Below are 72,089 nucleotides of genomic sequence, written 5' to 3' on the forward strand. Positions count from 1 at the left end.
TGAGTCCCTCCATGCGAGATTATAAAATTTGGATGCCGCAAATATCTGCGATGAAGTATCCAATGACTATTATAGATACATTGACAATTTTTGAAAAATATATATCTGGTTTACTGATGTCATTTCAGGATGGAATCTACTATCCTTACTTGTTCTGGCCTGCATGTGACTTCAGACTCGTAGCAATATGGTTGAGTCTCAACAGCCCTCTGGGCAATTCGGAATGGGTAATAAATTCTGCTTCGCCAGAATCGCCCTCATGCTAATCCAGCAATTTTAAAACAAATGCTCATTAGGCTCAAGCAAGAGTGTTGTATGAAGTTTTGCAAGTCACATTATCGCAGGGATGTGATCATACTGAGAACATTGCAGGAGATATTTACCAGCATGTTGTTTGGGATGAAGAGTTTCAGTTGTGAAGAAAGACAGGACAGAGTGGATTGTTTGTCGCATTGCAAAGGAGATGTAGAGAAGTCATGAATCAGTTAGGGTATGGACCGATTTGACTGAACGAGTTTCCCATTGATGGAGGGATCGAGCAGCAGGGGCCAGAGACTTAAGGAGAAAGGCAAAAAGGTTTGAGAAAATGTGCAAAAAGCTTTATCAGCCAATGTGTGGTTGGAATTTCCTGCATTGTTCAGAGCGGCAAAAACCCTTATAACCTGAATAAATATTCAGATGTGAATTTGTGATGCCAAGACAGATAAGGCTGTGGGATAAACATTGAGAAATGCGATTCAGTTCATTAGGCAATTGTTTTTGACAAGTATGGTCACAATTGGCTGAAGGGCCTCCTTTGACACTCCTGTCCTCGGTTGCATAATGTTTAGTGTCCCCGCCTGTCACCGTGCTCAATTCTCCGCTGGGGACAGTGCATTTAAAAAAAAACTGTCACTCCATTCCCAAGTTCGGGCATCGATACCTTTCCTTCCATTCTCGATAATGCATGTCACAGGAAGGACAGTGCTGCCTGAATCAGTGTGGGGAGGGGCTACAGCTCTCAGGGAGGCAGAGTGTCAGTGAGGGTGCAAACACGTGACTTCAGCAAACTGTACATTGTATATGTGTTGGAATTAAAAGCATTTGACAGACTTGTACTGGATTGAAGTGTTTACTGGAAGCAGGACGGTGAGGAAGAAACAGCGTAAAAACATTCAAATATGATTGCAGAAACATTTCCCTCAGCACGAATGAAATTGTAATGGACAGAGAAGCGTTTCGATACATTGAATTTGGGTTAATTTGCTTTGATGAGGCTGAGTTACCAGGGTATAAAGCCATTAAAAAATGATACAGCAATTGCTCACTATGATGGAACATTGTGTCAGTAATTCGTATTGCTGTTCGGTCGGAGGGTTAGGTTGTTTGGCAAAGTTGAATTGCCCTCTCGTGTTCAGGGAGTGAATTAAGTAAGTTAGGTGAATTATCCATGGGTAACGCGGGGACAATGTCAGAAGTCACAGGACGACAGGTTATAGTCCAACAGGTTTATTTGAAATCATAAGTGGGAGGGCTCACTCTACCTCAGGTGAAGTATACGGGAATAGGGAGGGGAGCTTGGTCTGAGTGAGATGACCTTCAGAGAGTCGACACCGGCTCGATTGACTGAAATGCTCTTTCTACACTATAGGATTCTGTGATTCTATCGGAGAGGATAATGACGGTATTTACTGGGGTGTAAAGCGATTAGAGACGATGCTGGCGAGGTGTACTGAGGATGAGATTTTATTCACTTGTCTTCTTGGAAAATTGAGAGCAGTTATCCCTGAACCAAGGAAGACTTAGTGGGTTTTTTTTTTCCCGTTATGACATGTTTGGACAGAGTAAATGGGTGGAAAATTCCCTCTTTCAAGTAAGTAAACTTCTAGATGTCAGGCATTCAAAACCTTTGAATAAAACCTTTGAAGGACAAAGAAATGATGAGAACAGAATCGCTGTCACTCCGAGAATCTGTTTTTCAAAATATTTGGAAAGGCACAATTGGTGACATACAAGGAATAAATTTCCCAAGGAGAGCGACAGAGTGTGGCGAGGTAAAGGATAGGGGTGGGGTGTAGTCAGTCAGAAGTTGCGGGGAAACAATGTCTACGTTGGTTGACTTTAAATGTAAAGACATTTCGTGAAGATGTGCAGCTGAATAAGATTCGATTCCAAAACTCTAAATTTTGAAAGCTTTGGCACAATATTCCACTTAAAGCATTGTAAATGGACCTGAGCGGATTGTTTTTTATTGCGATGGGAAGATATTACATAATGAATAGGAAGTGACCAGTTGCTTGGAAATCGACTTCGTGCTTTAATCACATGCGTTAAAGATGTGAGGACAATCACCGTGATGTTTGGTCCATTTAATACTTGGTGAAATCTGCCAAAGTAACGAGCAACAAAACTGCACTTTAAACCTCTGCTTTTCTAAGAAGTATTCTCCTTAAGCTGAAATAAAGTCGGAGCAAATTTGAATACAACATTAATCGTTCCAATGAGATAAATCTAATTCACTTGCAATATTACAATGAACATTGTCAGGTTGCAGCAAAATTAAAATGAAACGAACAAACAGCGTTTCTTGCGGTTTAATCCAATTCAGGTTCAGCCATATGAGAAAGGCCATTGAGCCACAACATCGCCTTTATTTCCCTCTCCATGGCTGCTTCTTCACGTGAGAGAGAAAGTGACTGAAGAAATTATGAGTCAAATGAAGATGAGAATATGACGTAAAAGTCTTGTTCTCTGTTTGATTCTGACACAGTTCTGACTCAGAATGTATTAATGACAGCTATTCATTCTGACCAGCCTGGCGATATATTGGAATTTGCTGTCTTTATAATTCTGGTGAAAGCAGAAACACATTCGGTTCCGCTCTGGAAATTTGTCATCCAAGACTTTCACTGCATGTAACAGTGGTCAGGTCACATGTCACCGCTTTACAAAATGTGCTGAGGAGACCGAGCGATTATGATGGTGGGTTATTATACTGTTGTGCTCCACATTCAACATTCGAGTCACACTCTGGTTGCTAACTTCACAAACCGCTCCAGCAGTTTTTCTTTGCATCTCACACTCTGGTATACACTGGATCGAGAATCTTCTTCTTGCCGTTCACTGCACGGGAGATTCACCAGCAGTCGATACCACATTAAAGTCGAAATGAAGAGCGAGAGCAGACATTCTATTCAATTGTGCATTAAATTGTTGTAATAAGAAAGAACGCATTTTTCTTTCTGCCCCACATTCCATCTTGTCTTTCTGTGACGTTACATCGAAAGAAAGAGAAACAGATAACAAGAGATCGGGAGCACAAGTTTATCCAGTGGGGTTGTTCATGAGTATTTTAACCAAACACTTCACACAATGATCTGATCAGTATTTCAAACAGTCACTCGGAATCGGAACCGCAGAAATCTTCTCCAATGAAACGAACCTTTCATTTTTCCACAAATTTCTGCTGTGTGTGAATCATACAACGATCCATCATCCAGAGTGATCACTGACTTGCCAACTGTATAAAGTCCACCAACTTTCTTCAGCAATCACAGCTTCTGGACACAGCCACCTGAGCTGTGCCCAGTGTCATTTGTTGCAACCAGGGCACAGCACATTTCTTCTTCCTGTGTTTATGAGCCTTGTTCCTGATCTGTCTGATCTATTTCATAAACGTTTCCTATCACTTCAGCCCATCCCCTCACAATTCTGAACTTATGCATAAAATAAGGCGTAAGACCAAATGTTAAATAAAGAAGAAGTATGCCCCTCAGCCCATCGAGTCTGCCCCAACATTCAATGAACTCATGGTTGATCTGATAATCTTCAACTCTATTCTGCTCACTTACCTCGACAACGTTCCATCATCTTTCTGATTAACTATCCGGCAGAGTTTGAAAATACCCAACAACTCAACCTCAACCATGGGTTCTACAAAAATGTCACAGACTTTCTGGCCCCTGAGCAAAGAAATTACTCATCATTTCTGAAATAAATAAGCAATGCCTAATTCTGTGTTCATGTCGATTGGTGCTCTCTTCACAGCATAGGGCAAGCCACCTGCCTGTATCTACCTGTCAAGATCCAGTGAATATTGAACTTTTATAATTGTTATTATGTGAATATAGAGCTCCCCTCCACCTCCTTTGTTTCAAGGAGAATAATCCCAGCCTAACCAATCATTCCACGAAACTCCATTTTATACAGAGTTAGCAACATGTTTGTAAATCTCTGCTGGCTCTTACAGCGTCCTTACGAAGTTACAAGACAGGCGGAGAAATTTCGGTGAGGAAACGGGTTTAAAGTTCAGACGCAGCTGGGAATTGGAACTTGAACTCAGAAAGCGATTGAAATCGGATTGATCCACAGAAGGAACAAATACAGCGAAGATAACTCTGACAAATGAGAATCTAATCATATTAGATTGACATTCAATGGCTTCATTGTAACTGAATTCCTCCGTGTAATCGTCCTGGGAGCTAGTATTTAGGAGAAATAGAACCTGATCGCCCATATAAAGAAGTTGACTACAGTAACGTGTCCGTCCGTCGACTTTGTTTGATTAGTAACTCAATTCTCGTCTCCGTGAAGCCTACGTTGTCCGCAATGCACAAATTAGATTTTAACAGAACTCTCTCCATTTGCCTAGGGGGGTGCAGCTTCAATAGTACTGAAGGAACTGGACACCTTCCACGACAATGCAGTCACTAAACTGTACATTCTTCAATACCTGAATATTTATTCCCTTAACTGCTAAGGCACAATTACAACAGAGTGCACCACCTAGAAACCTAGAGTATATCACCCAGGTTTTGTTGACAGAACCTTCAATGTTCAAAAACTTTACTGACTATGATACAAGGTTGAAGATGCACTGAAACGTCACCGTTTGCAAATTACCCTCCAAGACACATGCAATATGACTTGGAGAGGAATCAATGGTAAATTCATTGAGTGATGAAGCGGTCTTGATGGGCAAAGCGTTATACTTCAGCCCTCCATCTTTTATCATACAATCTTTAAAAATGTTGATTATTGCATTGCCCAGACTTGTGCTCACTCCTTTGGTTGTTTCCTAAACTGGCACTTGCTGAAGATCGAGTATTATCCTCAACCTGTAGCCAACAATAGAAAATATCCAAAAACCCTCTCGAACAACTGATCTCCCTGTCTAACAATCTTCAGAGATCTGTAAATGTTCACTCCAAGATCTCTTTGTTCCTGTACACCACTCAGAATCCTCACTGTTACTGTTTCAACTCCCCAAATTGATTACCACTTATTGGTCTGGATTCAATTACATTCGCAAATATTTCCTTTCTACCTGATTGTTATATCCCTGCGGCCCCTGAAATTATTTATCATCGTCAACTACACAACTAATTGTTATATCTTCTGTAAACTTCTAAACCATGACTCCTACAACTAAGTTTGAATTATTGATCGACATCAGGAAACAGTGGCACTCCACTGGAAACGGGCATCCAAACATGGTTCATTTTGGATGGGATGAACACCTGCAAGAACAGCAGAAACAGACCCTTGCTGTCATTTGTAAACCTGATGGTGACTCTGCAGGTTGATCGCCAGATTGATTCCTTATCACATATGGGAATGGTGAATGACCTGTCCACTTTGTGACTGAGCAAGTGAGTTTACATTTCAGCGGGCAATTGAATCCATTCCTGCAGAACCCGCCCGCATGGACATGCCTTCATTGCGGCGTGGGTAGCCTTGTGTTTGTTTAGTTTGGATAAGCATTTGCATTTGAGTCCACGCTGAGACGACTCCCAATTATCCCCATCATCCATGAATCTTTTTTATCCTTCCTCATTCTCCCGCGGAGTGTGACCATCATAGTCTGAACAGCACTTGTTGTTCATCCTTAACTCTCCTTGACCTGAGTCGGAGGGAATTTATGGGTGAACCGTACTATTGTGCGGCTGGAGTCATATGTTGGCAGGTCTCGCTAAGGACGGCAGATTTCCCTTTTGAAGGGATATGAATGAATGGCTTTTCAGCAAATTAAAACGTTTTGTCACTCATTCTCTGAGCGGCTTTATATTCCAGATTTTATTCATCAAATCTAATTACTACCAGCTGCCACGCTCCATTCTCCAAGTGTTGCTGGCCCAAATATCACCATTACATTTGCAGATGACACGAAGATTGGTGGAGAAGCAGAAAGCATAGGGGACTGTCAAAGAATGAAGGAGAATATAGATGGATAGGAGAGTTGAGTGGAGAATTGGCAGATGGAGTTGAATCCAGGCAAATGTTAGGTAATGCATTTTGGGATGTCTAATTCTCGAACAAAATATACTGTAAATGGAAGAGCCTTGTGTAAAGTTCATGAGCAGAACGATCTGGGATTTCATGTCCATTGTACCCTAAATGTCGCTGCACAGGTGGATCGAGTGGACAAGAATCCATATGGCATGCTTGCCTTCAGCAGATGGGGGGCATTGAGTATAAGAGCTGGCAGGTCATGCTAAAATTGTGCAAGATTTTGGTTCAACCGCATTTAGAATGCTGTGTACTGTTCTGGTCGCCGAATTACCAATACGATGTGCACGTTTATGAAAGAGTGCAGAGAAGGTTTATGAGAATGTTGCCTGGTATGGAAGATGCTAGCTCCGAAGAGACGATGGGTAGATAATGTTTGTTTTCATTAAAGAAAACGAGATTGAGGGGGACCTGATTGACATCAACAAAATCATGAAGGGTATAGCGAGGGTGGACAGAGATAAGCATTTATCCCAAGGTGAGGGATTCAATAATGAGATGTCACGCGTTCAAGGTGAGAGGTGAAAAGTTTAAGAGAGGTCGACGTTAGAAGTATTTTACACAGAGGGTGGTAGGTACTTGGGTCGTGTTGCCAGCAGTGGTAGTAGAGGCAAGCACGGAAGATTAATTTCAGGTGTGTAAGGACAGATGCGTGAGTAGTGCAGAAGGATGCAGAAGGATACAGTTTGTTTGGAATTGGGTGATAGGTTTAGACAGTGGATCAGCTCAGGCTTCGATGTCCAAAGCGTCTGTTCTTGGCCTGTAAATTTTCTGTGTTCTCTGTTCTTCTGTGTTCACTACACCATCAACTTCATGCTACATTGCTACATCTCAGAGAAAGACATTGTCAATTCCAATTATCACAGAGGGAATGAGAATATGACATGCGGCTGTGTCGGAATGCAAGTGATGTACGCTGGCTTGGAGTGTTTTCTGGGAGCAAGAGGCTGATGTGGAGACGATGTGATCAAAAACAGCTCTTACTGTCAAAGTAACAAAACGGCGTATTGTTAAGGAAAATTTCAGAGAATGCTTTCAATTAATCGACCTCTCGCTTAAGGCTCCACCACGCTTCAGCTGAGTCAATCTGTAGTGCGGGTTAATGCTGCTATTGTATCTTAATGATCTAATGAACGGAGACAAACATGCCCTTCCTCCCTGCCTTTGACCAGGAACACTCCCAGCTTCAGCATTTCATGCGTCTCTGTACCATCATAGAAGAACCACGTCCTCACTTTCAAACCAATCATTCCATTTCGATACCGTGGTTGTGATATCATTTCTCATGTCGCAGCTTTTACACCATGGAACATAGATTATTGGAACATCAGGCTTAGGAAAAAGGACAATTGGTGAATGTGAGGAAAAGAAAATTTATTTGAAAGTACCTCTTCCTGTGGAATTCTACATCACGTATTTCACTTGCTCATTTGGCTCTATCTAGTCTATTGTGTGCAGTTCAGCAATTCGCATGATACCCACGGATATAGCACTGGAAATGATGCAGGACAGATTTACCAGAATATTGTCTGTGTAGAAGAGTTTCAATTATGAAGATAAATTGGATAGTCTGGACGTGTTTTTCTTGTAGCAGAAGAAATTGAGAGGAGACATGATTGAGATGTACAAAATAATCAAGAACATGGATGGTGTCGACTGAAATAAACGTTTCTCTTTGATGGTGAGATCGATCACGGGGGAAAGGCAGGGTGGCATACACTTACGGATAGAAGAGGAAAGATTTGAGTGAATGCACAGACAAATGGTTTAAAACAGCGGTTGTTTGAAATCTGGAACTCAGTGCATGCAAAGGTTGGAGAGTCAGAAATACTCATAACTTTCAGAAATATTCAGATGTGAATTTTGTGATGCCAAGATAGACGAGGCTATAGGCCAAGTGATTTAAAAAAGTGTTAGGATAGTTAAGCGAATGTTAATTTCCAGTAATACCAAATAGGCTTCTTTTTGCATAAAATTCCTGGATATTACCACCGCCTGTCGCTGCGTGAGCACCGGTTCAATTCGCTTCCAGGACGTATGCTTGCATAATTGGGAGGGATCAGTGGGTGGAACTGTGCCTTTCTGCACCAGAAACCCGCATTCGATTCCAGACTTGTGTGACTGACTGCGTGGAATTTGAACACTCCTCTCTCTCTCCCGTGTGAGTTTCCTCTGCCTGCTCCGATACCTTCCCACAGTGCAAAGGTGTGCAATTCAGGTCAATGGCAAACAAAATCTAAATGGACTGTAAGTGTTGTAAATCAGAGACAAAAGTCAGAATTGCAGCTCAGGGGAAACATAATGACCATTTCGGGTCAACAGACCCTTCCTCGGAACTGTTTTAAAATCGCAATGTTAACTCTGATTCCTCTCTACTGATGCTGCCTGACTCGCTGAGCTTTTGGAACAATTTCTATTTTAGTAGGTGGATCATAAATGCGGATTTAGAAAGATACCGTGGGCAGTGTGAATCTCTTCCACGGCATAGTGCAGACTCAACTGACCAAATGGGTTCTGTCTGCACTGTGTCTAATTCCATTAACTTTGTATCTATAAGTATTTGTCGCATTTTTAATCTTTGCTTTTCACATCTCTCCTGTCATGTGAAGTGCAGAGCAGGACAATCGACGTTTCGGGCATAAGCCACCACCAAACCGTTAACATCTGACGCCTGGAAGATGAACGCCTCATATTCTGCCTTGGGACCCTGAAACCACACGAGATAAATGTGGATTTCCACGGCTTCCTCATTTCCCCTCCCCCTACATTATTACAGTCTGAAGCATCAAACTCAACACCACCCTTCGGGCCCATACATCTCTCCCCCTCTGATATATCACCTCCTCCCCTGCCTCTATCCACCATTCGCTTTCCCAGCTACCTTGCAACCGACTCCAAACACCTCCCATTTATCTCCCAGCCCCCACCCACAAGACTCATTCCTGATGAAAGACTTATGCCAGAAATGTCGATTCTCCCGCTCCTCGGATGCTGCCTGGCCTGCTGTTCTTTTCCAGCACGACACTATCACCATGTTGAAGATAGAAGAGATCAGATCAGTCTCGTTATCTGAGAACGGAGATGGCTGAGTGAGGAAGTGATTAAGGTGCACATTAAAGGGATCGGTATGTGTGATAGGAATAAACTTCTTATGGGAAGAGTTAATAACTAGTGATCTCTGTCAAACGCAAGTGAGACGATGTTCAGAGGAGATATAGGAAGAACGTTTTCACTCTGAGTGTGTTGTTTATTTGGAATTCACTGTTTGAATGTGTGGTAAAGCTATGTGTCAGGAGTATTGAGCCGAATACTTGAGAAGCTAGAGCACACATAGATAAGGACCATGTATTGGAAAGTGGGGTGAAGTTAAACAGATGTCCGATGAAAGAACAGAACACTGTACAGAAAATACAGAGCATGAAAGCATGGGAAGGATAAAGAAATGGAAACTACTGGCGATCTGTTACAAGGGGGTCTGCAGAATGCTACATTCGTCAAAAGGTCCCTGGGGCAGGATGGGGCCAGTGTGTCAGGATAGGATAAGAATAGTAGAATGCTCATACACCAATTAGCAGAGTCAGACTGGGCTGAAAGGTTACAATGGCAGACGGAGATAAAACCAATTAGTAAAGTCACCCTTGCCTACTCAATATCATCATGGCAGTTTGGGACAAGTCTTGATAATACATACTTCGGGCATGACTTTAAATAAATAATTGATAGTACAGTCAGCCTGCTTGAGACGCTTGTAGACGGAAAGATATGACACTAAATACCTAATCAGTAGTTAGTAGAGTAAGCTTGGAACAGGAAAACATTGTGATAGATGGGGTAGCTAAATATCTAATCATGACAGGTTAGTCTGGGATGGAAGGTCATTGTAGCACAGGTGGCAGTAGAATACCTAATAGTGACAGTAGAATAATATTAAGTAGAATTATGAAAAACCATAGTGGCAGAAGTAGAACGACAATGGGAACTAAAACCATTGGTTTATTGTATAGCTGGAGTGAGGTAATTCTGACAAACACAGTTGGGCATTCTGATAAGCTAACAAAACATGAATAATTACAAGGCATAAAGTGATGGAGTTTAATTCAGATACATGCGACGTGCTGCACTTTGGGAAAGCAAATCTTAGCAGGACTTATATACTGAATGGAAAGGTCCGAGGCAGTGTGGCTGAACAAAGAGACCTAGGAGTGCAGGTTCATAGCTCCTTGAAAGTGGAGTCGCAGGTAGATAAGATAGTGAAGAAGGCGATTGGCATGCTTTCCTTTTCTGGTCAGAGTGTTGAGTACAGGAGTTGGGAGGCCATGTTACGGCTGTACAGGACATTGGTTAGGCCACTATTTGAATATTGCGTGCAATTCTGGTCTCCTTCCTATCGGAAAGAGGTTATGAAACTTGGAAGGGTTCAGAAAGATTTACAAGAATGTTTCCAGGGTTTGAGGATTTGAGCTATAGGAAGAGGCTGAACAGGCTGGGGCTGTTTTCACTGGAGCGTCGAAGGCTGAGGGGTGACCTTATAGAGGTTTACAAAATTATGAGGAGCATGGATATCATAAATAGACAAAGTCCTTTACCTGGGTCGGGGAATTCAGAACTAGAGGGCATAGGTTTAGTTTGAGAGGGGAAAGATAAAAAAGAGACCTAAGGGGCAACTTTTTCACACAGAGTGTGTTACGTGAATGGAATGAGTTGCCAGATGATGTGGTGGAGACTGGTACAATTGTAACATTTAAGAGGCTTGTGAATAGGAAGGGTTTGGAGGAATATGGGCCAGTTGCTGGCAGGCGGGACGAGATTGGGTTGGGATATCTGGTCGGCATGGGCAAGTTGGACAGCAGGTTCTGTTTCCATACTGCATATCTCAATGACTCTATGACTCTATGCCAAGAACCTTAAGTTTCAGGGGATTCAAGAATTTGTTTTCTGAATGTCACTGTTTTTGTTTGCAAATAAAAGATATACTCCTTGAAAAACTCTCCGCATCTCCTAATGATTGTTGACATTTTCTCCACGACAACCGCAACTTTGGGTGCAGTAAAATTGTTGTGACTGCAGCTCTATGGCGCAATGAAAAACGTGTTAGTTTTCTACAAATTTGGTAACTTTGCTGTTCAAAGTTTGTGAGTTTGGACCGCATCAGAATTGGAGTTTAGTTCAGTTTTCAGCTGAGTCATTGATTGTTGTGCTGATTCCTCGCCACTCCCTGCCGTCTGGAGTTTCCGTCCCTATTACTGACCAGAGGCAATCCCTTACCTTCTTGGTTGTGAGATTTTACGGAATCATGATCAGACCAGAATCAGATGCACATCCGCAAAACCTGCAAATTTCGTGCAGAAACCCACTGTCTCCAAACACATTTCCCTCCCAAAGTTGCACAGAAATGTTCGATTGCTTAAATGTCTTTATCCCGTTGTGTGACAAGTTGTTGTGGATGAGCTGTGGAAAGACATTGACGTGTTTGGTCAGTCATGATGATATCAAACGGCGGGTAGTACAGGTATTTGGAATAGCCTCCTCCTGTTACTCTCTTTCTGTGCTGTTTCTTACAGAGTTTTCAAAATTAACATGATGAGAGCAATGTGAATCGACACTACGGAATATCAAAATCCTCCCCTCTACACTACCGCTCTCACAGCCAGAACATACAGCTCCTCTAGCTGATTTAAATCAGATAGTGATGGATTCTCTCAGGCGCTCTGTCAGACTACATGCTCCTTCACACAGGTTTCCAACTGGGTACATGGAGCAAGCAAACGTGTGGATATTGGGATTCAGGGAAAGGTATCCAATCTGCTGGGCTGCAGTTCTAGTCACATGAATTTCTGACATGCTAAGACTTTCTGTGCATTCTACCTACTTGACGATTTAAACTGTAATTGAATTTTTATTATTGCATAACATTCTTACATCTTCAACATTCATGCAAACTGTGCAACGTGTTCTTGGATGTCGGAATGGTGAAGATTATTAATGAAATCTTTATGTTTCATGTTACCTGTATGAACTTTCAGAAGGAAGTCGGCGAAATATCATTGATTCGAATTCTGTGCCGATTGGAGCTGATCGAAGGAAAAGCTCTGCGACAGCGGCAAGGTAACATTGTCTGTAAACAACGCAGGAACCAACGAAAACCCATTTTTCAATGTCGTCTATTTTTTCACATTTTTGTGTCCCTTTTGTATCCTTTTCGTGAACCTGATGCTTCAATAATCACATGCTCATGTCAGTTTCACCTTGACTGCATTAGCTTTAATTTCAGAACCAGACGGTTCAGGGAAATGAAGTAGGTTGAGTGACTGAGGTACCAATGGGGCAGCACATCACCACCAAAGATCCCACAGTGTTGTGATTCAGTGGTTAGTACTGCTGCCTCAAGGGGGTCCAAAGTTCGATTCCAGCCTCGGTGGACTGTCTGTGTCGAGCTTGCACATTCTCCCCATTTCTGCGTGGGTTTTCTCTGGGTGTTCCAGTTTCCTCCCACAGTCCAAAGATTGTGCAGGTCAGATGAGTTGGTCATTCTAAATTGCCCATAGTGCATTTGTCAGGGGGGAAATGTTTCTGATTGGGTTACTCTTCGGAGTGTTGGTGTGGACTTTTGGGTCCGAAAGGTCTGTTTCAATACTGTAGGGAATCTAATAATCACAGCAAAAGTAGAGCAGTTGAGTTAAAGTTCCCAAGGCACGTATTGGTCACGTGACAGGTTCGCTGTCTGCGGCTCTCGTCACGCAGTTGGTCAGCGCTGAATACTTAAAAGTGCATAACATGCCAAGGCTGTAAGTTCAATGCTTATCTAAAGATGTTGTTACTGAAATTGACCAGGGATTATTGAAGATCAGACTGAAGCGCAGTTGAAAACTATGTTGAATAAACTAGCATTTATTTGCATACTCCAGTTTCTGACGGAGGGAAAAGTTTTGCCTTTGTTAAACATGCCAATTATGAACAGAAAATCTGCAAATATTCCCCACGTGAATATTCATCGGTGGATAGAGAAACAGAGGTGAAGTTTTCGCTTGATGACCTTCCTCAAATCGCTGACCCAGCGCTGGATTACATCCTGGGAAAGTCTGGGAAAATCGTTTCATATCATTCAATTTCCTGCAAGCTGCACAGCTCATTCAACCAATTGAAAGTATTAGATTTATCTCTTTGTAGCGTTTGACTGTTGTCAGTAAACCTGATAAAGGATCTGGGCAAGTAGTTTTGCTGTTGGGAGGAATAAAGGGTCAAACTGGAATAAGTTTGAGTCTTGACGCAGGATTTTTCAAGCGGAGATAAAAGTGTATTAAATAGACTCACTCCCCTTTTCCTTTAATTAAGATCAAATTTTGAAGACAACACATGGCAATGATAATGATGTTTTACATCGACAGACCAAATCTTGCTCACTGGAGGCACCACAGTATTACAGATCAGGAGAGCGGGGGAGATGATGATCCTTGTGGAAACCTGAGACAGTGAGAGAATTAGTCCCACACTGTTTGTCTCACTTTTCTCACAAAACCAGTTAGTCAGGGGACTGAGCTGACAGACTTCCATTCAATGCAGAGCGAAACCAAACAGCTCAGTGCATTCACAGTATATAATTCATGTTGAATGAGTTGCTGCACCTTCCAACTCCACGAGCTCTTCTTATACTTAACATTTTCTGTTGCAGGTGTCTTGCAATTTTTTTCACATGAATGTTAACGAATTCAGGAACGTTTCCATTTTGCATCCCCATCCAGGCAGCCCAGAATGACTGTCGCTGTTTAATTCTCCCCGTGTCTGCGTGGGTTTCCTCCGGGTGCACCGGTTTCCTCCCACAGTCCAAACATGTGCAGGTTAGGTGAATTGGCTGTGTTAAATTGCCCGTAGTGTTAGGGGCAGGGGTAAATGTAGCGGAATGGGTTTGGGTGGTTTGCGCTTCAGCGGGTCGGTGTGGACTTGTTGGGCTGAAGGGCCTGTTTCCAAACTGTAAGTAATCTTATCGAATCAAATCCAATCTAATTCACTCCTTGTCTGCCTGCACTCGCTTTTCGAATATTCTTGCATCCGCTCCTAAAATGATTCTATTTCTGAAAATTCATCTCCGAATTCAATAACTCTCAGAATAAAAAATGCCTACTCCAAACTTCTTTATCGTGCCCCGATGGGTTTGAAGTTCTAACCTTTAGTTTCCACTCACCTAAACGAGGAAATTTCCCTCGGATTTACTCTTAACAACTTCACATCAGATGGATAACTTCTTTTCGGACACAACTCAGTCTTTCCTGATTTCTTCCGCATTATTCCTTATCTATGCCAACATCCCATTAAACCCCCTCTTTTCGTTTCTAGTGGCTTTATCTCCCAGTACACCTCATTTCCATCGTTTCTAACGACATGGTATCATGGCCGTGTCATTCCTAACGTCTTTATAGTCCAGTAAATACTGCCCGGGTCTATCATTATGTCTTTATATCCCTGTATATTTCAACCTGAGAAAGGATGCTGGGTCTAATTCCATGCATGAAAACTCACCACTAAGCTGTGCAATCTTATTACCGACATCGGAAAGGTGGAAGCAATTTCAATTACAGCTTAATGGATTGGTTGCAACAGAATCATGTCAAATCCCATTCACATACTTGACTGTTGTTCTTATAGTTATTTCCTCTCTACGTGTGCTGAAGTAACACAGTGAGGGATCAATTACTATTGCCAGACATACACAAGGGGACATATGAAATGCTGAAGTTGTGAGATCAGAGCAGTTTGTATTGACATTCCATTCACTGTTCGAATATCAGGCTTAGGAAGTATACAAAGGCGATTTTGAACGAAATTTGAGCAGGGAAGTTTACCGCATGATGTAACACCATATTGTGTGGTTACTTTGTTGTTTACCTCATTTGTGTGTTTTGCCTCTTTGGCGATTTTGAAGTTATCCCCTCTATACAAACGTTCCGTGCTTTTGCACCATTATACCAAAGATGCAGTACAATAACACCCAACGCTGCTTGCACAGATATTGACCCCTGGAAACAGCACTGTGCATTCTCCTCGAGACTGGAAAATAATTTGCTGCATTGCCGTTCTTATTGTTCTTTTCATTACATCGGCTTCTGTTCTTCACGGAATCCGATTAAGCAGATCTTGTCACTGAGTCATTTGTGTTCAGATCATGTGAGCAGAATATCACAGTCCATAACCCAGAAGTCAGACCATACTCAGGGAACCGTACTCTGCTCTTGATCATTTCATGAACACCAGGAAGAAATATCTATGCTCTTCAAAATTTACTAACCTGTTTTTCGGAAGCAAGGTAAACAGTTCCAGGTTTCTACTTTTGTTGTCACACGGACCAAGGTTGTAAATGCTGGAACCAATTTTGACTCTCCGCTCTCCCACATCCATTTTCTCCCCAGGAAGTGTTAAGATGATGGTCTGAATCGGATTCTTCTAAAAAGAAGAATACTTTTATTATTGATTTCTGGTTTATAGGCCCACTAGGTTCCCGCTAGGCCTCTGTATATCGCACTGACAACAGCAGTTTCCAGCCGTCTTCACCATTTTTTAGAAAATACCTTCGAGGATGACATCAAAAGATGTACGCTGTGACTGTGTGACACTCTACCAATGGAGACAGCTCGATCAATGGAGGCAGCTCAGTCCGCTGGGATGGGATAATTTCTGCAGTGTGTCCTGCGGATCAGATACAGTGCACTTTATCATTCAGATCATACAGAGTGAGAGCGCTCGAAAAGGTCAATTGGTCACTCGGACCTGCGTCAGCTCGGGAGTTATAAAATATGGGTTAAAGCAGAAACTAGGGATTTGATCAGGTTTCAAGTGTTTACGTGAGACATGAAGCAGAAAAAGATAGACCGTGAAGCGATTGGGATCTGACTACAGGAGCAGCAAATAGGTTGTACATCGCAGAGGAGAGCTTTGAAGTATTGAATTCTGGTTGATGGGCTGATCATGCTTTCACTTGGCCACGCTGCAGCAGAAGATAATATGTCAATGTCTCTTGGAATTGTGATGTCATAGGCAAATATCACCGTTACACTGCTGTAAGTTCCTTTTTCCAATGTGACGACAGTCTGTATGTAAAATAGCTTAAATATTTAATCCTTTCTCATAAACAAGTCCATTCCATCTCATTGTGTTGTATGGTATTCTTTCCAGTTTACCTGTTTTTGAGCCTGCACTGAAGTTGATTTGCTCCTTCTGCGTGTCTTTTCCAGTCTGGGTGATATGATGCAGTTGTACTGATCCACCATCTGACAGAATTTTCCACTTCACTTCAGCCTGCCCTAACTTCGCTACAGGATACCATTCCCGTTATTTAGGTGTTAAGCGCTCGTCTCAGATCCAGCCTACCCTCACCCAAAATAAATGCAAAACTCAGTCCCACTGTGATCACTGCAATCCGGTAAATCTTCACTCCGAGGTCATTGATTATTCCTAGGAAAAAGTTGGGACTGCAGATGCTGGAGATCAGAGTCGGGAGTGTGGTGCTGGAAAAGCACAGCAGGTCAGTCCGCATCCGAGGAACAGGAGAATCCACGTTTCAGTCATAAACCCTTCAACAGGAATAATGCTTGTGAGTCGGGACTGAGAGATAAATGTTAGGGTTGTGGGGTTTGGAGGATGAAGCTGGGAAAGCGATAGTTGGATGAAGATGAGGGAGAAGATGATAGTTCAGAAGGAGCAGAGATGGAATGGGTCCAGAGCGCGGTTCCAAGTTTGAGGCTTGGAACTTGGGGGAAGGGAAATGAGGAAAATGTTCAAATTGATACTTATCCTGTGCGGTGAAAGAGTCCCAAGGCGGAATATTTGGCGTTCCTCCACTAGGCATTGGGTGGTTGTGGTTTGGTGGTAAACGAGGCCCAGGACCTTTACGTCTTTGACGGAATGGGAGGAGGAGTTGAAGTGTTCAGTCACGGGATGGTGACGTTGATGGCTGCAAGTGTCCCAGAGATGTTCTCTGAAATGATCTGCAAGAAGGTGTCCTGTCTCCCTGATGCAGAGGAGACAACACTGTGTGCAACGGATGCAGTAGATGACATTGCAAGCGGTATAGGTGAATTTCTAACGGATGTGGAAGGATCCTTTGGGGCCTTGGACGGAGATGAGTGAAGTGGTGTGGGCGCTCGTGTTACCCTTACCCTTCCTGTGGTGGTAGGGAAAGATTCCAATAGTGGGGTGTGGGCTTATTTGGGGTTGTAGACCTGACGAGGGTTTCGTGGAGGGAATGGTCTTTTCAGAATGCTGGTAGGGATGAGGAGGAAAATATATGTCTGATGGTTGGGTGTGTTTGGAGATGGTAGAAGTGGTGGAGTCTGATGTGTTTTATGCGGAGGTTGGTGGGGTGAAAGTTGAGGACCAAGGGTTTCTGTCCTTGTTGCGGGAGGGGTGGGGTTGAAGGGCGGTGGTGAGTGAAGTCGAAGAGATGCACTGGAGGGCATCCTCAACCACGTGGGAAGGGCATTTGCGATTATGGAAGAGGGAGACCAACTGGGACTTTCTGATGTGGAATTGGTCATCCTGGGAAAAGATGTGGTGGAGGAAGAGGAATTGGGAATAAGGGATTTCGTTTTTACACGAGGTGAGGTGGATGGAGGTGTAGTATTGATAGCTGTGGGAGTTGGTGGGGTTGTAGTATTTGTCTGTCATTAGTGATTCGCTGGAGAAGGTGATGGACAAGTCCATGAAGGGGAGGGAAGTCGCCAAGATGATCCAGGTAAAGTTGGTGTCGAGGTGAAATATGCTGGTAACCCTTGCTGAACAGTTCAACCTCCTCGTGGGAGCACGAAGTGGCGCCAATCCATTTATCAATGTAGTGGAGGCACAAGTGGAGAGAGGTGCCATTGTAACTGCGAAAGATGGACAATTCCCGATATCTGACAAGCAGGCAGGCATAGCTACGTCACATACGGGTGCCCATGGCTATCCCTTTGGTTTGGAGGAAGTGGGAGGATTGGACGGAAAAGTTGTTGAGGGTGAGGACCAGTTCAGCCAGGTGGATGAGGGTGTCGATGGAATGGTACTAGTTGGGATGGGGTGAGATGAAGAAACAGAGGGTTTGGAGACTTTCATCATGTCAGATGGATGTGTACAGGGACTGGATGTCCAAGGGGAAGATGACGCGTTGGGGGCCAGTGAAACAAAAGCCTTGGAGGAGATGAAGTGCATAGCTGGTATCACAAACGTAGGTGTGAATTTCCTGGACTGGGGAGACAGGAAGGTGTTGTGGTAGGAAGAGATGAATCGTGCCAGACAGGCGCAGGCTGAGACAACAGGTCTTAGGAAGGAGGTAGAATCGGGCAGTGGTGGGTTCATGGACAATCAGGTTGTTGGCAGTGTGTGGGAGATTTCCCAGAGGTGATGAGATTGTTATTGTCTGGGAGATGATGGGAGGTGTGGCTGTGATCGGGCGCAATAGGAAGAGGTCTCAGCGAGTTGGCGCCTGTCTTCAGCAGTGTACCTCAGCCCGTCTCACATGCCTCATTCCTGATGAAGGACTTATGCCCGAAAATTCGATTCTCCTGCTTCTCGGATGCTGCCTGACCTGCTGTGCTTCTCCAGCATCACACTGTCGACTCATTCATTATTCCACTTTCATTTCACACAGCCAGGTGCGTGCAGCCTGTTTGCCTCTAGAAAGCATTGTTCTCATAACCTTGCACAACATCTGCCAATCTCAAACAAAAAGAGAAATTGCTATTAAACCTCAGCAGATCTGGCAGCATCTGGCGATAGGAAGAGGTGTCCTCGAGTTGGTATTTGGCTTCAGCGGTGTAGAGGTCAGTGCGCAGACTACCACTGCGCCCCCTATATCTGCTGGCTTGATGGTGAGGTTGGGATTGGAGCAGGGGGATTGGAGTGCTGCGCGTTGTGACGGTGAGATGTTGAGGTGGGGGAGGGGGTAGACGGGTTGAGGCGGTTAATGTCCCAGTGGCAGTTGGAAATGAAGAGTTCGAGGGCAGGTAATTGGCCAGCGCGGGGTGTCCAGGTTTATGCAGTGTGTTGGAGGTGGGCAAAGGAGTCCTTGGAAGGTGGGCGGGAGTCCTGATTGTGAAGGTAAGCTCGTAGGTGGAGGCAGCAGAAGAAGGGTTCGACGTCAGAGCGTGTATTAAATTCATTGATGCATGGACGGAGGGGGATGAAGGTGATTCCTTTGCTGAGGACTGATCGTTCGTCCTCAGTGAGGGGAAGGTCCAATCCCAACCTCACCATCAAGCCAGCAGATATGGGGGCGCAGTGGTAGTCTGGCGCACTGACCTCTACACCACTGAAGCCAAATACCAACTCGACGACACCTCTTCCTACCGCCCCCTCGACCATGACCCCACCTCCATCACCAAACCATCATCTTCCCGACATCTCCCAAACACATCTTTCAACCTCATTGTCCGGGAACACCGCACTGCCCCGTTCTACCTCCTTCCCAAGATCCACATGCCTGACCACCCTGGCCGACCCATTGTCTCAGCATGCTCCTGCCTCACTGAACTCATCTCTACCTGCCTCGAAACTGCCCTATCCCCCCAGTCCAGGAACGCCCCACATACGTTCGAGACACCACCCACGCCCTCCACCTCCTCCAAGACTTCCGTTTCCCAGGCCACCAACGCCTCATCTTCACCATGGATGTCCAATCCCTCTACACCTCCTTCCACCATGACCAGGGCCTCCAAGCCCTCCGGTTCTTCCTCTTCTGACGTCTCCAACAGTACCCTTCCACCGACACTCTCATTCGTTTGGCCGAACTGGCCCTCATCCTTAACAATTTCTCCTTCGAAACCTCCCATTTCCTCCAGATCATAGGGGTAGCCATTGGCACACGCATGGGCCCCAGCCATGCTTGTCTCTTTGTTGGCTATGGAGAACAGTCGATCTTCCGTCATTACACCGGCACCACTCCCCACCTCTTCCTCCGCTACATCGATGACTGCTTTGGCGCCACCTCGTGCTCCCGTGAGGAGGTTGAGCAATTCATCAACTTCACCAACGCATTCCACCCTGACCTTAAATTTACCTGGACCATCTCTGACACCTCCCTCCCCTTCCTGTACCTCTCCATCTCCATAAATGATGACCGACTTGACACTGATATTTTTACAAACCCACCGACTCCCACAGCTACCTGGATTACACCTCTTCCCACCCTCCCGCTTGCAAAAATGCCATCCCGTATTCCCAATTCCTCTGCCTCAGCCGTATCTGCTCCCAGGAGGACCATTCCACCACAGAACACACCAGATGGCCTCCTTCTTTTGAGACTGCAATTTCCCTTCCCACGTGGTTAAAGATGCCTCCAACGTATCTCGTCTACATCCCGCACCTTCGCCCTCAGTCCCAACCCCTCCAACAGTAACAAGGACAGAACGCCCCTGGTGCTCACCTTCCACCGCATCAACCTTCACATAAACCAAATTATCCGCCGACATTTCCGCCACCTCTAAACAGACCCCACCACCAAGGATATATTTCCCTCCCCACCCCTTTCCGCCTTCCGCAAAGACCGTTCACTTCCTGACAACCTGGTCAGGTCCACGACCCCCTACAACCCACCCTCCCATCCTGGCACCTTGTCCTGCCACCGCAGGAACTGCAGAACCTGCGCCCACACATCCTCCCTCACCTCTATCCAAGGCCCAAAAGGAGTTTTCCACATCCATCAAAGTTTTACCTGCACATCCACCAATATCATTTATTGTATCCGTTGGTCCCGATGCGGTCTCCTCTACATTGGGGAGACTGGACGCCTCCTAACAGAGCGCTTTAGGGAACATCTCCGGGACACCCACACCAATCAATCCACCGCCGTGTGGCCGAACATTTCAACTCTCCCTCCCACTCTGCCGAGGACATGGAGGTCTTGGGCCTCCTTCACCGCCGTTCCCTCACCACCAGACGCCTGGAGAAAAAACGCCACATCTTCCCCCTCTGAACAATTCAACCCCAGAGCATCAATGTGGACTTCAACAATTTCCTCATTTCCCCTTCCCCCCACCTCACCCCAGTCCCAAACTTCCAGCTCAGCACTGTCCCCGCAACTTGTCCTGACTTGTCCTACCTGTCTATCTTCTTTTCCACCTACCCACTCCACCCTCCCCGCTCCCCCGACCTATCACCTTCATCTCCTCCCCCACTTCCTATTGTACTCTATGCTGTTTTCTCCCAATCCCCACCCTCCTCTAGCTTATCTCTCCACTCTTCAGGCTCTCTGCTTTTATTCCTGATGAAGGGCTTTTGCCCGAAACGTTGATTTTACTGCTCCTTGGATGCTGCTTGAACTGCTGTGCTCTTCCATCACGAATCCAGTTTCTGATCCATTGGTCCGTTCCTCCACAGATCTGTCAGAAATACTGAACTTTTCCAGCAACTTCTGTATTTGTTTGATTTTCAACATCGGCGGTTCTTTCGTTTTTTTTTTCTTATTTTCTACCAATATGATTTGGCTTAAGATTATGTTGAATATTTTGAATATGACTGCGATAGAATAGCCAGATTTCAAAAGCCCGCTACTGCTACTTGGTTCACGTGACCAATGCCTTTCCACTTGATCACTGCGCCCTGTAGTTGCACTGCAGATAAATTAACAAAATTATGGCATTCTCTCGATTTGGTAATCAGGAGCGAGATTGTTTGACTTGTTGAAAAAGTTAGATATACTGATAAAATACTGTATATTAAATGGGGAACCATAAGGGAAAGAGAGAACACCATTCCAGCTGAAAGACGCTCAGACTAAAAGTGAATACAATATTCAGACGGTCCTATGCGATCAGTCTTTTTTTTATTATTATTACAATGGCCATTGCGAGTTTGCAACAAACTGCATAACATGAACACAGATCAACATCTATTTTCCCGGAATTTAACGCAGTGCACATGGGAAACTTCATCCGTCTGCTGAAAAATCACCTTCGGCTCTCCCTCCACACTTGTCTCTTCTCGTTTTAAGTATTTGCAGTATGTTTGTTGATCAAGGTGTCATTATCCTGAAAAGGTCGTTTCTCAATCCACAAAAACTGGTACTTTCCCATAAACGTGACATTGCTCAATATCACCTTCTACCCGTACCCCTCAACACGACAAATTTAAGCTGCTCCATGTGAGGCTCAAACTTAAAACTTCGGCAAAACGCAGCCCACTATACTGGCACAGAGATACCGTGCACTGGTCACCAGCAGCACTGGAGCAACACATTAATGCTTACCTCCACATTCCTGGTTGTACATTAACGGTTGGGAAACCGAGTTTCTCTGATTCCATGGCTGGTCACTGCGATTATACGATCATCTTCACCAGTGCTTCTGACCCCATGTGAGGCAAGTGGTGAGCTACTCATTGCAAAGATGTAAAAATGTGCAACTTCAACTTTTGCCTTCAGTAACCCATGAGCCTTTTATTTTGTTTTTCATCTGTAGAAATCTTAAAACCTTCATCTTGAACAGGCTCAATAACAGATCTCCATTGTGTCTCTGGCATCAAATTCCAAAATGTAAACCCCCTCTGAATTCTTCCACCGCAGTCCACTGTTTGGGAAGTTTTCCTGTTCAGGGGAATGCACTTCCCGTGTGTCAACTGCTGCTCCTCGCATTCGCTCTGGCACTGCACTCATTTTCCTTCTGACACTTGCTCACTGTGTTGCTGTGAACATACAGTGACTTGGTGTCACACCGCCCAGGAAAATGATACAGATCAAGGGTTTTGCATTGTTGAATTCAATTGTCAGTTTAGCCTTATTTCGGGTTTCAAAATTGCCTGTCCTGTACACAAGTGCGTGTCAAAAATATCTGAGTGGAAGAAAGGTGTTCTGAATAATGACATTGAGCACTATGCACTCTCCTCCAGTCTGGCAAACAATTCCTCACAGACAACTTTACACCTCCTGCTGTCACGGGCTCTTCATTCCGTTGACTTCAAATCTTCACAGAATTCAACAGACCTTGTTACATCGTCATTTCTTCATTTTTGTTCAGATCACTGTGAGCAGAGTGTCACAGTGGGAGTGGTAAGACGATACTCTTGGGACCGTCCTGTACTATTTATCATTTCACCAATACCAGGGAGAAATATCTGCTGCTCAGCATAATTTACGCAATTCACTTATTCATAATGTCAAATGTGCCCGTGACTTATTTGACGAGGTGGCCGAGAGGTTAAGGCGATGGACTGCTAATCCATTGTGTTCTGCACGCGTGGGTTCGAATCCCACTCTCGTCGTTGTTATCAACGTTTTTCAATTTTGCTATTTTTGCATGATCACAGCTGTCTGTTTGTATGCATCGACGCTATAATAAAATCTCAAAGAATAATTTGAGTCTGTTGCCTAAACTGCATTGAATGGTAGATTGAATTGGGACAATGAAAAGGAACGCGATTGTCTTTTCCAAGTCAAGTTGCTGTAAACATTTATCGTATGAAAGAGATCCAGGAGAACCAAATAACGAGAGATGCGAAATGCATGTTGATGCATGCGATTCTTAATGAGTGTTTTGTCAGATGAAATTTGTAGCAGTTGGGTAGAAGTGATTCATCTTGATAAAAAGAGCACAGAGAGACAGCACGAAACAATGGAGATATTTCAAAAGTGGCAGGGGATGGGTGTAGTGGCACCCGAGAACTGGCTGTAAATGCACAGTAGAGAATTACCGATGTGGGTGCCGTGCATGGGCACGGACAGACTTACACATTGGTCTTATCCTTTCCCCCTTGCTCTCGCCATTGATGAATGCTGGACATAAGACACATATAAACACAAGATGTGGGAAGCAAGCTCCCTCTCGTTATGCACACACTTGATGCATCATATTGAACTATGAACACCTGGAGAAGTCAGCAAGTTAACTGCAGGGACTGAATCTAAACTGTGTATCAATCACCGCAGATTTATGCAGCTTAAACATGAAAACTGATTTGAAATGTCTTTATACGCATGTCATTAACAGACGGTTCGTTCTAATACCCGTGTGGCTGAAAGAAGTAGACACCACCTTTCAATGTGGATGACAACATTACCAATTTTGTTCAGAAATTGAGATCTATTTGATCATTTGACACAGTGACCAAGTTTAATTTAAATAATACAAACCAAATTCCCTCACGTGAAATAAAAGAGTGATTCCATTACAAACATTGTCCTTGCTAAGTAGCAGTTACTCAACATGAAAAATAGAATGTGATTTCTAGTGAGCATACGTCAATTAGCACGATTATCTTACTTCGGATTGACTGCAATATGCACATGCAAAATAAGTTCGAAGAAAGAAGTCCTTTGGAAATAATGAGTCGGTGGTGATTAAAAGTAAGATTAGGCTCTCATGATGTGGATATTGCACCAATGGCTCTCGTGGTGGAAATGGTCAGTGGGCAGTATTTCTATGATGGTATCGAGGTGTGTGATCTGCCAGGGATGGGAGCTCCCACCTCATCTGGAGCAGCGTCTGTTGGCATGGACCAGGGAGTATTGTGACATCAGTCTGGGAGTTCAAAGCACACCTGGAGAAACTTTTATTGACATGAAGCCGCAGGGAGCATTGGGACATCAGACTGGTAGATCCAACTTCAACTGGACCGCTTCTATTGACATGGAGCAGGGAGCATTGAGACATCAGACTGGGAGCTACAACGTCAACGAGAGCCAGGGATGGGAGCTCCCATTTCATCTGGAGCAGCGTCTGTTTACATGGACCAGGGAGCATTGTGACATCAGACTGGGAGTTCCAACCACACCTGGAGCAGCTTTTATTGACATGGAGCAGCAGGGAGCATTGGGGCAGCAGGCTGGGAGTTCGAACCTCACCTGGAGCAGCTTCCATTGACATGAAGCAGCAGAGAGCATTGGGACATCAAACTGCGAGATCCAACCTCATTTGGAGCAGCTTCAGTTGACATGGAGCAGGCGCTTTGCGAGATCAGTCTAGGAGCTCCACTCTCACCTTGAGCTGCTTTTAATGACATGACGCAGCAGGGAACATTGGGACATCAGACTGGTAGAGCCAACAGCAACTGGACGTTTTCTATTGACATGGAGCAGGGAGCATTGGGACATCAGACTGGGAGCTGCAACTTCAACGAGAGTAGCTTGTATTGACATGGAGCAGCAAGGAACATTGGAACGTAAGGTTGGGAGCTCCAACCTCTCTTGGAGCAGCTTGTATTTGCATGGAAGAGGAGAGAGTATTGAGACATTAGGCTGGAGGAAAGGGTATTCAACTATTTTAATCTGAAGTAAAATAGGTTTCAACACCTCAGGTGTTAACTGATTTATGAAGATTCTGTCATGGGAAAATAAGTAATTCATTAGATATTAAAGACAAGTCCTGCAAATATTCAACTCAGGAAAACGCATTGGTACAGAGAGAAATGGGAATGATGCTTCAAGTCTTTGACTTTTCTTTTCTGGCCGACTCTGCACTAGATTACATCACCAGAAGGACGTTTTCACTCATTTCATGTCATTCAGTTTCCTGCAAATACGGACAGGTCATTAACATAATCTAAACCTGAAAATTAATGGGAATATGCAATGTTGTGATTAGGCTGGAGTTTATCTCTAATTATGGTGAAAACGTAGCAAAGTAAGTTGCAATTTCCTTAATCAGCAGTGACCTCATTGATTGGCTGATCAATTTTTTAGGACAATGTGAAGTGAATCATTGATGGTGATTCTCTTTGTTCTTCGCTCACCTTGTGACTGTTACTTTTATTGCTCCTGTCATTGTTAGCATCACAGCTCTGTCGCGTGTAAAATCTCAGCTGTGCATCTGGCCAGTGGTACAGCCATTCGTATAGCTGGCTACGGATCAGGCGGGTGCAAGTTCGACTTTTGCTTGGCGCAAATACATTGTGGAGATTCAGCACACATCGAAACTAATCTTTTTTGTTACACTGAGGTGGCTAATGTTTGAAATTTACATCTCCAGGAACGAAAATTCTTTTACTGTCTATGATCAGTTAAACATTACCAAGGGTTATCAAAGTTAAAAATCACATGGCATCAGATTGTATCGAACTCGCATATTTGGAAGCACCAGTGTTCCATGCACTGTTTCTTCATTAGGTGGTTGTAAACTGTTGGACTCTAATATGGCTTTGTGAAATTTTTAAATTTGCCCACCCCAGTCCAATACCAAAACACCCAAGTCATGGGTACTATCGACACCACGAACGGTCGGTTAAAGTCCAGATGATCTTCCACAACATCGCGCATATTGACACACGCATCAAGTTTCTGCAGAAAGACACCTACCTGATGAAGGAGCGGCTCTCTGAAAGCTAGTGTTTCCAAATAAACCTGCTGGACTATGTCCTGATGTTGTATAATTTTTAACTTTGTCTACCCAACTCAAATACTGGCACTTCCATATCATAGAGAACATCAGTCATGTCGCAGCGCTGTCAGAGAAGGCAATCCTGGAATAGCCTCACACATTGCTCATTGGTACGTTTCATTTTCAGAAACCAACCCACTCAATCCTGTGTATGAAAAGCACAGAAAAGAAATAGCTGAGACTCACTTTTGACAGTTCTTTGAAACTCTTTGGGAAGTGGAATCAGAGGAGAATGAAGGATGAACTGTCCGACTGTGTAGAGAGAGGGAAGGCACTTTTACCTTCATTCAAAGTCTGGGGTATTGACTGATTTAAGGCATTAAACAGATTCCTGGCAGAGCTGCGCTCTCTGCATCAGGAACAAGAACTCCTGATTTCCTGAACGGTAATGAAACCAGGCCACTCAGTCAAAGCGCCGAATACTAACTACTAGACCACCAGGGATGAGGGCAGAAGCAGTTGCACAGTTTCTTCATAACGCGGTTTTTTGGAATTATGTCACTGCAGATACATTTGCCCTCAAAAATGATTGAATTATCGAGTGTTTACAGCACAGAAATGGGTCCCATCATCTCACTTCCAGCACTTGATCTGTAACCTTGTAAACGCTGACGTTTCACGTGTTCATTTCAATGCTAATTTCTTTGGAACGTTTTACTCTCGTAAGACACAATAAATTGGATTGAAGTTTGAGATGGGAAAAGTGTGTTCACACCCAGTCGGGGAGCTGAATCCCATTTTTACGCACAGATGGAAGCACGGAGACACATTTCCCCAAGAATGACACAGGCCTCGGGAGAAACAAGCAGAAAGTAACATTTCACCCACTTGGCCTGATATTGTCCCATTTCAGACTTCAACACCAGCAAAGAAAGGAAGCATTCAGCGCCTCCCGTCCCAGTGTTCCTTGCCCATTCTTTCCCCATCTCTCTCTCGTATATACTTTCTCACCTCGTTCTTGCTGGCAAACTGGATCACTGCTCACGCCCGTTTTTTCTTATCCTGACGAACCGTTTTCCTCAAGTTATTGGAATTAAAAACAGGAATGGGCTATTACAAGCACTTTTCTCGTTTACAAAACCAGTGTTATCACCACTGAGCCAGCACATTGCCAGCTCAGAGAGAAGGTCTCATACATCAGAAACTGAAATACAACAGATGATTAGATAGCCTCAGTATTGTAAAACAACCAACAAGGCCGGAATGGAGCCGATGCGACCATGCACAGAAGGATGGCAGAATAGAATGACGAATCTCATGGTTTCCAGGGTGGTGTTAACAGAAATCGTCCCTGGTAGTCTAGTGATGCGGATTCAATAATTTCACTGTCTTGGCTTGTTAAAGGTTAACGTTTACAGTAATCAATATGAAATACTGCCTGATCTTTCGAAGCAGAATGATGTTGTGCAGCATTCTGAATCGCTTCCCTGCATGTTACAGGTCCACATCAGCAACGTCAGCTGCAATTGCCTGACGTTCAATCAGTTTAAATCAAGAACGAGAGGGCATCACTAAAATGGAAGGGGAGTGGTGGTTTGTGAGAGTTAACTGCATGCCTAGTGGAGCCAGGTTTAATGTAGATAATGAATATTGGCTTTCCTGTTTACCTTGGTATACTGACCACTCCGGATCAATTACCCACATTGTCTGCCCTTTCTGTGATGTTCTTTGTACATTTCACCTCGGTTCAGTGTTCCAGGGGTCCATGCATTTTTAATATGGCACATTTTACTCAGGTCGGTTTTGCAGCTTCATATTTAGGCAAACAAGTTTATGAACAGAAAGACACCATTCAGACCATCAAGTCTGTTCCTGTATTGAATGGTTTCATGCCAGATCTGATAACCTTGAACTGCACTTTCTTGCCTTTCCCCATAACGCTTGATGTCTTTGCTGTTTGAAGATCTGCCGATCTCAGCCTCATTACACCGAATGACCCTTCCTCAACAGCTTTCTTGTAAAGGAAGTCCACGGATGCAGAACTGTCTGAGAGAATAAATGCTTCCTCATCTCTGTTTTAATTGTGAGATCCGTATTATAATACGAAGTTAAATATCACACAACACCAGGTCATAGTCCAACAGGTGTAATTGGAAGCATTAGCTTTTGGAGAGCTGCTCCTTCATCAGGTGTTTGTGGAGTTCACAGTTGTAAGAAACAGAATTTATAGCAAATGTTTACAGTGCGATGTAACTGAAATTGTATATTGAAAAATACCTTGATTATTTGTTAAGTCTTCCATCTGTTAAAATGACTATGTTAGGTTCACTTCTTTGTTATGTGATTCGCAAAACTTTCTTTTAATAGTTACATTCTTAGGTAAACTTTAACAATTAGTGTCAGTCCAGATAATATGTTGAAGTTGTTAGTTCCTGTGTGCTGTGTCCATGCCATAATATTTAGACTGACGCTAATCTAAAAAAATGCTGCAGGCAAGGATGCTTTGAGGCATGGTACATTGGTGAAACCGAGCAGAGGCTACAGCAACGGATGGATGGGCACTATACATCTATCAACAGACATGTGTGACCCTTCCCGGTTGGAGAGCACATCAGTGGTCCAGGACATTCCACCTTGGGCTTTGGGCTGACAATCCACCAAGGCGGAATTCGGAGCAGGCAGCAGCTAAAACTGCCCGGGCAGAAGCTGATAGCTAAGTTCGGTACCCATGAGGATGACCTCAACCGGGACCTTGGATTCATGTCACAGTGCAGGTGATCGCATTGCTCTATCTGCACACAGAGACCCTCCTACACACACACACACACACACACACACACACACACACACACACACACACACACACACACACACACACACACACACACACACACACACACACACACACACACACATATATACGTTTGTGGGGTGAATTAGTACTTGCACAGTTACATTGTACTTTGCTCAAAAACTACATGAATCCATGTCAGCCCCTGTTAAATCATTTATTAAAATTAGAATCAGTCTAAACATTATGGAAAAGACAGCAGCACAAGGGGGGCTTACACAAGTTGTTCAAGTTTACCTGAGAATGTAACTTTAAAATAAAAAGTTTTGCGCTTTACAAATGAAAGAAGTGAAGTGAAGCTAACATGGTTATTCTAACAGATAGGAGACTTAGCAAACTATCATGGTAATTTTCAATGTTTAATTTCAGTTACATCACACTGCAAATTTGTGCTATAAATTCTGTGCTTTATAACAGTGTACTCCACAACCACCTGACGAATGAGCACCAGTCGGAAAGCTCGTACATCCAATTAAACCTGTTGGACTGTAATCTGGTGTTGTGTGATTTTCAAATTTGCATATCCCAGTCCAAAACCGGTCTCTCCAAGTCATTCGATACGAGGCGCTCTGGTCACAGAACCAAACTTTCTGCATCCAACTTTTTAAATCCTTGAAAAAACCTGTATGTTTCAATAAGGATCATTTTTGTAGTACTGAGTCTGAGCAGGCAAAAGCAACTGATTTCAGCGTTTCTTCCCATTTGATTTCATCTCCGATATGAAATTCTCACTGACTCTGACAGAACTGCTATATTTGCTGTTTTGTATGTCAGGAATTCATGTTCAATTTAAGATTTTCATAAGGAACAACAAATCTTTTTTCCCTGACTGGAAATCAACATTGGGAAATAGCATTGAGACAGCTGAATTTCAGCACTTGCGCACCAAGGAAGACATATGCAATGCTTACAAATTTTCTTGGCGACTTTGTTTTTGCCTTTTTGGTTCAGTTGAAAAATGACAGTCATTGAGTTTTTAAAAGCGTGGCGAGAGGCCCTTCAGCTAATTGCATCAGTATCAGTCATCAAACATCTAATTTATAAACACAGGTTCCAGTACGTGACTCATCGCCTGGTGTGTTCTAACATTCCAAGACTTCAGTTAAATTGTTATTCAATTTCTTAAGTGCTTAAGTGGAACAAAACATCTCTGTGCACTAACAGTTCTGAAAGACAAACTCTTTCTCAGAGCCGTTTGTCAGTTTTCCTCAAAATGCTGCGGAAAATGTTTCTGTACTCACATCTGAATTACTTTACCCTGTTTCTTCTTCAAGTTCCTTCTTCTTTCTATTAAATGGTTTAGATTCCAGTACAGACACAAGGTGCATGTTGCAGAAGTCATGTGTTTGTACTTTCACTGTCTCAGCGGGAGCTGCAGTCCTTCCCCACGCTGATTCAGATAGCACTGTCCTTCCTGTGACATGTCCCATGGAGAATGGAAGGACCGGCATTAATATGCTTCACTTGGGAACGGAGCGACAGTTTTAAAACATTTACACTGCCCCAGCGAGGAATTGAGCTTCTATCTCCCGCATAACATGTTTCGACACTAACCACTGTACTACCGAGGACAACAGTTGCAAAGGAGACCCTTCAGCCCGTTGTGGCTCCATTTGTCAAAAACATCTGCTTTACGACCGGAATCGTTTAACCCACAGACTTATAAGTATTGGCAGAACATATTCACATCTGAATATTTCTGCCTCTCTGACCCTAACAGACAGTGTGTTCCAAATTCCAACACCCGGCAGCCTATACCGCTTTTCCACGCATCGACTTAAATCTTTCTGTCTTTCTCATTAAATTTCTGGCCCCCTGTGATCGATCTCTCCGTGGATGGGAAACGCTTCTTTCAGTCTACCTTATCCATACCCCTCATTATTTTGTACATCTGTACAATGCCTTCTCACAAACTCCCCTGCACGATGACAAACAATCCCAGCCTGTCCTGTCTCTCTTCATGACTGAAACTCTTCAGCCCAGACGCTATCCGAGTGAATCTCTCCTCCACCTTTCCCACTGCGATCACATTCCTGGAATTGCAGACAATAGTCTAGGTCGAGCCGAATGAACCTTTTTTTTTCATTCTGTAACAGCATGCGGGGTGGCTCTGCAGCATTTATTGCATTGCGGTCTGGAGTCAGACCAGTTAAGGACGTAGTGAAACAGATCGGTTTTTCAGACAATGCATTTAGCATATTCTTAATTGTCGCAACCAGTAACAGTGAGGGCAACGGCACAGACTTGACGTTATCAATGTGAAAGTATATGTTAGATTGTGCAATGCCTCAGCAAAATGGGATGTGGGACGGAAAAGAGAGTTCGGGAGAGTGGGAGGGGGAGACATCTTCCAGAACTTTTGGGTTTCAATCCTGATACATGAAATGCAGAAACATCAGAGAAGGTGATTCGATGAAAAACACCTCGGAGAATATTATCATGTAAAAACGATTAATTTCTTACCGTGTTTCACCAAAAGTAAAACTTTGAGAGAACTAACAGCCATGTCGTGGATTAGAGACGAGGACGCTGCAATCACAACGCAGAATACGAACTAATAAATAGTTACAGCACTCCAACAGAGCACTTTTGCAAACTGCCACCAGAATTGTAGCAGTGGAAATGTCAGGGAGAACGTACAATATCAGGCCTTAGCGACAGGCGTGTGGGAACTCAGAATGGGCTGAATCTTTAACTTTAACGTCCTCAGAGACTATGAGATTCCATAAATGAGAGTATTGGAGACTGGGATTAATGACATTTTCCAAACTCCTGGGACAGCGCAGGATATTATTGAAACGTATGTTTCAGTAGCATTATAGTGTAACATCGGCTACTTCATCACTTTGCCCACACAAGGCACTACTAACTGCTGCAGGCAATCACACATAATTCGAGTTCCAGACCCGGAATCGTAGAAACGGTTGAAGCTGACACGAAGATCCAATGGGAAATTGGGATGGAATGACAGGAGAGAGGCGCGTGTATTTCCGAGGGTGGGATTTCTCCTGGTCAAAAGCGCGAAGGAACGGAATATTGCCAACATTTATAATATTATAGCCATAAGTAGTACATGTTGCTGAGACAGCCGATTGGCGCATCTAAAGCGTGTTGAGACTTTAACTTTGAGGTGGCAAGCTTCGAAAATTCATTTTCCTGTTTGGATCAGTGTTTTTGACATTGGCAGTAGCAGCTGCTTTTGCTCGCATCAGCTCAGAATCAGCTTCTTGTTCCCAGTAAATACTGCAACCTGGAGAAGGTGGTGTTGTGGTTATATAAAAAATTAGTCATCCTTGGGGTCTCAGACACGGAACTGGTAATGCTAAAGTTCGACGAATAAAACCTGGAATTAAAGCCTGACATCAGGAACAGAGAATGTGCCTTTAATTTCCTGCAATCGCATTCATGCATGTCCCTTAAGCAGGGGATGCTACTGTCTTTCCCCAATCCTGCCTACTTGTGGCTCCAGGTCCAGAACAACATAGCTGACCTTTAATCCGAGAATGCTTATCGTGTGGCGAAGCAGGCCATTCGGCCCTTGCAGTCGACACCATCCCTCCGAAGCACATCCTATCAGAACCACACTCCATACCAATTCCTTTCCCCTTCATTTTCTATGGCTGATCCCAGTAACCTGCACACCTTCAGACTGTGGGAGGAAACTCACACAAGCAAGGAGAGAATTTGCACACAGTCACACGAGACTGGGATAAAATCCATGTCTCCCATACAGCAAGACATCAGCGAATCAGGAAGAACAACAAATGCTGTCCTGATCAGTGACATCCACACCCTGTGGGTATATCAGGAAGAATAAAAACACAAACGGGACTTGCGTCTGCGTGGACATGATTTGAACCAATCGTTCCCCCTTGGGTAGATACAAGGACACCGATATCACAGAGAAACCAGCGCAATGCGAGATTCAATTGACTGCTGAAGTGGAAACTCATTTATTCAGTCAAATTGGGGACAGACTGTTCAACAGTCCCGTGTGTGGAAAGGGCTCAGTAAGCAAACGAACTTCTGGAGTAACCAGCAAGATTACATATCCGAGAAGGAGATCAACTAAACTGTCAATGCTGCTGTTTATCACAACCAGCTGCCATTTCCATAGACTCATAGTCATAGACTCATGCAGCATAGAAACAGGCCTTTCACTCCTACCAGCTCATGCTGAACATCATGCCAAACTAAAAGAGTCGCATCTGACGGCTCCTGTAACTGCTGAGGCTTAATAATGCCCTCGTGATATTACTACTGCATTCTTAATACGAATGTCCAGATATAACTCTGTGGACACGGGTTCAAATCCTGGCATGGCAGATGCTGGAATTTTATTTCAATAAATACTTAGAGCTGAAGGGTATAATGATGATGTTGAATCAGCTGTTTTAGATCTGATTCAATGATGCCTGTTAGCGAAGAAAACTGCCATACTTATCTAGTCTGGCTGGGATGCGATTCCAGATCCAAAAAATCGTGGTTGATTCTGAACTGCTCTATGGGCAATAAATAATGGACTGGGCATGAATGAATGGCTTTTTTAATCCCACTGAAACTTTCCAATTCATTTTTCGATCTAAATATTCTGTAAATGTTGTAGATTTCCTTTCATTCAATTCTGCCTCAGGAAGTGAATTGCACACATGAACCATCCTCTGTTAAAAAAGCCTCCCATGCCTTATTTTAAATCTCTGTCTTTTCACCTTAAACATTTGCCCTCTCGTCTAAAAGTCCACCTCCTTGGAGAAAAGACAGTTACAGTTTACTCTATCCGAACTCTTAATAGTCTATAACTTTCTATCAGGTCACCTTTCAAGCTCCCGTGTTCGAGAGAAAATATTCTCAGCCTATCTCGCCTTTCATTATAACTCAAACCTTCCCCACTAGCAATATGCTGGTATACCTCTTCTAAACCTACTCCAGCTGAACAATTTCCTTGTGATTACTGGGCGACAAGAATTGGATGCAGTATTCTGGAAGACGCCTCACACAATGTCCTATTCAACTTCAACATAATGTACCAACTCCTTCGCTCAAAGGACTGAGCAACGAAGGCAAGATGACATTTTTTAACCATTCTGTCTATATGTGAAACAAACGAAAAAGGATTATGTACCTGCATCCCCGGCCACCGTGTTCCACAACACTATGCAACGCCCTATCACTAAAAGTGAAAGTGGAGTAGGCTTTCACAAATTTTTGAAGGTGATTGCACAAGGAATCAAGTGGTCTCGAGGGGTTAGAGATACATTCTGTTCTTGACAGTCGGTGGGAATATAAGAGCAGGGAAGTGATGCTGGAACTTTAGCAACTGCCTGTTCAGAGAAGAGTCAGAGGACCGGCCACAAGTCTGGTCATTGCATTAATCGTTTTTTTTATTCGGAGAAATGATAAAATAAAGGATGGAGGGCTGAAATAGACCATGCGGCCGATCAAGTCTGGGTCAGAACTCAATCAGATCTTCGCTGGCAATGCTCCAAGTCAGGCTGGCACGTTTCTTGGAGGGGAACCTGCAGATGGAGTCCATGAGACAATAGGAGCAGGAATTAACCCATTCAGCGCCGTGAGTCTGCTCTGCCATTAAATCATGGCAGATATCTTTCTAAACCCAATTCTCCTGCTTTCGCCCCATAAACCTTGATCCCCTTGACAACCACGCTGCTACATATCTCAGTCTTACATATAATCAAAGACCTGGCTTACACAGCCTTATCTGACAATGAATTCCATACATTCACCACTTCCTGCCTGAATAGGTGTCCCTTATTACTGCTCTCAAATGTCTTCCATTTTCTCCAAGGCTGTGCCTTTCCGTTCTAGTCTCTACTAAACATGGAAACACCTTCTCAGCATCCACTCTGTCCAGGTCATTCACGATTTTGTAAGTACCAATTAGATTTCCTCTTATTCTTTTAAACTTCGTGGGTATAGACCCAGAGTCCTCAAACGTTCCTCATGTGTCAAACTTTTCATTCCTGGGACCATAATGGTGAATCACCTCTGAACACACCCCAGGACCAGGTGCATCCTTTCTGAAATTTGAGGACCAAACGTGCGCACAGTAATCCAGATGTGGTCTGACTAGACCGTTATAGAGCCTCGGAAGTGCATCCCTGCTTTTCTATTCAAGTATTCGAAAATCAAATGTCATCATTGCAATTATCTTCCTAACTACAGATTGGACCTGCAAGTTCATCTTGAGAGAATCCTGGGCTAAGACTCTCAAGTATCTTTGCACTCCAGACATGTGAACTTACGCCCCATTTTGACAATAGTCCGTATCTTTATTCTTCCTGCCAAAGTGCATAGCCTCACACTTCCCACAGTTTGCTCCATCTGCCATGTAATTTCCGACTCGCACTGCATGTCCATATCCTTCTACAGCATCCCCGCCTTCTCATGCTACCTGTCCTTCTGTCTTTGCATTGTCTGCAAATTGACACACATTGCCCTCAGGTATTTTATCTAGATCGCTAATGGAGACAATGACAAGTTGTGGTCCCAACACAGCCTTGAGGAACGCCACTTGTCACTAGCTGCCATCTTGAGAAGGATTTTTTTTGTTTCTAATCACTGCATTCTGTCCTGTGAGCGCACCTTGCCACTGACATCATGGGCCCTTATCTTATTCAGTAGCCTCCTGTGCGGCAAATATCAAAGGCCTTTATAAAGTCCAGACACATAACACCCATTGGCTCTCCTTGGTCTACCTTCCTTGTTACTTCTTCAAAGAGGAAATCTTCCAGATTTGTCAAGCATGTCTTCCCCTTGATGAAACCATGCTGACTTTGCGTTATTTTGACAGACAATTGCAAGTATTCAGAAATTTGTTTCAACGCAATGGATTCCAGGACCTTATCCACAACCAAGATTCGGCTGATTGGTGTGTAATTTTCCAGCTTTTGTGTGGTTTCTTTTTAAAATGGGATGGCACGTTTGTGATTTTTTTGGTCCTGTAGCACCCTTCCTGATTCTACCGATTCCTGAAAGATCTCCACTAACGCATCCAGTATTTCTTCCGTTGTCTACCTTCTAACTCTGGAGGGTACTCCATCTGATCCAGATGATTTATCCACCTTCAGGCCATTCAGTGTTTCTTGCACTTTCTCAATGATGGCCACGAGGCTCACATCTGTTCCCCCATTCTCTTGGATGTTTGGGTATAACTCATGTCTTCCACTGTGAAGACTGGCACAATGCAATTTTTCAGTTCCTCAAATATTTCCCTGTTCCCCACTACTGTCTGTCAAGTGTCATTTTCCAGTAGTCTATTGTCCACTTCTACCTCTCTTTTGCGTTTATATGAATAAAGAAACAACTGCAGTCTTCCTTTATATTAGTAGTTAGCTCACATTTAATCTTCCTCCTACTCATTTGTTTTGTTATTGCCCCTTGTGGGTCTTTGTGAGCTTCCCAATGCTCTGATTACCCACTGCCCGTCGCCACATTATATATTTTCTCTTTTGCTTTTATGCTATCGATGACTTCCTGAGTCAGTCATGGTTGCCTCTACCACCCTGCAACATACCTCAATTTCCACAGGATGTGTCTCTGATGTGTCTCCTAAATTACGCTCAGACAGTCCTGCCATTGCACTTCCACTTTCCTGCTTTCTTGCTAGGTTTCTTTCTCACCAATTACATCCAGCTTCTACCTCATGCCTCTGCAATTGCCTTTATTCAACTTTTGTACCGTTAGTTCTGGTTGTATATTCTCCCTCTCAAATTACAGGGTAAATTCAATCATGTTATCATCACCGCTTCCCAAGGGTTCCTTCATCTTCAGCTCCCTTGTCACGTCTGCCTCATTGCACAACACGAAATCCAGTATTGCCTGTTCCCTACTTGGCTCCACCACAAGCTGCTCCAAAAATCCATCGCGTCGACATTCCACAATTGAATTGAATTGAATTGAATTTATTGTCACGTGTAGTGAGGCACAATGAAAAGCTTTATCTTGCGATCAATACAAACAGATCTCAGTGTTAAGTAGCATAGATGTATAAATAATATGTAAACATATACTAGGTTGGCCTTTGTGATTGTCCGGGCCGAGTTCACCATTCGCTGTAGACATCTCCGATCTTGAATGGTACAGGTGCCATACCAGGTACTGATACATCCAGACATAATAATCTCAATGGCGCACCTATAAAAGTTGGCTAATGTATTCGCAGTGGTGATTCAAGTGATCATCGATTTTTTTTTAAATTTCGACCACCTCGAGAGAGATACCATCATCAGACATATATCCCTCTTCAGTCCCTGTCCACCATCCACAGGGACCATTCCCTGCAGGAAACTCTGTTGCACTCTGCCTTCACTCCCAACACCTGAACCAACTGGCCCCATGGAGTCTTCCCCCTGCATAGCTGCTTTTGTGACACATAAATTCATAGAGCCTAAAAACCCGAGCAGGAATAGGCTGTCCGACCCTTCAAGCCTACTCCGCCGTTCAATGACATCATTGCTGATCTTTCTAAAGACTCAAATACGCTTACGCGCCCTCTCACTGTATCCCTTATTTCATTTATTGTTCAAAAGAAGTATCGCTCTTCAAAAAATTTGTTGCACTAGCGTCAACTTATTCGCTGGGCAAGGTATTCCATATATGAACATCCGTCTGTGTGAAGAAGGTCCTTCTGAACTCAGTCCTAAATCTGCTCCCTCTAATCCTGTGGCTATGCCTTCCTGTCCGAATTTCACCCACAAGTGGAAGCATCCTTTATAATTCTCTCTAATCTATTCTGTTCAATGTTTTATGTTACAGTAAGATTGCCCCCTCATTTTTCTAAATTCCAAAGAAAATAATCCTAATGTATGCAGTCTCTCTTTATAGGCTAACCCCCACAACACCGGAATCAACCCAGTGAACCTCCTGTGCACCCCTTCCCCACCAGTGCCAGTACGTTCGTTCTCAAGTAAGGCGAACAAAAGTGCACACAGTACAGCAAGGATAGCCTCGCCAGCACCTTGTACAGCTGCAACATAACATCTCTGTTTGAACCTTCAGGAACCTACGTTACATCTGTTCAATTTCTATCGTGATGCCCTGCTATTTCTTCCTTGATAATACACTCAAGCATCTTCCCCACTGCAGAACTTAAGTTAACCGATCAATAATTCCCAATGTTTTATCCATCTCGATTTTTAAACAGTGGTGTCACACTATTATTTTTTCCAATTTGCTGGGACTGCCACGCAGCCTAGTGAATTTGAAAATTGCCACTAGTGCACTTGCTGTTTCTCCCGCCATCTCCTTTAATACCCTGAGATGCATTCCCTCACGGCCAGGAGACTTGTCCATCCTCAGCTCCATTAGCTTCCCTGACACTACCTCTTCCGTAATAATGTTTGTTTCCAGGTCCTCACCTACAATTGTCTCTTTGCCACTTACTGGCATGTTATTACTATCCTCCACTGTGAAGACTGACACAAAATACCTATTCAATGCCTCGGCCATCTCATCACATCACATAACAAAGTGCCCCTTCTCATCCTCAAAATTACCAAACTTTAGTTGAGCCACTCTTTTTTCTTTTTATATTTATATAGGAATTTTTGCTATCCGTCTTTGTATTCTTTACCAGCTATTTCTCCTCATCTTTAATATTTTCCCAATCTTCCAGTTTCATGCTGTTCTTTGCCGTTTGGTATGCCTTCTCTTTCACTTTGATAGCCTCTCTTATTTCCTCAGACACGCAGGGCAGATTATCCCTTTACTTCCAGTCCTTCCTTTCTACTGGAATATACTTTTGCTGAGCAATTCTACAAAAAAATCTTTGATGGAAGTCCTCCACTGCTCGATATCTGTCCCACCATATAACCTTTGTTTCCAGTCTACTTTAGCCAGGTGCTCTCTCGTTCTATTGTTGTGCCCCTGCACATGCACAGGACCCTGGTATTAAATTTTATCTTCACACTCCGCATCTGAATTCCAAGTTCTGCCATACTTTGATCACTCGTTCCAAGAGGATCCCAACTATGAGATCATTAATTATTTCTGTTCCAATACGCAGGACCAGATCGAGGGTTGCTTAATCTCTCGTCGGTTCCATTGCATTCTGTTCAAGGAAGCTATCACGTGTACACTCAACGAACTCCTCCTCAAAGGTATTGTGACTGAGCTGCTTCGACTAAGCTCAATGTAGATTAAAATCCCTAATGATAATAGCCGACCCATGTTTACAGGCATTGCTGATTTCTTTGTTTATTGCCTTCACCAGTGATGTTATTATTTACTGGCCTAGAGACTGCACCTATCAGTGACTTTTTCTTCAGAGAATTTCTACTTTCCACGCAAATTAATTCAAACTCATTCTCCATCGAACTTATAGCGTCTCTCCATACTGCCCTGATGTCGGCCTTGTATAACAGACAGACACCATTTTCTTTACACTGCTGTCTGACCTTCCAAGTAATCTCGTACTCCTGGATATTGAATTTGCAGTCATGGCCATTCTTTTGACGTGTCTCTCTAATGTCTATTAAATCATTTTCATTCGTGTTGATTTGAGCCATTTGCTCTTCGACCATGTTACAAATGCGACGAGCATTCAGGTGAAGTGCCTTTTTGTTAGGTTTCTTGTCCTTATGATTTCTGTAATAATATCTCGTTTTGCTTGTTGTCTGTCCTCACCTATCCATTGACGTCTTCTCTCCTCTGTTTCCAATGGCTCAACACGCCTTCCAGGTGAAGCAACACATGAACTGCACTTTACGCAATCCACTCTACTGCAATCACTGCTAGCAATGTGGTTTCCACTATTTTGGGAAACGAAGTTTGGACTGGGTCACCACACTGCAGAACATCTAAGTTCTGTCTTCAAGAAGAGTTACAGCGAACCTCACCGCGTGTTGGAAGCACACCACCTCAGTTTCTATTTTGGGAGTCTGCAGATTTCCAGGCCCCAAATCAATTTATTTTTTTAGAGCCTGAACTCTCCCTTGTCCTATCCCCCTATCCCAAACGCCATGCCTTGTTGTCACATGGCCTTCCATAACACATTTACGCATTTTAACTGGAAAACGTTGTTTTCAGCCTTTGCGTCTATAAATTGTTTAGCTTTGATACCCAATGACACATTGTTACAGTAACAGTCCTCTACATTTGGTTCGCCACTGACAGTCTCCATTAAGTGGTATTCACCTTGCCAGCCAGATCATCATCCATTCCTTTGTCTAACTGTTCTTCTCTCTATTTGAACTCTATCCCTACCTATCGCTTACACCTTTCCCTCCCCCAACCCCCACAATTTCTTCTGCAGGTAGACCAACATTTTCCAAGCTATCGTCAGTTCAGAGGAATGGCCACTGGAATCGAAATGTTAACTCGGATTTCTTTTTTTAGATGCTGAATTGTTCCAGCACCATCTGGTTTTGGTCTGGTTAGAGTCGGATACTGTGAATGTTCGAGGAAGAATGACTGTGCATGGCCTGGTAGAAGAGTGATACTGTGCTTGTGCAATGATCCCCTGCACAGAATACAGAACTCTGCTCCTGTTGAAAAGTTCTCTTGTGGGTAGTTCTGAATACAAGGTGAGCAATCGGCATGAACCTCTTAGTTCGATGAAGACAGCAATCATTTCTGCCGCAGTTCTCTCCTGGATGGGATGAACAGCAGAGAGAAAAGCAACCCTCGTGTCAGATGTGAACGGATTGGAGCCCACGCAGGAGGTGTCATCAAGTGACAGTTTTCTTTTACAGATAGAGAACGCTTTCTCACTGTAACAATGTGCCATTGGGTATCAAAGCTAAACAGTTTATAGGCGCAAAGGCTGAAAACAGCGTTTTCCAGTTAAAATGCGTGAATTGGATCCCTCCAGTGTGACAGTACAGTTGTGTATAGTTGTAAATAGGATAACTGGATGAATCACTTTACACATTCAGCTGGCGAACAGTCCTCTTGTGGGAAGTCATCTGTATAGAATGCAGGAAGACGCACTGAGAGGTTCTTGATCAGTTTCATCTAGGGACTGAGACGATACTGGAGGTTTTGAGAGTCTTAAACGTGGACAAATCCCCAGCTCAGAGTGAAGTTATATCTCACGTTGCTCTGTGAGGCAAAGGAGCAATTTTAGGGTTTCGGACCAATGTTTCACATTCCTCTTAAAATGGACTGTGCCCTGGGGACTGCCGCTTCGGTATTGTCCAGGGATACGGGCACAGACCCAGCAGCTGGTCTGGTTTACCTTTGGGCACAAATGTGGGTCATGTCAAGGAAAATGCTCACCCACGGCTCACGGTGGATTAAGTGCTCTGTTCTGTGTGCCCTGTTACCGATCAGTGGTGATGTGCAGGTCAGACCAAGAGTGATGATCCCGATCGTTGCAGCGAGCAGCTGGACCCCTCTGTGGTGTCTAGAGCTGTATCCTGTTCTGCTTGGTTGTCCTTCTGTGGAGGCGGAGCCCTCTTTCACCGGGTCGTATTCTGGTCTCCCTTGGAGCGTGACAGCTGGCACCGTCGTGAGACAGACCAAGAGTGGTCCTTTCCATCTCGGGGAGAGAGAATCTTTCGGCAGGGACTGTCTCCTTACATAGTGCCCAGTTTAAACGGGTGAAGTCGTTCCTACCGTGGGGTGGACATGGCAGCTTTTTTTTGTTTGCTTTTCTTTTGTTGTACCCCCACACTATCGTCTAACTGCGGTAGTGCTTATTTTTTACCCAGCACCCATGTTGTGTGTGTGCAGGTTTGATACACCGTGAAAGATTGAAGGTGCACGAATCTTTATTCCGTTTCCACCAGCAGGAAGATAAGAAGCACCCAAGTACATCACAGGGTTTAGCAAATCTTGGTTTAAAGTGATGTTTCTACTAATGGCTTGAACGTAATCAAAGAGAATTTCCTGTGTTAAGAGCAGCGCTGTGTCATTGGTTAGTTTTGGGGGTCCGGAGGCTGTGGGCATTGGTCGTTCCATTAGCAATTCAAATAGTGTAATTTCCATCGCTCGGTTTCCCTGTCAACTTCCTGTGTGAAGCACCAGTGGCCGGCCGTCTGGCCAAGCCAGTCCTGTCTCCCGAGTGATTTGGGGGAAGGTGGTTTTCAGGGTGCTGTTCATTGTCTCCAATATTCCTGATGACGGGGGGTGGTACAGAATGTGGTATCTCCTGGGTATTCCGAGGGCGTCACAGTCAGCAGTAATGAGCTTCGCGGAGAAATTGGCACGATCCCCCGTATGTTTCTATGCACCCGGGGATAGAAAACTCTTGTAATAACCTCCTGCAGGATACACTTTATCACTGCTCTGGCGTCATTTTTTTTGATGGGGAATGAGTCTACCCATTTTGAAAACATGTCGACAATAACTAGGTCAAATTTTTATTCCTCCTTCTGAGGCGTGAGGGCAAGATCAATTAGAAGGTGGGTGAATAGACCATCAGGAACTGGAATGTAGTCACGTTTGGCCATCGGCTTCCCTGCATTTTTCGGTAGACAGATGAGGCACCTTGACAGCAGAGCTAAGGCAGCTTCAGCGACTCCTGCTGCATACCAGGAATGGCTGACAGCATCTTGCCTGTGTGTTCGCTTCCGTGTACCACCAGGGCCATTAAGTGCAGGTGGGCTTTCAGGTAAATGATGCAGCGGTGGGTAAGAACCTGTAAGAACGGTGATTGTACGGCACCAATGCGGGCCCATGCGGCCCTCTCTTCTGGCGTGGCGGTTTACTGTGCTGTTGGGTCTGCATCGAGAGAGTCGGGGGACTCTGGAGGTTTCACCACCGTGGGGGTCTGCAGGACATAAGTGGCAAGGATTAGTGCAGATTCCCGGGTGGCTGCATCAGCTGAGGCATTTGCTTGGTTGACGGGATCGGTGGCAGAGTTATTGGTATCACATTTTATAATTGCGACAGTGGCAGGTAGCAGGACTGCTTGTTGGATGTTGGCAACGAGTGCAGCATGTTGGAGTGGTCTCCCTGCAAAGCTGATAAACATCCTTTGTTTCCACATTGTGCCAAAGTCCTGAACGACTCCAAAGGCACATCTGGAGTCTGTGTAGATATTGACTATCCTGCCCTGTGCCAGGAGGCAGGCTCTGGTGAGAGCAAAGAACTCTGCCGCCTGTGTGGACACCCCATCTGGTAATGCAGCTGATTCGAGAGTGGTGATGGGGGTGCAAATGGCTTGGCCTGCTATTGTGTATTTGTCTGATGGCCGGAAGGAAGAGCCGCTGGTGAAAAGAATCTGGTCCGGGTTTTCTCAGACTGGTCAGGACACCTGCTGAACCAGGCGAAAGTGAGGACTGCAGATGCTGGAGATTAGAGTCAAGATGAGAAAGGTGCTGAAAAACACAGCAGTTAAGACAGCTTCCGAGAAGCAGGAAAATGAACGTTTCTGGCAGGATCCCTTTGTCAGGAATGCTGAACCAGGTCCAAGAAGTTGTGGTTGTCTGTAGAATCATGTTAGGTGAGCGGAATTAGAGTGGCGGGGTTCAAAGTTAGAGCGCGGTGAAGGGAAAGGTATGCCGAGATTACAATTCAACTTCATGACCAGTTCTCTGAGTTGTAGTAAAATGTTGGATTGCTGCTGAATTCAGCAGCAGGGGGAGAGACAGTGGGATCAAAACAGTACACGGGTGATCGAGCACAATGGAGGTGGCCTTATCCGCTGTTATTATGGCTGCTTCCACCGTGCACAAACATGCCGGCATTCTGCTCATAACAGATGGTAACTAAGCATTATAAAACGCAACTGGGCGACGGAGATCCCCATGAAGCTGTGTTAAAATGCCAGTTGCGAACCCTTCTTACTTGGTTACATAAAGATAGAAGGGCTGTGAGTAATCTGGGACTCCCAGAGCAGGAGTGAAGATTAGTTGTTGTTTCAGTTCAGTGAATAGCCGTTGCATTACGGTTGTCCACTTCACTCTGGCTGGCTGTTTAGGGGAAGCCACCTCCCACAGAGGTGCATCAATAGCACAATGGACAGGAATCCAGGGCCTGCAGTAGTTTACCAGCCCCAGAAACACTTGAAGCTGCCTGTTTGTGACAGGTAGGGGAAACTGGGCGATTACAGCCAATTGCTCCGTGGACAGTGCTCTGAGGCCATAGGAACGATCGCACTCCAGATATTAGACACTGATCCCTTTGAGAGAGACTGCATTCTCCCACACCGCAGTTAATTCTCCAAGTAGCAAACCCACCAGTTCTGGGTTTTTTTGTTTGCTTTGAACACGGCACTGAAACACGCTGCAGCTTTGTTGTGGTCCCACAGAAATGGCAGTGGTGGGATTGGAGCCCCCTTAGAGACTGGAACCTGGTTCCAGCGCCTGAGACCGCTCGGCCACGGTAACGCCCGAAAGCGTGTCGTCTATTTTCATACATTTTCAATTGTGCTCCGTGATCCCTGTCCTGCTCGCATCGCAGCTGGGATATGCCCGACTACAAGATCAATTTCGCAACAGATAAAGGTAACCCATCAATCCACACAAAAATCAATGGAAAGTTGAATCTATCTTCTGAGACTCTTTTCAGCTACAAATGTATATGCGAGTGTGAGAATGTATGTTCCGTCATGATTTGATAAAATAACCATGACATTACTGGAATGTCGATTTTTGCTTTAGTAAATGATTTCGCCCATTGGTCGAAACAGATCAACTTTCACGTTTACACAGAACATGAAACACACCGTACTACAGGGAAAATGCAAAAAGCTGAGCAGGCCGTGTTCCACATCATACCATGCAGCATAGATTCAGTCACTGTGTCTGTTTTGCAGAATTAGCGTCACAAAGAATGTTCTCTGAAAAGCCACGGTAGCAGTACAATCCGAGAAGACAGATCACAATATCAGTATGCTCATACCTCGGTGCCAGGAAGAGTTGATACTTTTCTTGTCTGTTACATTAACCATACAACTTGCTGCAGAGATGTCTTCACCTGGACATGAGCGACATGGCTGCCAACTGAGTTGGAAACCTGTGTGGGAATCGATGGGAAGCGACTCAGTAAATTTCACAAAATTTATGCTTATTAGAGATGCAGTTTCTGTTCACGTCAATGCAAAAGGCAGTTTCTGAACATATTTACAGAAGTCAAAAAGAGATTATTCCACCCACCCCCATCCCACAAGATGTCAAAGAGGTGCTAAATGAACTTGAGTGCTTTTTGTTCTCGATGTGAAGAGCTCTCACGCCTGAGTCACCTTCAGGTCTCTGGTTGCTGAGTGAATCACAAAGAAAGAGTTTCACCAGAGCTGCAACTGCCTCACTTTGTTATCCCGCTTCCCCCTCCTCCTCCCCCACCCCCCCACCCGCCTCCCCGTTTACATTTTCCTGCTCATCTATGATTTAAAGAAAACCAAATGGATGCAATGGCATTCGGTAGCTTAACTGTTATTTCCGAATTCCCACTTCCAACATGGCTTAGATCTCGGGGCGCACCTTAATATTAGTGACGCTATGACAGCACAAGTCCAGACGTTCCTCTGAGAGTGTAAATTCATTAATTGCTGTTGCTGACGGAATGAGCCGCGAACGTGCAAAAACATGATTCAGGACTTCTGGTGCTAATTCTCGCACGTTGAATAACGGCAGACAGCTTCCAAATGAGGCCTCTCAGAGAGGACTTGGGGGTACATTTGCCAGAGGGGCTACATTAGGAATCCATGGATCACCGTGACACCAGCACATCAGCTTTCTCCTTGGCTTTGAAATGGGCCATCAGTGCAAGGAATGCAAATGTGTTACGGTTTTTTGTGGAAGGATTAGAACGCGGGAACTACACTCTTAAACAGAATGGCGTGTGTTGAGAAGCAGGTTGGAGAAACACTTAACAACGTTTCACCAGGGCTGTTTCTGCCCAGTTTCGAAATGGGGACCTTTCATGGGTGAGGCGCATGTGACAACCACTACACTATAGAAACAAGCTGCACTGGAAGCAAAATGCTGGGAAATGGCACTTGTTTAATTTTGGCGATGTGGTCAGCATGGACGAGATACACCGAAGAGTCTGTTCCCATGCTGTGTACTTCAATAACATTGTGTTGCTTACACCCCCCCTTAAAGGATTACTATTAGCGGGGCTTGCCATCGCTCGCTGTGGCGCAATAGTTTAATCTATTCGACTGTTCAACGGAAAGGTAGCATTGTGAAAAACTGCAGAACTGAAAGACTTCCTTACTTTTGTCCCGACTGACCATACTTTGTGAAATATTCCCGGATCCACAGTTGAGGGTTTTTGCTGCTGGAAATTATCTCACAAACTGTGTTATCTCGAATGGCAAAACAGTCACGATTTAACACGGAACACAAACAAAAATGACAAACCAAATGCATTTTCAGACACAGCGAAGCATGAATGCCAATTGTGAGACAGTCCGAGGGCATGAGCCATACACTAATCTCACAACTAACAGCAGGGCAATTCCAAATTATTCTTTCAAGCATACTGGAGCCTTAGTGCACCACCACTTCCTAGAAAGTGCTGAAAAGAGAGAAAGAAAGAACACAATAAGAATGGGCCATAGAAAGTCAATTTCATCTATCACATTCTCGATTAGATTAGCTTTCCCTTCCGCCGTCTCCAGGACAGAAAAGAAGGAAATAGAAGAAATTTAAGAATATATGACATCGCAATTCATTGGAATAATTTCCCTTGCGCCAAAAAAGCAAATAACAACGAGTAGAGTCACCGCAGGACTTTGTTCCACAGCAGCGATGAAACAACAGTCTGTCTTCAGTTCCAGTGAAAACTCAACTTGCCTGGAATGAAACAGCAGCAGGAGAGCTGCTTGAGTTCGCGGTTTACCTTGTGGAAGGCGAACACGTCATGACAGCATGGACACTGACCCCTTGGAAAAAATATGTACTCTCCCACACAGCAGTTTACTCTCCAAGAGACAGACCCGCAGTTGTCCTTTGACCACGGCACTTTAATACATTGAAGCTGATGTGACGGAAATTGTAGCAGTGGAATTCAACCTCCATCACCTGCCAAATTGGAACCTGAATCCTGCAGCTGAGGCTGCTTGGCCACGCTACAGAGCCCTGACCTTCTCTGAGTAATGAAGGGTGCTGTGTCTGATCCGCAGGACACCCGCAGGATTATCAGGCAGCGCCATTCTCCCTGTGACATGTACGTGCTGGCTGAGATTCTGTTGTGTAGATGTGTCCCGGCTTTGCCAATATCACCGTTGTTTAACTCCCTACATTCTGTTGGTCTAACGATGATTCCACTCAGAATCACAAATGTGTCACAACACACCTTAGCTGTGCTGGTTCGCCACAGAAATAAATGTGTTTCTCTTTTGGTATCATTCTCCTGCCTTCCCCCTGTAATTCTCCACACTTTTACTTTCAACATAAACATCGAATTAATTTTTAAATAACTCGATTGAAACTGTATCTTTGTCAATGTCAGGCAGTGTTTTACAGACCCTAACCACAGCCTAACTGAAAATGATTCTCCTCATGTACATTTTTCTCCTTTTACTAATGAATTTAAATATCTGCCGAATCGTTCTCGATCCTTTCAGGCGTAGGGAACATTCTCCCTTCCTTATTTCCTCTGTCTATCCCACTCATGTCTTGGAAAGGTTTAACAAGGCCAGCTTTTGGCCTTCTGCTCTCCAAGGAAAACTGTCCCAACTTTCCAAATGACCTTTATTGTTGACATTCCTCATATACCAGACCATTCCCATCAACCTGTTCAGCGCTGTTTCCAATCCTTTCCCGTCCCCACTTCCTAAAGGTTCAAACCCAGAACTGTGCAAACATCCAGATGGTGGAATTATTCAGAGTGGGATTGTGTGGGTGAACATCCTGAAACACTTGTTTCATTTTCAACACATGTGGTACTGTACCATGCTCACTACCATGACAGTTATTATCCCTGAACTCAACGTTATGTCAAGGGTTGCAACTTCATGATTTACACTTTGTTTTTATCAAACAGTTGATAGGGCGACCAAGCAAAGTGAAATCAAATAACCAAGGCTCGATGCCGACCTGAAATAAGACATTCTCACATGCCAGCATTAACTCAAGCTACTAAGCGACGATCATGCCCCTATACAAGTGAAATTCTTACGTTTCCAACACCAAACCAACTCAATGTCGCTCAGATCTAACTACATTACACTTTGCTCTCGGATTTCTAAGCTCCAAAGAGTTTCAAGAATATCACCTTCTTATTCCGTCTCCTTGTTGACGGGACAGTGCTGTTTATCCCTTCCACTTGGACTCCATCGGCAGAGTATTCAGCTATTTCCCTCCAATGGCAGGCAGTGTGAGGGGAGGCAAGCGCGTGGATGGGCTCTCAAGCTCGCTCTGATCGGCACAGCCAGTTCCATCAAGTGCTGGAAATCAGCAAGTTTGTTTGGGAACTTCCTGAAAATATCATTTATCTGAGAGTTGTCTGTTGGGAAAGACAGCATGTACTCCGGATTATCGACTCTAGGTAAATTCATGTGAGGGCATTTTTGTGTCGCCGGTTTGCAGTTCAGAATCCATTTTCACAGCAACCCTGCAGAAAGACTTTTGTAACAGTGACATCGGTTTCTATTTTTTCTTTTCTTTTTTTTCTTTTCTTTTTGTGAACACTCATGTTTATTTTTCTTATTTAACCCCAACACTACCACCTCAGTGCGGTAGTGCTTTTTTTCCCCCAGCACCCATGGTGTGTATGTGCAGGTGTGAGACACAGTGAAAGACACAAATTGCACGAATCTTTATTCAAATTCCACCACCAGGAAGATAGGAAAACACACGGGTGGCCAGTGACAAACACTGCCCTTCACATGAAAGGGCAGTGCTGTGTGACATCGGTTTCTATGCTGCAATTGGGCAGCAGTTAACACCTGTCCCAGATGTAGAATGCGAATGAAACCCTCAGTCACTGAGACTCATCCCCACGGCCCTGAGCTACGGGGCTGCAGACAGTCTAACGCGGAAGGGAGGGTTAAAATGAAACATTGTTTCACCATCTGCCACTCTGTCCCAGAGACAGGAGGAGGGACAGCATCAACGTGTGGCGTCACTCACGCGCCGACAGAAGCTGTTCAGCCCATCGAGTCCATGGCGACTCTCTGTAGCTTGCATATTTTGTGGTTATTCATAATTGGCCATCTATGTTATAATAATGCGGAACTGTGTCTGTGTCATAATGCTGTCTCCAACAAGTTGATCCAATTGTCACTCACGGCTTTTTATTTCATGGGGAGGACACTGCTGTTCGAACCAGCATAGGGAATAACTGCAGGGCATCATGCGCATAGAGCTCTCTACAACTGATATACCTCACCTTCACCAGTTTATTCCCAGCTCTGGCAAATGATTTTGCGAATCAGTTCAGAGCAGACCGACAGAGAACAGGAAAAGAGCTTCCAGACTTTCACAAGTGTGTTTCCTCACCTGTGTAAATTTGGCGGGTGTATCAGTACGAAATATTCATTTCAGATACATTGAGTGAAAGGAAGCAGAAAATTAAACAACATGCAATACGTAGAATGGAGCTATGTTATTTCTGAACTCTAGCGGAAACAGTACACACACTGAAACCTGGAATTGTCAACGAGCAGAGGATGTTTTGCAATCCATTAATTTCGGGGTTATTTGCCCAATACGCTCCCGCTGGGCCGCTCTGTTAGTGCTGACCACAGCAGTTTCCCACAGTCTTCAGCTTTTCGTCTGGTGTGTGGCATGGCAATCAGTGTCGTGGGAGAGAAACGTGAACGCGCTCTTCAGCTCCATATCAAACACGGGTTTGGGGATCGGGGAGGCGGCTAGAGGGAGTGGGAGTTATGCAAATTCTGGAAAGCTGTACAAAAGGGAGATTGCACATGCACAGGAACCCATCTTCTTTTGGGAAACTTGTGCAAATAACTCCATCTGAAACAGATTAAACACTCTGAAGCAGAACTACAGGGAAAGAAAGAGTCTCTCCCAGTCATCGGGAACTGTGTCTGTGTGCTTCTCGAAGTTACATCGAGGGCTCTGCTGTCTGAATCAGCATGGGATGTTACTGCAGCATATCCTGTCGCTCAGGCACACTGCACCTGATATGTCTAAGCTTTATCACGTTACCCCAAGCTCAGAGAATAAATTTCACAGCTCACATCATCCCAGAGTGACAGGTAACATAAGAAATCGTTTCAGACCATCATGTTTACACCCCTGGGAAGAAAACGGATGTCGGAGTGCAGACAATCTCGTCTCGCGCTGTTGTTGTTGTCTGTGTGACAACAAGAGGAAAAAGTTTCCTGGGAGACTTGTGCAAATAACGCCATCTGAAACAGATGAAACATTCTGAAGCAGAACTACCAGCAAATGTTTATCTTGCTTCTTAAAATAGGCGTGAACATTTGCAGAGCACAGACACATCTACCTGCTGTTAGTGAAATGATGAACAGCAGAGTACAGTACACAGAGTATGGTCAGCCCTCTGGGTTATGGGCTCAGCTCTCTCCAACTGTGACCCTCTGCTCACAGGATTTGAACACAAACAAATGACTCAGTGACAAATTCTTTTGAAACGGATTCTGTGAGGAATTGAAAGCGATGGAATGAAAAGCCACTTGAGATCGGGATGTAACATTATCTGTGAAGGGATTGTTTTCCAAACTCGAGTAAACTGCGCAGTGCTGTTTCCATGGGTCAATATCAGGATAGCTAGATTGAAACAGCGTCGGATATCATTGTAGGGAGCCCTGTCTCGTGGACACACTGCACCTTTTGTACAATGGTGCAAAAGCACGGACCTTTTGTGGAGCAGGGACAACTTCAAAATCGTTAATGCGGCAAAATTCACAAATGTGTGAAACAACAAAGCAACCACAGAAATTGGTGTTCCGTGACGGGGTGAACCTCTTTGCAAATGTAAACCGACAAAACAGAAAAGATTAACCCTGTACTGTATTCTGTTAAAATTCAAGAGGCAAAGAACTATTCCAAAAATCACTATTTAAAGTTAAAAATAACAACTTTATTGTTTTTTTAACATTTGACAGAGAATAATCAACTTATAACTACTTACAACTCATTTCTCTGAAGCTTGTACTCTCCAATATCTTCCCCAACCCCGACCCCATTAACATTTACAAAAAAAAAAATCAATTTACAAACCAGCTTGTTGTCGAATCTTCTCTTCGAATCTTTCTCTGTAGATTTTTTCTCCAGGTCGGTGTTGATGCTTCTTTTTTGTGGAATCTATTTCTCCAGATAAGCACCTCTTGGAGATTTTACGAACATCCTACATTAGTTGATCTTTTAGCTGCTCTCTTTGCTGTTCTTTGCCGCGCTGGGTAACTTCAAAATGTCCGTTATTTGTCTCACAAAACGTCGGATCGTTTCATTGGTTTTATCATTGTAAAAATACCACATTCAAACTTGATTGGGACATAATTTGAACTGATTGGCCGAATTCGCATTTGTTTTTGTATCCATGTAACACAGCTCTTAGTTGTTTCCAAATGTTACGTTGTTACACTGTTCTGGACTCCTTGCGCTAGCCAGACATTTCAGCACCATTAAAAGTACATTACACCCACAACTTCATAACAATGGCATTTGCGAAGACAGTCTATTTCGCTCAACATCGCTCTCTGTCAATCTCATGTGCCTGAGATTTGAACAATCTCTGGTCTATGTTAATTAAAACTCCCCTATTCTCATAACCTTAGAGTTAACATACCCGGTTATGTATGCCTGACAATATTAATTGATTCCTCACTGTGTTAGTTCAACACACGTTGAAAAGAAATAAATATTAGAACAACAGTCACCTGTTTGACTGCGATTTGACCCAATGTTGCTGCAGCCAACCGCTTTAACTGTACATAAAATAGCCCACACCTTTCCTGTGCCGGTAATGAGACTGCATAGCATAGTGGTAAGTTTTAATGAGTTGAATTAGACCCAGCGTCATTTCTCAGGACGAAATTTACTGGGATATAAAGACATGATGAAATTGACGGGGGTTGGGGTGTGGAATATAGTTAGGAAGGATATGGTCAGAGTTCCCTTGATACAAAATCGTTAGAGATGACGGAAATGAGGTTTACTGAGAGATAAAGCCACGAGAAAAGAAAAGAAGGGATTCAATGAGATGGTGGAATAGACGAAGAATCACGCGACACAAATCAGGAATGACTGATTTGTGTCCTAATGGAGCTTTTCCAGCTGATGTGAGGTTGGAAAGGATAAATAAGAGGGAAATTCCCTCGTTCAGGTGAATGTATAACTAAAGGTTAGAGCTTCAATATCAGTGAGGAACGACAAAGAAGTTTCCAGCAGGTACTTTTTATTCTGAGAGTTATTGAAATCGGAGATGATTTTTCGGCAAAAGAAAACATGTTAGAAGATGATTCCAGCATATTTAAAAGACAACGTGCAGACAAACAAGGAGCGAATTTAACAGGGACAGGGATTCTGTGCTGCCTGAATGGGGAGGCAAAATGGACGCACTCACAAATTGTTTAGAGTTTATCAGAAAGAAGTTGCTCAATACCTGCAACTGAGCATGTTAAGTGTAAGAAGATCTGATGGTGTTGAAAGGTGCAGCAGCTCGTTCTCCGTGAACTACTACAGATTGTTAATGTACTGAGCTGTTTGTTTTACTTTGCATTAAACGGAAGCCGGTAAGCTCAGTCCGTTGGCTAACTAGTTTATGGTACAGAGTGAGACTAACAACGTGGGATTAATTGTCGCACTGTCTCAGGTTATCATATGGATCATCAGCTCTTCCGCTCACGTGATCTGTAATACAATGGTGATTCTATTGAGTAGGAATGGACCTGTCGATGTCAAAAACATTATCATTGCCGTATGTTGCCTTGAACATTTGGTCACAATGACCAGGAACGAGACTGATTCCTTTTAATACTCACTCATCTGCGTCGGAAAAATCCAGCGACAAGACTCATCCTTATTCATGTTTTAACCCTTTGTTCCACATAGCATCAAAACTATTTGTCATGACTTTACCAGATTCGGTGACAACATTCAGTCTATCCAAAGAAATAAATCTAATTCCTTTTGAACGGTTTAATGAGCTGTGTGAGTTTGCAGCAAACAGAAATATATGAAACGAGTTTAACAGCCTTTTCAAGAATGTAATCCAGTGCAGTGTTAGAGATTTGAAAAAGGTCATCAAGCTAAAATATGATCTGTTTCTCGATCCACAGATGGATAATTACTTGGGGAATATGTGCAGTTTTACGGTTAACAATTGATACCTTTCCCAAATCAGAAACTGGAGTTTTAGAATAGCTGCTGCTTTATTCGACATTATTCTTCAACTACGCTTCAGTCTGATGCTCCAATAATTCCTGATTAACGTCAGTAAAAGCTATTTTAGATAACGATTGGAATTACAACTGCGGCCTTTTATACACGCTATTAAGTACCAAGCGCTGATCAGTTGCTCCACTGGAGCCGCCGGCAGCAAGGCTAATCGTATTAACGTGCCCTAATCATACCTCTGGGACCTTCGACCCGCCTGTTCTACTTTTGCTGTGGTTCTGAAATTAAAGCTAAGGCAGAGGAGGAGGAACTGATATGGACCTGCGACTTTTCGAGCATCAGGTTCAGGAAACAGGACATAGAAAAACGTCGTGCAAAATAGACTTGATTGAAAACTGGGTTTCTGTGGGTCGCTGCGTTGTTTACAGACAGTGTTATATTATCGCTGTCCCAGGAATTCTCATTCGGTCGGTTTCAATTTGGCACAGAATTCGATTCAACGACACTTCACTATCTTCCTTCTGCATGTTCCTACAGACAAAAAGAAATATACTGCACTCATCATCAATATTCAACATGGTGACATCCAAGGATATGTTGCAAAGGTTTCATGAATACTGAAGATATCAGAATGTTATGCAAGAGTAAATTGAATTTCAGTTTAAATTGTAAAGTGATAAAAATCCAGAGTAAGATCCAGAATGCCCGAAATTCATGATTATTCCTGTGGCCAGAACTCTAGCCAGGCAAAGGGGAAATCTGTCCCTGAATCCCCAATATCCACACGGCCGTTCGCTCCATGTGTCCAGTTGGAAACCTGTGTGAAGGAGCATGCAGTCTGACAGAGCGCCTGCGAGTATCCTCCACTGTCTGATCTAAAGCTACAACAGGAGCTGTGTATTCCAGCTGTGAGAGCAGTGGGATAAAGGGGAGGACCTTGGTATTCCGTGGTGTAGGTTCACAGTGTCCTCATCATGTTATTGTTTAAAACCCTCTGACAGAAACAGCACAGACAGAGAGGAATAGGAGGGGGGCATTTCACCCGCAAGCGCTATCCCGCCATTTGATATCATTATGGCTGACCGAACACGTCAATGTCTTTTCCCAGCCCATCCACATCAACCTGTCGCCCAAAGGCGAAAAGATACTGAATATACCGAAACACTGTGCAACCATGGGAGGGAAATGTGTTTAGAGACAGTGGGCTTCAGCAGTTGGTTTTGTGAATGAGTAGCGTTTTCTGGACTGATCATATTTCAAATGATGCGCTTCCCACAAAACTCACCATGAACAAGGTGAGGAATCTTCTCTGGTCGGTAGCGGGGACGAGAACTCCAGACGATGGGAACTGATGATGAATCAGCAGAACAATCATTGATTCAGCTGAAATCTGAACTAAACTCCGATTCTGCTGGGACTCAAACCCACAAACGTTGAATCACAATCTTAACAATGCAGTAGAAGTCCAACACGGCTTTCATTGTGCCATAGAGGTGAGCGAGCCTACATTTTACTGCACCCAACGTTACGGTGTTCAAGTCTTTCATCAAACATCTATTTATCATCGCCCCACTTTCCAGTACCTGGTCCTTATCCGTACATGCTCTAGCTCCTCAAGTGTTTGGCTAAATACTCCTGAAGTGTTCTGAGGACTCTTAGATTTACCATACATTCACACAGTTCCAGACAAACAACACTCTCAGGATGCAAACGTTCTTCCTAAATCTTCTCTGAACATCCTCTCTCTAGCATTTCATCTATATCCCTGGTTATTAACCCTTCCCATAAGAATTTTATTCCTATCACACCTATCTATTCCCTTTCTGTGCACGTTAATCAATTCCTCTCTCAGATTTCTCCGGTCTCAGATTAAGAGCCCCAATCGAGCTCATCTATCTTTGCAGTGACGAGAGTGTAGTGCTTTAAAAAACACAGCCGGTCAGGCAGCATCCGAGGAGCAGGAGAATCGATGTTTCGGGCATAAGCCATTCGTCAGGAATGAGACTTTTGTGTGGGGTTTGTGGGAGGGGAATGGGGTTGATGGTCAGGTAGCTGGGAAAGCGATAAGTGGATGAAGGTGAGGGAGAAGGTGGTAGTTCAGAGGGGGATTGATGGCCGGGTCCAGAGAGCAGTGCCGAGTTGGAGGCTTTGGGCTGGGATAATGTGGGGGGAGGTGAAACGACGAAGCTGTTGAAATACACATTTATCACGTGTGGTTGTAGGGTCCTAAGGTGGAATATGAGACGTTCTTCCTCCAGGCATAGGCTGGTAATGGAATGGCGGTGGCTTGTGCCCGAAGCATCGATTCTCCTGCTCCTCAGATGCTGTCTGACGTGCTGTGCTCTTCCAGTACTACACTGTCGACTCTGAGCTCCAGCACCTGCAGCCCTCACTTTCGCTTAACTTTTCAGGGGAAATGGTCAAGCTCAGGTACCACCTTGGTAAATCTCCTCTGACCACCCTCCCGTGCAAACACACGTTTCCTGAAGGCTGGCGATCAGAACAGAAGAAAACTATCCAACGAAAAGCAGAAATATCTGAAGAAAATCAGAAGGTCTAGTGGATCTGAGAAGAGGTTTTCGAGCCAAACGATCTGCCTTTGGAACGAATGGTATGTGTGGGTGGAGCAGGGCCTAAAATGATTGAACTCAATGTTGGGCACTGAAGATTGTATGGTCTCTCAGTAGGAAATGACGTGCTGCTCTTCCAACTCGCGCTGTGCTATGCGGGAGCTCTGCAACAGACCAAACTGACATGGAGGCATGGGAACACAGGGGATGTTGCAGTGACAGGAACCTGGAAGCTCAGTGTCTTAGTTTGCTTGCCGATAGAATGTCGGTGTACTTATGTTTGTCACCCGCTTTGTTTTTCTCTCCACAGTCTCGATGAGACCACATTCTGAGCAGGAAATGCTGTTTGCAAAATTGAGTGATGGGCAGATAAACCAGTGGAACCTTACACAGTATTGGGAGACATTGTAAATGAGCAGCATTACACCTTTTGGGATTTCGTGTAATGGTGCCAAATGGGGAAGTGCTGGGGGTCAAGGAGGATTGGACGATGGTGTACAGAGAGCAATTGTCCTGCATAGTGCCAGTATTCAGTGGTGTGGGCCAGTGGGGAAAGGGCAGTAGAATGTATACCTTCCTGAGCTACCTGCTATAAGTAAAAACCTCACTACGGGGCAAAAATATCAAATGATTTTCATTTCAACAACAGCACCAGGTGTAGCTTGAGAAGTTACGTGTTTGCACTGTCACTGTCACCCTGTCTCCCCGGGAGCAGTAGTACTCCCCCACGCTGATTCAGACAGCACAGTTCTTCCTGTGACATGTCCCTTCGAGAATGGAAGGACAGGTATCAGTAAACCGTACTTGGAACGGAGTATCTGTATTGCTCAATAACAATTGCTTAACTATCCTAACTCCTTTTCAAATCACTTGACCCACATCCGTGTATGTCTTGGCATCATAAATTCACATTTGAATACTTCGGAAAGTTATGTGGATTTCTGCCTCTCCGACCCTTGCATACACTGTGTTCCCCATTTCAACCACCCACTGTTTGAAAACGTTTTTCCACGCATTCACTCTAATCTTTTCACCTCCGACCTTAAATCGATGGCCTCCCGTGATTGAAATCTCCATCAAAGCGAAACATGTATTTCAGTCTACGATATTCATATCCCTCAGTACTTTGTACATCTTAATCATGCCCCTCTCAATCTCCTCTTCTCTAAGAAAAACAACTTCAGTTTCTCCAATCTCTCTTCTTCAGCCAGACAATATCCGGGCAAATCTCCCCTGCATAACTACACACAATATTCTCGCTAGAGCCGAATGAACAAGTGAAATAAATGATGCGAAAGTCGACAGAAACTGGTGTTTTTTGAATCAAGTTTATTTTCCTCAATGCTTCCCTGTGCCCTTTTCCTGAGCCTGATGTTTCAATAATCGCTGATCCATGTTAGTAAAAGCTGCGCCATGTGGATTGAGCTCACAACCGCGGTATCGAAATGGATCAACTAGTTTGAACGTCCCGATGGTAAGACTTGGCCATGGTCACCCTGTAACAGTGAGCACAGCAACACAGACTGAAGGAGGTGAATGTGAAAGTGATTGTAAGGGAAATGGTACGGGGAACTTAAAGGAGGTATGTGATTCGGGAGGTAGGGAATTCTCCGAGAATGGTGAGCCTGGATCCTGATATATGACTCGCAGAGATGTGTGTGTGAGAGAGGGGTTTGATGGAAAAAAGACAATCTCAGAGAATGCCTTCATGTAAAATCAACTGAGTCCTTTCTGTGTTTCTTCAGCATTAATCACAAGGAGTAAAATGCAGTGACTCGGATTCCAACGATCTTACTGCGGCCACAATGCAGTATATTTTAACATTTAAACCATCACTGTGTCATGCAAAGACCCGCGTTTAAAAACAGCAATAATTACAGTGACAGAGGATGCGTTAGGAAGAGAAGCAGATACACAGCAGGAATATTACGTGAGCGACTGCAGACATATGGGAATTCAGAATTAGCTGAATCTTTAAATTCGATATCACCAGACGCTGTGGTGGTTCCATTGAATACTGCATGTTGAAAACTGAGTTTGATAGATTTCTAGAAAAAAAAAGGTTCAGGGGATGGTGCGGGATATTGGTGCAATGTATGTTTCAATAACAATGTGTTATTAACAATGTGTTAATAACAGTTTATTCACCAACTTCCCCACACAAGGAAGTACACATTGCTGCAGTCAGTCACATCACTCCAGTTCCTGGAACCAGAATCAGACAAACTTTGTGGCACAGCCGCGAACACCAAACTGGAAGTGGCGGTGGAAAAAGTGAGGACTGCAGATGCCGAAGATCAGAGCTTAAAAATGTGTTGCTGGAAAAGCGCAGCCGGTCAGGCAGCATCAAAGGAGCATAAGCCCTTCTTCAGGAATGTGGAGGGTGTGCCAAGCAGGCTAAGATAAAAGGTAGGCGAAGGGACTTGGGTGAGGGGCGTTTGGGAATGCGATAGTGGAAGGAGGTTAAGGTGAGCGTGAAAGGCCGAAGACGGGGTGGGGGCGGAGCGGTCGGGAAGAAGATTGCAGGTCAAGAAAGCGGTGCTGAGTCTGAGGATTGGGACTGAGAAAAGGTGGGGTGAGGGGAAATGAGGAAGCTGGAGGAATCTGCATTCATCCCTTGTGGTTGGAGGGTTCCTAGGCGGAAGGTGAGGCGCTCTTCTTCCAGGCATCCTGTTGCCATGGACTTGGGATGGAGGAGGCCAAGGATCTGCATGTCCTTGGCGGAGTGGGAGGGGGAGTGAAAGTGTTCAGCCAAGGGGCGGTTGGGTTGGTTGGTGCGGGTGTCCCAGAGGTGTTCTCTGAACCATTCTGCAAGTAGGCGGCCTGTCTCCCCAATGTCTAGGAGGCCACATCGGGTGCAGCGGATGCAGTAAATGGTGTGTGTGGAGGTGCAGATACATTTCTGATGGATATAGAAGGATCCCTTGGGGGCTGAGGGAAATGAGGGGGAGGTGTGGGCGCGAGTTTTGCATTTCTTGCGGTTGCAGGGGAAGGTGCTGGGAGTGGAGGTTTGGTTGGTGGGGAGTGTGGAGCTGACGACGGAGTCGCGGAGGGAGTGGTCTTTTTGGAATGCTGATAGTGGTGGGGGGGGAATATATCCTTGGTGGTGGGGTATGTTTGGAGGTGGCGGAAATGATGAAGGATGATACGATGTATCTGGAGGTTGGTGGGGTGGTAGGTGAGGCCCAGTGGGGTTCTGTCCTGGTGGCGATTGGAGGGGCGGGGTTCAAGTGTGGAGGAACGGGAAGCGGAGGAGATGCGGTGGAGAGCATCGTCAACCACGTCTGAGGGAAAATTGCAGTCTTTGAAGAAGGAGGCCATCTGGGTTGTTCTGTATTGGAATTGGTCCTCCTTGGAGCAGATGCGGCAAAGGCGAAGGAATTGGGAATATGGGATGGCGTTTTTACATGGGGCAGGGTGGGAGGAGATGTAATCTAGGTAGCTGTGGGAATCAGTCGATTTATAGTAAACGTCTGTGTTGAGTCGGTCGTCCGAGATAGAAGTGGAGAGGTCTAGGAAGGGGAGGGAGGAGTCTGAGACGGTCCAGGTAAATTTGAGGTCGGGTGGAAGGTATTAGTAAAGTGGATGAACTGTTCAAAATCCTTGTGGGAGCACGAGGCAGCGCTGATACAATCATCGATGTAGCGGAGGAAAAGGTGGGTGGTGGTGCCAGTGTAGCTGCGGAAGATGGACTGTTCCACTTATCCAACGAAGAGGCAGGCATAGCTGGGGCCCATGCGGGTGCCCATGGCTACTGCTTTGGTTTAGAAGAAGTGGGAGGATTGGAAAGAGAAGTTGTTCACAGTGAGGACCAGTTCAGTCAGTCGAAGGAGGGTGTCAGTGGAAGGGTACTGGTTGGTTCGACGGGAAAGGAAGAAGCGGAGATCTTTGAGGCCTTCGTGATGGGGGATGGGTGTGTATAGGGACTGGAAGTGGCGGTAGACATGAGCACGTGAAGCTATTCTGTGGCAATAGTGACATGAATGGTAAAGGCCCGGTCATCGAGTCATAGAGTTATAGAGATGTATGGAAACAGACTCTTCAGTCCAACCCGTCCATGCCGACCAGATATCCCAACCCAATCTAGTTCCACCTGCCAGTACCCGGCCCATATCCCTCCAAACCCTTCCTATTCATATACCCATCCAAATGCCTTTGAAATGTTACAATTGTACTAGCCTCCACCACTTCCTCTGGCAGCTCATTCCATACATGTACCACCTTCTGTATGAAAACGTAGCCCCTAGGTCTCTTTTATATCTTTCCATTTTCAACCTAAACCTATGTCCTCTAGTTCTGGACTCTCCGACCCAAGGGAAAAGATTTTGTCTGTATATCCAAGCGCGTGAAATGCTGAGACTGTGAGTGCTTCTGTTCAAAGGCGGGGTGGAAGGAATATTGATCTCAATTTATAACATTATTAAGATTGAGCAGCAGCATTAACCCACACTGAGAATTGTCTCAGAGGAAGCGCGCTGGAGCCTTAAGTGAGAGGTCGACGTATTGAAGGCATTCTAAGAGATTTTCCTTAATAAAGCGATACTTAGTTGCTTTTACAGTAAGAACTGCTTTTGCTCACATCGTCTCCACATCAGTCTCTCGCTCCAGTAAACACTCCAATCCAGCGGACATTGCTTCCATTCCAACACAGAAACGCGTCCTATTCTCTCTCCATCTGGGATAATCTGAATTGACAATGTCATTCTTTGAATGGAGAAATGCAGCAGGGAGTTGTTAGTGCAGCGGCGATCTATTGGACTAATAATCTTTGGAGACTGAAACGTGACAGCTGCTGTTAGTTAAATTCGATCAATAAAATCTGAAAAACAAACTCAATCTCAGGAACAGAGACAATAATTTTATGTTACTGAAAACTCATTCATTCATGTCCCTTCGAAAGGGGAATCTGCCGACCGTAACGAGTCCTGTCAACATGTGACTCCAGACCCACAACCATGTGGTTCCCCCATGAATGCCCTCTGACTCAGTTCAAGGTGAATTGAGATTGAAAAACAAATGGTCTTCAGACCAATTCCATGGGAGAATAAGGAATAATAAAAATACATGAACAACAGAGAAAATGGGAATCGTGTCTGTGTGGACTCGAATTCAACTGTTTATCCATCTAAATAGAGAAAAGGATACCCGCAGCGCCAAGAAGTCAGGGCCATAGGGTGACTGCAAGAAGGGATTCAATTCCCTGCTGAGGTGTAAACTCACTTGCTCAGTCACAATGCGCACAGGTCATTCACCACTCCCATATGTGAGAAGTGATCACTCAGGAGACCAACTGACAGAGTCACCAGCAAGTTAACAAATGACAGCAGGAGTTCGATTCTGCCGTTATTGAATCTGTTAATCTTAACCAGCAATGAACCATGTTTGGATGCCTGTTTCCAGTGGAATTCCATTGTTTTCTGATGTAGACCAATGATTTAGACTTAGTTGTAGAAGCCATGATTTACAAGTTTGTTGATGATTCAACAATTGGTCGTGTAGTTGACTATGGTGAAGAATGCCAGGGACTGCAGGGATTCATCAATCAGGTGGAAAGGAAAAATGCTGAATGCAATTGAATCCAGACCAAAGAGTATTAATGGATTTTGGGAGAAGAAACAATAACAGTGAGTATTCTGTGTGGTGTAGACGTACACAGAGATCTTGGAGTGGACATTCACGATCGCTGAAGATCAATGGACAGGGGGGTCAGTTGGACGGAAGTGCGTAGTGTAGATCCTGGAGATCAGAATCAAGATTAGAGTGGTTCTGAAGAAGCACAGCAGGTCAGGCAGCATCCGAGTTGCAAAAAGAAATCATGTTTCGGGCAAAAGCCCTTCATCAGGACTATAATTGGGAGCCTCGAGGGTGGAGAGACAAACGGGACAGCTGGGTCTGGGAAGAATTTAGCTGACAGTGCTGCAGGTGAATGGAGGTGGGGTTAAATATGATAGATCGGAGGTGAGGGTGGAGCGGATAGGTAGGAAGGAAGGTAGACAGGTGGGACATGTCAATAGGATGGTGCCAAGCTAGAAGGCTAGAACTCAGCGTAGGCGGGCGTGGGGAGATGCGTAATCGGGTGAATACCACATTGATGCCCTGGGGTTGAAGGTTACGATGTGGAAGGTGAGGCGTCGAGTGATGAGGGAATGGCGGTGGAGGAGGCCCAGGACCTGCATGTTTTCGGGAGAGTGGGTGGGGGTGTAGTTGATGTGTTTCGTCATGGGGCGTTGGGGTTGAATTTTGCGAGTGTCCTGGAAATGTTCTCTGAAGCGCTCTGCGAGAAGGTGTCCGATGGCCCCAATGTAGAGGAGACTGCATTGGGAGGAAAGGATGAAATAAATGACGTGTGTGGAATTGCAGATGCACATTTGATGAATGTGGATGGCTCCATTGGAGCCTTGGAGGGGGAAGATGTGGATGCAGGTTTAGCAATTCCTGCGGTGGCGGGGAAGGTGCCAGGAGGGGAGGGTGGGTCATTGGAGGGCGAGGACTGGACAAGGTAGTCGTGGAGGAAACAGTCTTTGTGAAAAGTGGATAGTGGTGGGGAGGGAAATATATCCCTCGAGGTCAGTGTTGGTGACATTTTTTTACAACCCCACTGACTCCCACAGCTATCTGGATCCCACCCTACTTCTTGCGCAAGTGTTATCCTGTATTCCCAATTCCTCCACCTCAATCGCATCTGCTCCCAAAGGACCAGTTCCACAACAGAACACAGCAGATGTCCTTCTTATTTAAAGACCGGAACTTCCCCTCCTTTGTGGTTGAAGATGCCCTCCAACGCATCTCATCCATGTCCCGTCCCTCCGCCCACAAAGCCCACACCTCTAACCGCAACAAGGTTCTCATCTTCTATCAAACCAACCTCCACATAAATCACATCATCCGCTGGCAGTTTCGCCACCTCAAAACGGACCGCACCACTATCCACTTTGTGCCAAGACCATTCGCTCCGTGACTGCCTAGTCAAGTCCACACCCTCCAATGACGAACCCTTTCCTCCTGGCACCGTCCCCTGTCATTGCAGAAACTGCAAAACCTGCACCCACATGTACCCCCTCACCTCCGTCCAAGGCTCCAAAGGAGGCTTCCACATCCATAAAATGTTCACCTGCACTTCCACACATGTCATTTATTGTATCCGTTGCTCCCAATGTGGCCTCCTCTAAACAGGGGAGACTGGATGTCTTCTCGCAGAGCACTTCAGAAAATATCTCCAGGACACCCGCAAGAATCAACCCCAGTGCGCCTTGCCCAAACATTTCAACTCCCCCTCCCACACTCCCGAGGAAATGCAGGTCCTGGGCCTCCGCCATCGCCTCTGCCTCACCACCCGAGGCCTGGAGGAAGAAAGCCTCATTTTCCGCCTTGCGACCCTTCAACGCTAAGGCATCAATTTAGACTTCAACAGTTTCCTCATTTCCCCTCCCTCTAACTTTCCCCAGTTGCAACTTCTAGCTCAACGCCGTCCTCCTGACCTGTCCCACCCATGCATTCTCATTCCCACCTATCCACTCCACCTTATTCTCTGACATATCACGTTCACCCCCCACCTCCATCCACTTACTGCGCTCTCAGCTACCTTCTCCAAAGCCCCAACCCCTCCCATTTATCTCTCCATCCCATATGCTCGCAGTCTCATTTCAGATAAAGGGCTTTTGCCCGAAACGTTCATTTTTCTGCTCCTCAGATGCTGCTGGACATGCTGTGCTTCTTCAACATCACTCTAATCTTGAGGTGAATCAGTTGATTGAGAGGGTATTCGGATACTTTCTATTATTGAACACAGGCTGTGGATGATAGTAAAACTTTAGCAACCAATAGTTTAGGGAACAGCTAAAGGACTCAGCACAAGTCTGGTCACCGCATAAAGCAACATTTTTTTTTTATAAATTGTAAGATAAAAGATGAATGGCTGAAATATGCAATGTTGCCCATCAAGACCGTTTCACCAGTCAATGAGTTTATCACTGATTCCTTTCCAAGTTAGGGTGCTATGTGCCTTCGAGGGTAACTTGCAAATGGTGACGTTTCGTTGCATCTTCCAACATTGTCCTTATAGTCAATGCAGCTGTAAAAGGACGGCTGTGGCTTGCTTCTGTAGTGCAGTGGTCGTCACGTTCGCCTCATAAGCCAAAAGTCTCCCAGTTCGGAACTGGGCAGAAACTGCTATGTTCTTCAACTGCAGTCTTTCACATGGATAAAAACGGAGCCTTCTTGCTTGCTTTCCCATCTGCAAACCAGCCTTCGAATTTGCTTGAACAAATCTGCTCTCATAATAAAATGTAATGCAACTCCATTTAATTATTGTGCAAAGCATTGTAAAGATATTCTCCAACCTGGTTCTGATCATATGCCATTCTGTTTGAGAGTGTAGTTACCGCCTTCTGATCCTTCCATAAAAAGCAGTAGCGCATTTGCATTCCTTCCGCAGGCGGCCCGGTTCAAAGACAGGGAAGAAGCAGATGCGCTGGTGTCACAGCGCACCACGGATTCCAGAACTCGTCTGTCTGTCAAATCTACCCCAAATTCGTCTCTGAAAGGTCTCATTTGGAAGCTGTCTGTCGTTATTCAACGTGCGAGAATTGGCACCAGAGGTCCTGAATCATGTTTTGGAGCAGTTCGCACGTTAGTGCTCATTCAATCAGCAATAGCAATGAAAGAAATTGCACTCTCAGAGGAACCTCTGGACCTGTGCCTTCATAGCGTCGCTAGTATTAAGGGCGCCCCGAGATCTAAGCCACGTTGGAACTGAAACGGAGGAATCGACAGAGAGGCTACAGAATGACATCACATCCATTTGGTTTTCTTTAAATCACTGACGAGCAGGAAAATGTAAACTGGGAGGGCGAGTGGAGAAGTGAGGCAGTTGCAGCTCTGGTGAAATTCCTTCTTTGTGATTCACTCAGCAACCAGAGACGTGAAGGTGACTCAGGCGTGAGAGCTCTTCACATCGAGAACAAAAAGCACTCAAGGGCAGTTAGTACCTCTTCCGGAGAAGGGGGGTGGGGTGAGGTAATTACCTTTTGACATCTGTTACTATGTTCAGAAACTGCCTTTTAGATTGACGTGAACAGAAACTGCATTTCTGAAAAGCACCATGGAATTTAGCAAAATTTATTGAGTCGCTTTTCGTCGATTCCCACACAGGTTTCCAACTCAGTTGGTATCCATGTGGCTCATATCCAGGTGTGAACATCTCTGAAGCGAATTGCACGGTTAAGGTAAAAAGCCAAGGAAACTGGCTCCGAGGTCAGAGCATCCTCACAGTGTGATCTGTCGTTCTCGGATTGTAATGTTACCTCCGGTTTTAGGGTGGAGAACATTCTTTGAGACTCTTATTCTGCAAAACAGACACAGTGACTGAAACTATGCTGCACGGTATGATGTGGAACACGGCCTGCTCAGCTTTGTGCATTTCCCCTGTAGTCCGGTCTGTTTCATGTTCCGTGTAAACGTGAAAGTTGTTCTGTTTCGAGCAATGGGTGAAATCATTTAGCAAAGCAAGAATCAAATTTGCAGTAATGTCAAGCAGCTCATGGTAATTTGACCAAATCATAACCAATCATATGTTCTCACGCAGTCACAGATACATTTGTAGCTGAAAAGAGTCTGAGAAGATAGACTCAGCTCACCATTGATTTTTATCTGGATTGATGTGCTATCATTATCTGCTGCGAAACTGATATTGTAGACGGGCAGATCCCAGCGGCCGTGCGAGTCGGAGAGGCATCATGGAACCCTTTTCACGTGACTTTGCATCTGTTGTTATGCAGGAGCACCATTGGAAGTGCAAGAAAATGGGGGGGGGGGCGCGGCCGGCTAGTAGTGTAGCCGAGCGGTCTAAGGCGCGGGATTTAGGCTCCAGTCTCGACAGAGGCGTGGGTTCGAATCCTACCACTTCCATTTCTGCTGATCAACTCCAACGACGCAACTTGTTAAAATGCTGTTTCGACCCCGGGTGCATTTCTGTTTAAAACAGAAGAAAAATGGGTTTGCTTCCCGGGCAATTAAGTGTGGTGTGGGAAAGTGCCAAATTTTCCGGTGTCTGTGCTGTCATGATCGTGTTCGCCTCCCGCGCGCAAAATCGCAAGCAGCTTTACTGTTGCTTCAGGTTCCTGGAAATTTGAGTTTTTACTGGAAACGGATGGAGACTGTGATTTCATCGCAGTTGTGAAACAAAGTCCTACGGTGACTCGACTCGTCGTTATTTGGTTTTCTGGCAAATGAAAAAATCGTTCGAATGAATTTCGAATATCATATGTTATTGAATTTCTTCCATTTCCTTCATCTCCGTCCTGGACACATCGGAAGGGAAAGGTAATCTAATCGAGACTGTGATTGGTGAAATTCACTTTTTATGGCCCATTCATATTATGTTCTTTCTTTCTCTCTTGTCAGCATTTTCTCGGAAGTGGTGGTGCACTCAGGCTCCAGTATGTTTGAAAGAGTAGTTTGGAATTTCCCTGTTTTTAGTTGTGAGATTACTTTATGGCTCATGACCCCGGACTGTCTCACATTTAGCATTCATGCTCGCTGTGTCTGAAAATGCATTTGGTTTGTCAGTTTTGTTTGTGTTCCGTGTTAAATGCTTTCTGTTTTGCGATTCGCTCAATACATTACGAATTAACAGGGTTTCTGAGGTAACTTCCAGCTGCAAAAATCCTCAACTGAGAATCTGGGAAAATTTCCCGGAGTGTGGTCAGTCGGAGCAAAAGTAAGGAAGTCGTTCGTTTCTGCAGCGTCTTCCAATGCTACTTTTCCCGTGAGCAGTCGAACAGACTAAATGATTGTGCCACAGACTGCGACGGCAAGCTCTGCTAAAAAGTAATCCTTTACAGCCGGTGTAAGCAACACAATGTTATTGGCGCACACCGCGTGGAAACAGATACTTCGGTGTATCTCGTCCATGCTCACCACATAGCCAAAATTAAAGAGGTCCCATTAAACAACGAGCGATTGGAAACAGAAAGGTGAAAGGTAAAATGGCTTCAACTTTCAGTGTTGGGTGCCACTGAGCCTTAGCAGTGGCGACTGCGCCTTGTTTCTGTAGTGTAGTGGTCATCACGTTCGCCTTACGCGTGAAAGATCCCCAGCTCGAAACTGGGCAGAAACTGCTTTGATCTTCAACTGCAGCATTTCACATGGACAGGAGCGGAGTTTTCTTGCTTGCTTTCCCATCTGCAAACCTGCCTTCGAATTTGCTTGAACAAATCTGCTCTCGTAGTGAAATGTAATGCACCTCCATTTAATTACTGTGCAAAGCATTGTAAAGTTTTTCTCCAACCTGATTGTGATCATATGCCATTCTGCTTGAGAGTGTAGTTACCGCCTTCTGATCCTTCCACGAAAAGCAGGACCGCACTTGCATTCCTTGCGCAGGCGGCCCGTTTCCAAGACAGGGAAGAAGCTGATGCGCTGGTGTCACAGCGCACCGCGGATTCCTGAACTAGTCTGTCTGTCAAATGTACCCCCAAAGTCGTCTATGAAGGACTTCATTTGGAAGCTGTCTGTCGTTATTCGACGTGCGTGAGTTGTTACCAGAGGTCCTGAATCATGTTTTGGCGCAGTTCGCACGTTAGTGGCTCATTCAATTAGCAACAGCAATGAAAGAAATTACACTCTCAGAGGAACCTCTGGACCTGTGCTTTGATAGCGCCCCGATATCTAACCACGTTGGAACTGAAACGGAGGAATCGACAGAGAGGCTACAGAATGACATCGCATCCATTTGGTTTTCTTTAAATCACTGACGAGCAGGAAAATGTAAACTGGGAGGGCGAGTGGGGAAGTGAGGTAGTTGCAGCTCTGGTGAAATTCCTTCTTTGTGATTCACTCAGCAACCAGAGACGTGTGAAGGTGACTCAGGCGTGAGAGCTCTTCACATCGAGAACAAAAAGCACTCAAGGGTAGTTAGCACCTCTTCCGGAGTGGGGGTGGGGTGAGGTAATTACCTTTTGACTTCTGTTACTAGGTTCAGAAACTGCCTTTTAGATTGATGTGAACAGAAACTGCATTTCTAATAAGCACCGTGGAGTTTAGCAAAATTTATTGAGTCGCTTCTCGTCGATTCCCACACAGGTTTCCAACTCAGTTGGTATCCATGTGGCTCATATCCAGGTGTGAACATCTCTGCAGCGAATTGTACGGTTAAGGCAAGAAGGCAAGGAAAGTGTCATCTCGAACTGGCTCCGAGGTCACAGCAGCCTCACAATGTGATCTGTCGTTCACGGATTGTAATGCTACCTCCGGTTTTAGGGTGGAGAACATTCTTTGGGACTCTTATTCTGCAAAACAGACACAGTGACTGAAACTATGCTGCACGGTATGATGTGGAACACGGCCTGTTCAGCTTTGTGCATTTTCTCTGCAGTCCGGTGTGCTTCGTGTTTGGTGTAAACGTGAAAGTTGTCCTGTTTCGAGCAATGGGTGAAATCATTGAGCAAAGCAAGAATCGAAATTGCAGTAATGTCAAGCAGCTCATGGTTATTTGACCAAATCATAAGCGAACATATATACTCACGCACTCACAGATGCATTTGTAGCTGAAAAGAGTCTGAGAAGATAGACACAGCTTACCATTGATTTTTGTCTGGATTGATGGGCTATCAATATCTGCTGCGAAAATGACATTGCAGCCGGGCACATCCCAGCAGCTGTGCGAGTCGGAGAGGGATAATGGAACATTTTTCATGTGACTTTGCATCTGTTGTTATGCAGGAGCACAATTGGAAATGCAATAAATGGGTGCAACCGGCCTGCAGGTCGTGTGGCCGAGCGGTCGAAGGCGCTGGATCCACATTCCCGTCTCGCAAGTGTCGTGGGTTCGAATCCCACCACTGCCATTTGTGTTGATCAACTCCGACGCTGCAGCTTGGTAAAATGCTGTTTCGGTCCCTGTTGTATAGATGTTGAAAACAAAAGCAAAATTGTTTTGCTTCCCGGGCAATTAACTGTGGTGTGCGGAAGAGCCATATATTTCCAAGTGTCTCATGTTCGCCACCCGCGCAGAAAATTGCAAACAGCTCTGCTGTTCCAGACAAGTTGAGTTTTTACTGGAACCGAATGGAGACTGTTGTTTCATCATTGTTGTGAAACAAAGTCCTACCGTGACTCGACTCGTCGTTATTTGGTTTGCCGGCAAATGGGAAAATCGTTCCAATGAATTTCGATGTGATATGTTTTTGAATTTCTCTCATTTCCTTCATTTCCGTCCTGGAGACATCGGAAGGGAAAGGTAATCTAATCGAGACTGTGATTGGTGAAATTCACTTTTTATGGCCCATTCTTATTCCGTCCTTTCTTTCTCTCTGTTCAGCATTGTCTGGGAAGTGGTGGTGTACTAAGACTGCAGTATGTTTGAAAGAGTAGTTTGGAATTGCCTGTTGTTAGTTGTGTGATTATTTTATGGCTCATGCCCTCGGATTGTCTCACATTTAGCATTCATGCTTCGCTGGGTCTGAAAATGCATTTGGTTTGCCAGTTTCGTTCGTGTTTCGTGTTAATTGTGTTCTGTTTTGTGATTCGCTCAATACAATCCGAGTTAACAGGGTGTCTGTGTTAACCTCCAGCAGGAAAATCCTCAACTGAGAATCTGGGAATATTTCACCGAGTGTAGTCAGTCGGGTCAAAAGTAAGGAAGTCGTTCGTTTCTGCAGTGTTTCACAATACTACCTTTCCCGTGAGCAGTCGAAAAGACTAAATGATTGTGCCACAGACTGCGACGGCAAGTTCCGTTAATAAGTAATCCTTTAAAGCCAGTTGAGCAACACATTATTGGGGTACACCACGTGGAAAGAGATACTTCAGTGTATCTCATCCATGCTCACCACAAAGCCATTATGAAACAAAATCCCATTTCAAACATTTTGCCCCTATCTCTCTAAACCCTTCCAATCCAGACACTCATCCAGTTACCTTTGCAATTTACTGAGTGTACGAGCCTACTCCACTCCCTCCGGCAGATCATTCCATGCACGCACAACCTTCTGTGTGGGAAATGGTGCCTCAGGTCCTTTGTCAATTTCAGCCCACTCACCTTAAACCTATGCTCTCGAGTTTTCAACTCGCCCCAACTTGAGTAAAACAAGTAAATACTCTGTTTTAACCCTTCCATAAGATCATGTCGCAGCCGTGAAGCTGCAGGGAATATTGCCCCAGTCTATTCCACCTTACCCTATGGCCCAAACATCCTTGTCTATATTTTGTCATCAATTCCACGTTCCTATTCAAAGTTTGTGTGAAGATTTGTAGCTCGGGTGCTCGTTGTTGTGGTTCTGTTCGCCGAGCTGGGAGTTTTTGTTGCAAACGTTTCGTCCCCTGTCTAGGTGACATCTACAGTGCTTGGGAGCCTCCTCTGAAGCGCTTCTGTGGTGTTTCCTCCGGCATTTATAGTGGCCTGTCCTTGCCGCTTCCGGTTGTCAGTTTCAGCTGTCCGCTGTAGTGGTCGGTATATTGGGTCCAGGTCGATGTGGTTGTTGATGGAGTTTGTGGATGAGTGCCATGCTTCTAGGAATTCCCTGGCTGTTCTTTGTTTGGCTTGCCCTATAACAGCAGTGTTGTCCCAGTCGAATTCATGTTGCTTGTCGTCTGCGTGTGTGGCTACTAAGGATAGCTGGTCGTGTCGTTTCGTGGCGAGTTGGTGTTCATGGATGCGGATCGCTAACTGTCTTCCTGTTTGTCCTATATCGTGTTTTGTGCAGTCCTTGCATGGGATTTTGTATACTACATTAGTTTGCTCATGTTGGGTATCGGGTCCTTAGTTCTGGTGAGCTGTTGTCTGAGTGTGGCTGTTGGTTTGTGTGCTGTTATGAGTCCCAGTGATCGCAGTAGTCTGGCTGTCAGTTCGGAAATGCTCTTGTGTGGCTCGTCCTTTGGGTTGTAGCAAATCCTCGTTCCGTGGTCAATCCCTTAGGCATCTGTTGATAAAATTGCGAGGATATCCGTTTTTGGCGAATACCTTGTACAGGTGTTCCTCTTCCTCTTTTTGCAGTTCTGGTGTGCTGCAGTGTGTTGAGGCCCTTTTGAATAGTGTCTTGATGCAACTTCGTTTGTGTATTTTGGGGTGGTTGCTCTCATAATTCGGGACTTGGTCTGTGTGTGTGGCTTTCCTGTATACCTTTGTGGTGAATTCTCCGTTTGGTGTTCTCTGTACCATCACGTCTAGGAATGGGAGTTGGTAGTCCTTTTCTTCCTCTCTGGTGACAACCGGAAACGGCAAGGACAGGCCACTATAAATGCCGGAGGAAACACCACAGAAGCGCTTCACAGGAGGCTCCCAAGCAGTGAGGATGTCACCTAGACAGGGGACGAAACGTTTTCAACAAAAGCTTCCAGCTCGGCGAACTTCACGTTCCTTTTTTTTACTTTTTCGAGATATCAATTACGCTGGACAGCAATGAGCTATTGGAAGCACAAAGGTGAAGTTCAGAATGGCTGCAAATTTCAGTGCTGGACACCACTCAGCTGCAGCAGCACTGGTCCGGGCTTGTTTCTGAAGTGTAGTGGTTATCGCGCTGGCCTTATACAAGAACGGTCGCCAGTTTGAATCTTGGCCACAACGACCTTGTTCTCCAAGAGCAGCATTTTACATGGACGAAAACAGATCTTTCTTGCTTGCTTTCCCATCTGCAAACCTGACTTCGAATTCGCTCCAGCCTTCTACGCTCATCGCCTTCACACCCTGCCTTCTGACTAACACATTCTCTTCCCTCGCCTTCTTCCCGCCCTCTCCACCCTTGCCTTCTATCCCCCTGGTCTTCTCTCCCCTCACCTTCTACCCCCTCGCCTTCTCCCGCACCTTCTCGCCCGCTCCTTCTCTCCCCGTCATCTGCCACCTCACCTACTCTTCTCTCACCTTCTCTCACCACCTTCTCCTGCACCATCTCTCTCCTTCTTCTCACCTCTCCTTCTCCCCAACATTCCCCACCCTCGCGTTCTCTCCCTCGCCTTC

The 72,089-nt window shown here is 44.7% G+C and overlaps 1 non-coding gene across 1 annotated transcript; it reads left to right on the forward strand.

The window, feature by feature from the left end:
- The first annotated feature begins 23,402 nt into the window (after positions 1-23,402).
- On the forward strand, positions 23,403-23,484 carry trnas-gcu (transfer RNA serine (anticodon GCU)). Its single transcript has one exon. It is a non-coding gene; the product is annotated as a tRNA-Ser (tRNA).
- The last annotated feature ends 48,605 nt before the right edge of the window (positions 23,485-72,089 follow it).

The sequence above is a fragment of the Chiloscyllium plagiosum genome, unplaced genomic scaffold (assembly GCF_037043375.1).
Source record: "Chiloscyllium plagiosum isolate Xiang-an unplaced genomic scaffold, Cpla_swu_hap1 HiC_scaffold_45, whole genome shotgun sequence".
In the NCBI taxonomy this organism is placed as follows: Eukaryota; Metazoa; Chordata; class Chondrichthyes; order Orectolobiformes; family Hemiscylliidae; genus Chiloscyllium; species Chiloscyllium plagiosum.